Source organism: Triticum urartu, chromosome 2A (assembly GCF_056163025.1).
Source record: "Triticum urartu cultivar PI428250 chromosome 2A, HENAU_Tu73, whole genome shotgun sequence".
NCBI classification, from domain to species: Eukaryota; Viridiplantae; Streptophyta; class Magnoliopsida; order Poales; family Poaceae; genus Triticum; species Triticum urartu.
The window spans coordinates 107,731,958-107,804,046 of NC_141874.1; the positions used below are offsets into that span (position 1 = coordinate 107,731,958).

At 45.6% G+C, this 72,089-nt stretch overlaps 1 protein-coding gene and 1 long non-coding RNA gene across 2 annotated transcripts; one reads left to right on the forward strand and one right to left on the reverse strand.

The window, feature by feature from the left end:
• Positions 1 to 20,366: 20,366 nt before the first annotated feature.
• LOC147984124 (uncharacterized) lies at positions 20,367 to 23,740 on the forward strand. Its single transcript, XM_087543387.1, has 5 exons — positions 20,367 to 20,530; positions 20,627 to 20,716; positions 20,822 to 20,902; positions 21,488 to 21,556; positions 23,164 to 23,740. Exons 1-5 carry the CDS (start codon positions 20,516 to 20,518, stop codon positions 23,269 to 23,271), a joined length of 363 nt encoding a protein of 120 aa, XP_087399513.1. The 5' UTR covers positions 20,367 to 20,515; the 3' UTR covers positions 23,272 to 23,740.
• Positions 21,888 to 23,298, reverse strand: LOC125536072 (uncharacterized). Its single transcript, XR_007294913.2, has 2 exons — positions 23,138 to 23,298; positions 21,888 to 22,217 (listed from the first exon to the last, which is right to left on the reverse strand). It is a non-coding gene; the product is annotated as an uncharacterized LOC125536072 (long non-coding RNA).
• Positions 23,741 to 72,089: the final 48,349 nt, after the last annotated feature.

Sequence of the window (72,089 nt, forward strand, 5' to 3'; positions counted from 1 at the left end):
AGACCTATTGCAGGAGCAGATGCAGACGTTATGAACGTTTGGCTAGCTAAATATGATGACTACTTGATAGTTTAGTGCACCATGCTTAACGGCTTAGAATCGGGACTTCAAAGATGTTTTGAATGTCATGGACCATATGAGAGGTTCCAGGAGTTGAAGTTAATATTTCAAGCAAATACCCGAGTTGAGAGATATGAAGTCTCTAACAAGTTCTATAGCTAAAAGATGAAGGAGAATCGCTCAAGCAATGAGCATATGCTCAGATTGTCTAGGTACTACAATCGCTTGAATCAAGTGGGAGTTAATCTTCCAGATAAGATAGTGATTGACAGAATTCTCTAGTCACCATCACCAAGTTAGTAGAACTTCGTGATGAACTATAGTATGCAAGGGATGACGAAAACGACTCCCGAACTTTTCATGATGATGAAATCGATGAAGGTAGAAATCAAGAAAGAGTATCAAGTGTTGATGGTTGACAAGATCACTAGTTTCAAGAAAAGGGCAAAGGGAAAAAGGGGAACTTCAAAAAAAACAGCAAGCAAGTTGCTGCTCAAGTGAAGAAGCCCAAGTCTGGTCCTAAGCCTGAGACTAAGTGCTTCTACTGCAAAGGGACTGGTCACTGGAAGCGGAACTACCCCAAGTGATTGGCGGATAAGAAGGATGGCAAAGTGAACATAAGTATATTTGATATACATGTTATTGATGTGTACTTTACTAGTGTTTATAGCAACCCCTCAGTATTTGATACTAGTTCAGTTGCTGAGATTAGTAACTCGAAACGGGAGTTGCAGAATAAACAGAGACTAGTTAAAAGTGACGATGTGTGTTGGAAGTGGTTCCAAGATTGATATGATCATCATCGCACACTCCCTATACTTTCAGGATTAGTGTTGAACCTAAATAAGTGTTATTTGATGTTTGCATTAAGCATGAATATGATTTGATCATGTTTATTGCAATACGGTTATTCATTTAAGTAAGAGAATAAATTGTTGTTCTGTTTACATGAATAAAACCTTCTATGGTCATACACCCAATGAAAATGGTTCGTTGGATCTCGATCGTAGTGATACACATATTCATAATATTGAAACTAAAAGATGCAAAGTTAATAATGATAGTGCAACTTATTTATGGCACTACCGTTTAGGTCATATTGGTGTAAAGCGCATGAAGAAACTCCATGCTGATGGGATTTTGGAATCACTTGATTATGAATCACTTGATGCTTGCGAACCATGCCTCATGGGCAAGATGACTAAGACTCCGTTCTCCGAAACAATGGAGCGAGCAACTGACTTATTGGAAATAATACATACCGATGTATGCGATCCGATGAGTGTTAAGGCTCGCGGCGGGTATCATTATTTTCTGACCTTCACAGATGATTTGAGCAGATATGGGTATATCTACTTGATGAAACATAAGTCTGAAACATTTGAAAAGTTCAAAGAACTTCAGAGTGAAGTGGAAAATCATCGTGACAAGAAAATAAAGTTTCTACGATCTAATCGCAGGATGAATATTTGAGTTACAAGTTTGGTCTTCAATTAAAACAATGTGGAATAGTTTCATAAACTCATGCCACCTGGAACACCACAGCATAATGGTGTGTCCGAACGTCATAACCGTACTTTATTGGATATAGTGCGATCTATGATGTCTCTGACCGATCTACCACTATCGTTTTGGGGTTATGCATTAGAGACAGCTGCATTCACGTTAAATAGGGCACCATCTAAATCCGTTGAGACGACACTATATGAACTGTGGTTTAACAAGAAACCAAAGTTGTCGTTTCTTAAAGTTTGGGGTTGTGATGCTTATATGAAAAAGTTTCATCCTGATAAGCTCAAACCCAAATCGGAGAAATGTGTCTTCATAAGGATACCCAAAGGAGACAGTTGGGTACACCTTCTATCACAGATCCGAAGGCAAGATATTCGTTGCTTAGAATGGATCCTTTCTAGAGAAGGAGTTTCTCTCGAAAGAAGTGAGTGGGAGGAAAGTAGAACTTGATGAGGTAACTGTACCTGCTCCCTTGTTGGAAAGTAGTTCATCACAGAAAACAGTTTCTGTGACACCTACACCAATTAGTGAGAAAGTTAATGATGATGATCATGAAACTTCAGATCAAGTTATTACTGAACCTCGTAGATCAACCAGAGTAAGATCCGCACCAGAGTGGTACGGTAATCCTGTTCTGGAAATCATGCTACTAGATCATGATGAACCTACGAACTATGAAGAAGCGATGGTGAGCCCAGATTCCGCAAAATGGCTTGAAGCCATGAAATCTAAGATGGGATCCATGTATGAAAACAAAGTATGGACTTTGGTTGACTTGCCCGTTGATCGGCAAACAATTGAAAATAAATGGATCTTCAAGAGGAAGACGGACGCTGATAGTAGTGTTACTATCTACAAAGCTAGAATTGTCGCAAAAGGTTTTCGACAAGTTCAAGGGATTGACTACGATGAGACCTTCTCACCCGTAGCGATGCTTAAGTCTGTCTGAATCATGTTAGCAATTGCCGCATTTTATGAAATCTGGCAAATGGATAAACAAAACTGCATTCCTTAATGGATTTATTGTATATGATGCAACCAGAAGGTTTTGTCAATCCTAAAGGTGTTAACAAAATGTGCAAGCTCCAGCGATCCATCTATGGACTGGTGCAAGCATCTCAGAGTTGGAATATATGCTTTGATGAGTTGATCAAAGCATATAATTTTATACAGACTTGCGGTGAAGCCTGTATTTACAAGAAAGTGAGTGGGAGCACTACAACATTACTGATAAATATATGTGAATGACATATTGTTGATCGGAAATAATGTAGAATTATTATGCATAGCATAAAGGAGTGTTTGAAAGGAGTTTTTTTTAAAGAAAGACCTCGGTGAAGCTGCTTGCATATTGAGCATCAAGATCTATAGAGATAGATCAAGACGCTTGATAAGTTTTTTCAATGAGTACATACCTTGACAAGATTTTGAAGTAGTTCAAAATGGAACAGTCGAAGAAAGAGTTCTTGCCTGCGTTACAAGGTGTGAAATTGAGTAAGACTCAAAGCCCGACCACGGCAGAAGATAGAAAGAGAATGAAAGTCATTCACTATGCCTCAGCCATAGATTCTATAAAGTATGCCATGCTGTATACCAGATCTATTGTATACCCTACACTGTGTTAAGCGAGGGAATACAATAGTGATCTAGGAAGTAGATCACCGGACAACGGTCAAAATTATCCTTGATGAAATAAGGATATGTTTCTCGATTATGGACGTAACAAAAAGGTTCATCGTAAAGGGTTACGTCGATACAAATTTTTGACATCGATCTGGATGACTCTAAGTCTCGATCTAGATACACATTGAAAGTGGGAGCAATTAGCTAGAGTAGCTCCGTGCAGAGCATTGTTGACATAGATATTTGCAAAATACTTACGGATCTGAATATAACAGACCCGTTGACTAAAATTATCTCACAAGCAAAACATGATCACACCTTAGTACTCTTTGGGTGTTAATCACATAGCGATGTGAACTAGATCACTGACTCTAGTAAACCCTTTGGGTGTTGGTCACATATCAATGTGAACTATGGGTGTTAACCACATAAAGATGTAAACTATTGATGTTAGATCACATGGCGATGTGAACTAGATTATTGACTCTAATGCAAGTGGGAGACTGAAGGAAATATGCCCTAGAGGCAATAATAAAGTTATTATTTATTTCCTTATTTCATGATAAATGTTTATTATTCATGCTAGAATTGTATTAACTGGAAACATAATACATGTGTGAATACATAGACAAATAGAGTGTCACTAGTATGCCTCTACTTGGCTAGCTCGTTAATCAAAGATGGTTATGTTTCCTAAACCATAGACAAAGAGTTGTTATTTGATTAATGGGATCACATCATTAGGAGAATGATGTGATTGACTTGACCCATTCCGTTAGCTTAGCACTCGATCGTTTAGTATGTTGCTATTGCTTTCTTCATGACTTATACATGTTCCTATGACTATGAGATTATGCAACTCCCGTTTACCGGAGGAACACTTTGTGTGCTACCAAACATCACAACGTAACTGGGTGATTATAAAGGAGCTCTACAGGTGTCTCCAAAGGTACATGTTGGGTTGGCGTATTTCGAGATTAGGATTTGTCACTCCGATTGTCGGAGAGGTATCTCTGGGCCCTCTCGGTAATGCACATCGCATAAAGCCTTGCAAGCATTGCAATTATTGAGTTAGTTGCGAGATGATGTATTACGGAACGAGTAAAGAGACTTGCCGGTAACGAGATTGAACTAGGTATTGAGATACCGACGATCGAATCTCGGGCAAGTAACATACCGATGACAAAGGGAACAATGTATGCTGTTATGCGGCCTGACCGATAAAGATCTTCGTAGAATATGTAGGAGCCAATATGAGCATCTAGGTTCCGCTATTGGTTATTGACCGGAGACGTGTCTCGGTCATGTCTACATTGTTCTCGAACCCGTAGGGTCCGCACGCTTAAGGTTTTGATGACAGTTATATTATGAGTTTTGATGTACCGAAGGAGTTCGGAGTCCTAGATGAGATCGGGGACATGACGAGGAATCTCGAAATGGTCGAGACGTAAAGATCGATATATTGGACGACTATATTCGGACATCGGAAAGGTTCCGAGTGGTTCGGGTATTTTTCGGAGTACCTGAGAGTTACGGGAATACGGGGGAAGAAGTATATGGGCCTTATTGGGCTTTAGGGGAGAGGAAGAGGCAGGCCGCGCGCCCCCCCATTGACTAGTCCGAATTGGACTAGGGGGAGGTGCGGCGCCCCCTCCTTCCTTCTCTTCCCTCTTCCCCTTCCTTGTCTACTACTCCTACTACTTGGAAGGACTCCTAGTTGGACTAGGAAAGGGGGAATCCTACTCCCGGTGGGAGTAGGACTCCCCTAGGGCGCGCCATAGAGAGGGCCGGCCCTCCTCTCCTCCACTCCTTTATATACGGGGGCAGGGGGCACCCCATAGACACACAAGTTGATCCTCGTGATCGTTCTCTTAGCCGTGTGCGATGCCCCCCTCCACCATACTCCTCGATAATATTGTAGCAGTGCTTAGGCGAAGCCCTGCGACGGTAGAACATCAAGATCGTCACCACGCCGTCGTGCTGACGGAACTCTTCCCCGACACTTTGCTGGATCGGAGTCCGGGGATCGTCATCGAGCTGAACGTGTGCAGAACTCGGAGGTGCCGTACGTTCGGTACTTGGACCGGTCGGATCGGAAAGACGTACGACTACTTCCTCTACGTTGTGTCAACACTTCCGTTGCCAGTCTACGAGGGTACGTAGACAATACTCTCCCCTCTCGTTGCTATGCATCACCATGATCTTGCGTGTGCATAGGAATTTTTTTGAAATTACTACGTTCCCCAACAATCTCCCGGTCGGCGCGCTACAGGAAGCAGCTGCCGCCAGGCACAACCAGGCATCTCCAAGGCCACCTCCCAAAGAGGTTGACTCGAAGATGGACCAGGGGATGGGGCGGAGGGTGGGGAGCCGCAGCGACTAGGGCATGTCCGACCACCACGAAGGACGGCCGAAGAGCAACATGACCGGCCAGGGCAACCCTAGATCCCATCTGGGCAGACCTAAGTTGAGGAGCTGCAATCGAGGGAGGCCACCTGTACCGCCAGTGCATCGAGGGAGGCCGCCCTGCCATCGGTGGAGGCCATCGGGGCCGTCCGAGACCCGATCTGGGGGGATGAGGGGCGGAGATGAGTGCAGGGGGCGAGGGGGAGAGAAACAGCCTCGCCTTCGGCTCGCTTTAGTGCTTGTTGTCATTGCTAGGTGATTTGCACATCTGGATGTAATTCTTACCTCTAGTGTTCTTTATACTGCTTTGACAGTTGATTAATGGATCAAAAGTTTTTCTTGAAAAGGAGGTAGACACTAGTACTTTGCAAAGAAGTGTAAGCAATTTCCAGTTATAATGTTGTTGAAGCAGTTTTCATTTTAACAAAGAAGTTGAAGTTCATTTTAATAGATAAGTTGAAGCAGTTTGTGTTTATAGAGAAGATGAAGTAGTTGTAGCGTGGACAAAACTTGAAGCAGCAGGAGCACCACCGGTAGTAATGGCTTCATACCTCGTGCCACCAAATCTCCACACAGTCGGCCGGCTAAAAATGGAAGCCGCCGCCGCGACGAACCCTAGCCCTAGCCGTCGGAGCCACTAAAAATACCGGTCTAGATTCGCCACCGCTACTTCAAATGGCCAATCCACACCGTGACCACCGTCAGTGGTCCACCACCGCCCCACGTACTACGCGTAGCTCAACCCTGCACGCCAGGCCCAAATCATGGCGGAGATAGCTGCGGTGGTCCAAGCGTGCGCAGTGGCCTCTAACTTGAGCTCCTCTCCGGAGTCCGAATCGAAGGAGAGGTCGAGTTGACGTTATTGTCGCTGCCATAGAGGACACAAGTTGTCAAATATTGTATCAGAAAGTTGTATTCCACGAACTGATTGCCTTTTCGCTTCTTAATGGTTGTTTATCTTTTGGGCCATTTGCATTTCTGTCCCTAACTCGAACCATCTAATGAGATATACCCCTAATTTGAAAGCCTGCTCAAATTTGCCCCTCCGCCGTTAGGTGCCCTTAAAGAAATGCCCTTCTGCGTCGTTACCGTCCGGTCAAACAGCTTTGATCGTCCTAAAAAATAGCAAAAAAATCTAAAATTTTGTGAGATCGAAAATACTCATGTGCGCAAGGTGTGTGCAAATTTTCATGCTATTTGGACATTCCAGGAGCTCGTGGCGAGGAAAAATAGTTAATTTGCACGCTTGTGAACAGTAAATTTGAAATAAAATAGCAAGAAAATTAAAAAAAATGAATTTTTTTGGCATTAAAGAGGCTTGGGTGCACAAGGTGCTTGCAAGTTTTTGTGATCAAATGACATGCGAGGAGCTCTAGCAAGAAAAAACAAAATAGTCATTTTTCCCAAGTTTTTTCTCGAGCCAAATATTGTTTTTTTTCTCCACAAGCCCCTCCAATGTCCAAACACAACAAAAAATTGCACGCAGCTTGCAGACCCGAGCCTCTTTGATGCCAAAAAATTTCATATTTTTTTGAATTTTCTTGCTATTTTTTTGAATTTACTGTTCACATGCTTACATATTTATCTTTTTCCTTTGACACGAGCTCCTGGAATGTCCAAACAGCACGAAAATTTGCACGCACCTTGCGAACCAGAGTATCTTTGATACCACAAATTTTCAGATTTTTAAGATTTTTTTGCTATTTTTTTCAGGACGGTCAAAGCCCTTTGACCTGCTTTGACCGGACGGTAACGGCACAGAAGGGTATTTTTTTGCGAAAAAACTTTCAATCTATTCATCTTCAATCATGGTAGTACAACGAACACTAGAAATAATAAAAATTATATCCAGATCCGTAGACCACCTAGCGATGATTACGAGCACTGGAGCGAGCCGAAGGCGCGCCGCCGTCATCGCCCCCCCCCCATCACCGAAGTCGGGCAAACCTTGTTGTAGTAGACAGTCGGGAAGTCGTCGTGCTAAGGCCCCAAATGACCAACACACCAGAGCAGCAACCATTGCCGATGAAGAGAGTTGTAGATTGGAAAGATCAAACCTGGAACCACACGAACGAAGATGGACAAAAACCAGATCCAAAGAGATCCACCGAAGACCAGCACCGATTGAATCCCATGAGATCCGACGGAGACACACCTCCACACATCCTCCGACAACGCTATTCGCACCATCGGGACAGAGATAGGACGTGGGAGACATTATTACTACGGAGGGACAAAAACTGGATCCAAAGAGATCCACCGAAGACCAGCACCGATTGAATCCCATGAGATCCGACGGAGACACACCTCCACACATCCTCCGACAACGCTATTCGCACCATCGGGACGGAGATAGGACGTGGCAGACATTATAACTACGGAGGGACATCGCCGCCGCCACACAGTCCCAACCAAGACGTTCAACCTAGCAAAAACGAGAACGGGGTCCCTCCCGCCGGCGGGGGGCCGAGATCCTCCGCACCTCCATAGGCCAAAGGCCATCGGAGGCCGGGCGGATCCGCGGTGGCGCCGACGGGAGGAGGAAGGAGACGTTTCTTGTGGAGGAGGAAAGGTATTTCTGTAAGTGCACCTAATGACGGAGGGGTAAATTTGAGCAGACTTTGAAATTAGGGGTAAATCTAAGAGTGGGTGCAAATTAGGGGCATAAATATAAATGTCCCATATCTTTTTTAGAACACGCGGGAGAATAACTATTTGTGTTTTCTTCAGACCAGGGCATGAAAAAAGGGGAGCAGCTAAACTTAGCCGCTCCCGTAGCACCTGATATTTTCCCGTGTGTCTCTGCCACATTTCAATTGCGAAAGCTCATCCGTTAGGCTGGTCATAGTGGGGAGTAACTTAGACTAGTGTCATATGCATGACACTAGTCTAAGTTACTACCTTTGAAAGGATCGATATGGTTGACTAGAGGGGGGGTGAATAGGCAACTACCAATTTTTAGCTTTTCTTTACCAAATTAAATTTTGCATCAAAGTAGGTTGTCTAGATGTGCAACTAGGTGAGCAACCTATATGATGCAATAACAACAAGCATACAAGCAAGCAAGGGTAGAAATACTAAAGAGCTTGCACAAGTAAAGGTAAGAGATAACCAAGAGTGGATCCGGTGAAGACGAGGATGTGTTACCGAAGTTCCTTCCTTTTGAGGGGAAGTACGTCTCCGTTGGAGCGGTGTGGAGGCACAATGCTCCCCAAGAAGCCACTAGGGCCACCGTATTCTTCTCACGCCCTCACACAATGCGAGATGTCGTGATTCCACTATTGGTGCCCTTGAAGGCGGCGACCGAACCTTTACAAACAAGGTTGGGGCAATCTCCACAACTTAATCGGAGGCTCCCAACAAGACCACGAAGCTTCACCACAATGGAATATGGCTCCGAGGTGACCTCAACCGTCTAGGGTGCTCAAACACCCAAGAGTAACAAGATCCGCTAAGGATGAGTGGGGGAATCGAAAATCCCTTGGTAGAAGTGTAGATAGGAGCCTTCTCAAACACTCCCGAGCAAATCAACAAGTTTGATTGGCTAGAAAGATAGATCGGGCGAAAATGAAGCTTGAAGTATTTAATGGAGCTTGAGCAATAAATGGAGCTTGGGGAGGAAGAGGTAGGTGAGAAGGAAGAAGGGGACTCCCTTTTATAGTGGGGGCAACAATCCTGTTGCCCCCCACCAACCAGCCCCGCACAAGGCGGTACTACCGCTGAGAGGGGGCGGTACTACCGCCAGGACAACGGTACTGCCGCTCCAGCCAGCGGTACTGCCGCGCTGAGAAGACTAGTAGGGAACGGACCCAAATGCGGTACTACCACGGTGGTAGGGCGGTACTACCGCTGCTGGAACGGTACTACCGCCACTACAACCGTGACTAGTGCCGCAAAACCCGACACGAGAAAAAGACCTCTTGAATCGAGGCGGTAGGAGCCAGACTGCCCAGCGGTACTACGGCAGTGGGGTCAGGGGCGGTAGTACCGCTATGGAGCGGTACTGCCGCTTGTGACCCTTCGGCCGTAGTACCGCAGGCAGTGCGGTACTACCGCTGGGGCGCGCGCGAGAGAAGAAATCTCTCAAAGAAGCTGAGGACAAGGCGGAGGTGCCAGGCCCCCAGCGGTACTACTGCTGTGGAGCCACGGGCGGTACTACCGCTGCAGAGCGGTACTGCCGCTTGGCTCCTCAGCAGTACTATCGCTCGGTGTGCGGTACTACCGCTTTGACCCAGACAGGACAAGGAAGAGAGGAGAGATCTCTTCAATGGAAAGGAAATGTTCGGAGGGTGAGAAGCTGATGTGTACGTGATGATTCCACCCATGCAAAACCCCAGCGGACCCCCTCTTGATAGTACGGTGCCCTCTACACAACTAGTCCACCGAGAAAGAAACGAAAGAGCTACATCGTCTTGAAATACACTCCGAGGGGAAGAAGGCGTCTCGTGCCAGGGGAGAAACTATGAGTTATTCAAAGCACACGATTAGTCCGCAAACATGTTGTCATCAATCACCAAAACTACCTTGAGAAAGATATGCTGTAACAACCTTCATAATGCAAAGTAACATGATGGTATTGTCATAAATGACTTCATTTATTAGCTTGTAGACTCATCTTGGCTTGGGAAGCAATGACTTCATTTATTACAGTAACATATTATGTTACCACCTCACACTAAATACTTGCCACATAAGTAAAAATTTCTTGGAATACGCTATGTTACTAGGTAAATTACTCCCACTATGACTAGCCTTAGTCATAGTGGGAAGTAACTTAGACTAGTGTCATGCATATGACACCAGTCTAAATTACTACCTTCATAATGTAAAATAACATAACAGTAGTACTCCCTCCATCACAGTTTAAAGGGCGTACCTCACATCTCTCTGGGCCCAAGGTCGCTAGCGATTGGCAGGAATAAATGATGCGCTGGAGCTGCGGTAGTTAAGGATATGTGCCTAATTAATCGCTAAACAAACGCATAGTAATCTCCCCGTCCAATAAAAGGCCTCGCACAGCCATGCATGCAAACAAAATCGGTTCACACCTCCACCTAAAGTTTCAGTTCACACCATGCATGCGCACCAGGAAGGCAAGCGGAAGGAGTAATTTCAGCGGGCTAATTAATGACCTGCGCCCTATTTTCCTCTAATTGTGAAAAAAATTGGTTTTGGAGATACGCCCTTTAAAGTGTGATGGAGGGAGTATCTTAGATGGCTTCATTTATTAGTTTATAGACTCATCTTGTTTTGGAAAGCGTTATGTTACAGTAACATATTATGTTACCACCTCTCATTAATTACTTGCCACATAAGCAAAAATTTCTTGTAGTGCGCTATATTATTAGGTAAGTTACTCCCACTATGACTAGCCTTAGGCTGGTTGTAATGGAGAGTATCATATACTAGCATCATGCATATAATACTAGTGTGTGATACTAACTCCGTAATGCATAGTATCATAAGTTAGTATCTTAGATTGCCTTATTAATTGTCATGCATGACACAAACTAGCGGAGCATTTAATATGATACGGTATCATGATATGATACTACATCCTCTCTTTCCTCATTTAATTGTGTGCCACATCATTCAAAACATCTAGTTGGCATGCATGATACTACTTATGATACTCCCACTACAACCAGCCTTAGGCTGCTGCCAATGCATGGGTGCTTAGGGCATCTTCAATGGTCGTAAGATAGTTGTTGGTAGACTTTGCCACATAGGATTTTTGATGATGTGTCATACAATAAATGAGGAAAGAGAGAGAGGTTGTATGTACATGAACCAACACCCCTTGCACAAGCTCCAATGTAGAATGAGAGAGCACCTTATTTATTATCTCACATCCTATTGGGCAAACTAAATACAACCCATTGGAGTTGTTGTATGTTAAGGTGTTGGAAGATGACATGACATATTTTACCAACAAGCTAACATACAAACTGTTGGAGATGCTCTTAGATGAGGTGCTAAGCACATTAAATAGCTTAGCAACTATACTCCCCAATGCATAGGTGCTTAGCTTATGATTGCTAAGCTTGCTTCATTTGATAATTTAGCAACTAAAGCTCTTCATGTATTGGTGGGCTCCCTTTTTTGAGATGTTTTGCCTAGGTTCACGCACTTAGCATTGGTTCTTCCTGGGTCACCACACCCATCTCTCTCCTCTTAAATAACTTGCCACATCAGATTTTTTGCCTACATAGAAGGCTTAATATCTGTATAAGATGAAGCATTGGGAGGGGCCTTAGTGTCATGTTCCTCAATCAACTGGCGTGTTGATTCCCATTTACTAGTAGCTTCAAAGGCACACCAATGATTGGCAGAACAGAATCATGACGCTTCATTACTCTCTGGCCGCTAGTGTTTCTCGCAGATCCACGTGTGTGCTCGTAATTGAAGCTCCTGAAACATGCACTAGCACGCAAGCAACCACCAATCAGGTTCAACGTTTTTTTTTCAACTCAAAATAGGAAAAAGGTTCAGCGTTTTTTTTATCTGCGAGATTTAGATCCAAAGTGAACTGACCAAATGAAGTACGAGCCTGTCCCACACCACAGATTTGATCCCGATAGGAGATACACCTATGATACACGAGCGGCAGGGCCGCCTGTCCATATGAAAAAATTATATGAGACCAGATCTCACGGTTAGCAGGTGAGACCCATCCTGATGAATGACACGTGACATTCACAAATCACAAAGCATCCCGGATGCTTTGTGATTTGTAAATGTCACATGTCATTCATCAGGATGTATCTCGTGTAAGATCTAGTCTCGTAGAATTCTTTTCCTGTCCATATGCTCGTATCCGCGCGAATGCCGGTCACCGCATCCATTCATCCTGAGATCATTTTGGAGTAAAAAACAATAATATTGTGTCCGAGACCGACCCGCTGGCCGGCGGTGGCCATCCGCGCGTCGACATCCGGATCAGAATCGCGCCCGGGTGGGGCGGGTGTGGCCTGCGGACGACCCCGTTGATCGCGTAGTCCAGTGATACGGTCGCCGCGGCTGTACGTGACCGGCAGGGGCCGGACACCGCGTTGTCCCCGTCCCGTGCGGCACCCCCACCGTCGCCCGGCGTCGTCAGGTGGCGTCGCCGCACGCGTTGACCAGCGGGTGGGGGCGTGGGGGGTTGCTTCCTGGATCGCCGGCGCCGCGCGCGCGGGGAAGCGTTCGCGTTTCTGCACGCGTTTGCGGCGAAGACGACGCCGGGTCCGGGGACTATGGAGCCGGAAAAAGGAGGGCGCGTGTAGCCTGCAGCGTGTCGTCGGTCGTGGATGGCATGGCGCTTATCCTTTTTCCCCGTTAAAACTGTGGCTGGCTAGCTAGCTCGCGGACCGCTTGACGGCTTGACGGGGCAGGAGATTGGATCATGTGCATGGCTAGATTTGGAGAACGTGCGGGTTGACGGCGCCGGCGCCCACGTCGACGGGAGCGACGCTTCGATGGGCGTCCATGGGCGCGGCGTGGCACCGGCTGCGGGACACCGCGGTGACACGCGCGCGCGCTCTCGACGATGCAGTTTTTGGGTCTGCACTGGATCACGTGCATTTCTGCTTGGCTTGATCGCTGCAGTTCACGCCTCGGCTCGGCCGATCCGATCACATGCGCGCGTCCGTGGCCATGCAATGCGTATAACCAAGAGGACCTTTCTACGGCGAGGACACAGTGTCAGTTGTGCATCTCAGACGGCCCATCACGCGTCGGAACTCGTGGATAAGATCTTCTAAGAAAGGGCAGCACGTGTCGCTCATGGTGCGCGCCTGCCACATGCACGACCCCAACCACAGGAATCTTCAAGCAGACAAGCACTACCATCAAAAAGTCAAAAGTCAAAACACATACATGCACGCAGGAAAGAGCGGCGGGTGAAAATCGCGAAAAGGGAAGGTAAAGTTTGGCGATCGGCCGGCCGATCGAACGAATCGATCGATCACCCCTCGGGTTCCCATGTGCGCCCTTGATGGTGGGCGGTCGTGCCGCAACCGCCGAGTTGAGGTGATACAAGCGACATTCGTCGAATGGGCGGGGCGCACGGAATGCTGAAACCAGCGCGGGCAGGTGTTGCGACCAACAATGTGGAAAGCTAGGATGGCGTTCAAGACCGTGCTGAAACCATATGTGCGCGTGTGTCAACCGCCGCAGGCTGTGTTGCACCCAGGTGTTGCAAGCTGGGGCGGAACGTCAACGCGCAAAGTGGTGTTGCGAGGGACACAAGTAGATGAGCTAGCAGTGTAGCGAGGTCGTAGGGGCTGGCAAGCTGTGTAAAGAGAAGAACTTCACGAGAGAGAAGGGCAAAAATGCTACACACACAGAACAAATCCACATGCCTTTACGAAACAGCTGATTTGTCCTTTTTTAATTAGGCTAATTAACCTTCCTCCTAATTAACCGCCGCCCCCTCCCCCTATTCTAAGTTGTGGGGGTGGGCGCCAAACCCCGTAAAGCTCCGTATTACTCCGTGTGTGTAGCAAAGCCGGAGAGAAGGGTGGATGAGCAGAGCGAAGTGGGGGTGCCCTTTGATATACCAGCTCCGCACGCCAGTCATACAGCTGGTCTTAGGCGATCGATCGAGGGGACGTACCGGTCAACTATTCAGTGTCAGTATGGGAGAGATATCTTTTTTGAGGGGCGGGATTTGGTAGATAGGGAAAACTATGACGCTCAGCCTCGTGACCTGTATTCCTCACGTAGGTCGATCTATATCGAGCAAATTAACAAACTCGCACCCTCCTGCAATATACACAGCGTATTGGCCCGACCTGTTCACTTGTTTTTTGTGTGCTTCCCACAGTTTTTAATGTATTTTTATTTCAATTTTTTTTCTTTTTCTTTTTTATCTCACGAGCATTTTTTAAAATTGTGAAACATTTTTCCAAATCATGAACAAATTATGAATTCCCCAACAAAATTTCAAATTATGAACATCTTTAATTTGGGGGATTTTTTTGTAATTCCGGAATATTTTGCAAATTCATGAACATTTTGTGAAATTGTTAATATATGCCAATATGTGAACTTTTTTTAAATATGGAATAAATTTTCGTTTTGTGAACTACTTTGGAAATCCAGGAATATTTTTTGAAACAATTGAATATTTTTTTACTTGGAATATTTTTAGAAATTCATGAATATTTTTCGAAATTCATGATCATTTTTTGGAATTCGGAAATATTATTTCAAATTCATGAACATTCTTTGAAATTTGTCAAAAAATTTAAAATCTAATAATAAATTTTGAAATCCGTGATTTTTTTCAAAATCTTGATTATTTTTTAAATTTTTTGAATATTTTTTGAAATCATGGAACATTGTTTCGAGTTCGTAAACATTTTTTAAATTTTGAAATTTTCATTGAATTTGTGATTGATTAGCATTTTCCAGAATTACTAGCTAATTGCTCGTGCATCTAGGGGGAAATAATTTTCAACACAACAACAGTAGATGAAAAATGCACCAGTGAACCCGTCGCATCATTGGTGTCTACAGCCTGTCTTCTTTGACTAAGTGAGAGGGAGAAGGGGATATATGAATCATGTTTTTAGAAAATTCAAACTTCCAAAACCTCGGCATTCTAAGAGATCCAAGCATGATCTCCTAATCGTAGCGCACATGTGAGTCGCTACACAATCAAATGTGCGCATGAAATAATATGAACATGCCAAAATAATAAAGATGTATGATGTGTCATGCATGGTACGCAAATTATGAAATTGATGTGTAAGGTAAGTACATTATGCGATATATGAATTTGATGCAAAGGCAAGTTAATTAACATGGAAGTCATGTAGTCGGGCAAAAGGTAAGTTAATTAATGTGACTGAGCGGCGTATGGGAAGATGCGGTCAAATATGGCATCATGGGAGAAAAAACCGGTTCAACAAAAAAAAAGCTAGATGGACATGGTAGGAGGGAGGGGACTGGTTGACAATGAGTCTGGTAGGAAAAGGAATCATCTGTATGTTTAAGTAGTAAAGAGATAAAAAAGAAATAAACAATGAAAAAATGAGGGCCTATCCCGCACTTGGGCCAGCCCAAAACGCGCGCGCATTGGAGCTGGAATGCGTGATTACTCGGTTTTCCCCACGTAACGCGGGGATTATGAGCGAAATCACTAGTTAAAGGTGTACCCTTGCAAATGTCACTCTCATCTTCTAATGCTCTGACAACTGAAACACTGCGTGTGTGCCACTTGTCGCAACCTATGAGCTTTTCATTTTTTTTCATATATATTCATTTATTCAAAACATTTTATCACTTGAACCATGTTTTCAAATCCTGAATTGTTTTCACTGTTGGATTTCTATATCAAGATCTTTGAAATTAGATCCCATATTTCGCCGCGGGATCGCGAGTCGTGAGAAGGCCCGCTTGGCGCAAGCAAAAAAGTATGCCCACTTGGCGCGTGAAGCCTTTTGGTTTAGCAAATCCTGGGGCTGCCTAGGTCCAAAATCATTAATTAAGAAGTACTCGTTGCAAAGAACACTCCACTTTCTCAGGTCGTGACAAGTGGCGCACATGCAGCGCGTCACTTGTCGTAACCTGAGAGTTTTTCCTTTTTTCATAGATCCGTTTATTCAAAACGTTTTATCTTTTAAACCGTGCCTCCAAATCTCGAACCGTTTTCACTATTGGATTCCTCGCGTCGAGATCTTTAAAACTAGATCCCATTTTGATAGGCTTTGACGATTTTTTTTCATTAAAAAACCGGACGAAAAAAACCGAGCGAAAAAACCGAAACTGGGAGCACAGTTTTTTTCTCTTTCCGAAAGAGGCACGCCCGTGCCTCTCACGAAATTACGTCCGTGCCTCTTGTGGAAGCAAAACCGTAACTCTTGTGAAAGAAAAAAAAATAGAAAATGCGTTTTTTTTTGTTTCTGAGAGGCATGGCCATGACTATCGCGAAAACACAACCGTGCCTCTCGCGGAAGTAAAACCGTGACTCTCGCGAAAGAAAAAAAACAGAAAACACGTTTTTTCCCTTTCTGAGAGGCACGGCCGTGACTCTCGCGAAAGCACAACTGTGCCTCTCGCGGAAGCAAAACCGTGACTCTCGCGAAAGAAAAATAATAATCAGAAAACGCGTTTTGTTTTTCCCTTTCCGAGAGGCACGGCCGTGACTCTCGCGAAAGCACAACCGTGCCTCTCGCAGAAGCAAAACCGTGACTCTCGCGAAAGGAAAAAAAAACAGAAAACGCGTTTTTTTTTCGTTTCTTAAAAGGCACGGTCGTGACTCTCGCTAAAGCACAACCGTGCCTCTCGCGGGAAAAAACCGTGACTTTCACGAAAGAAAAAGAAGAGAATGCTTTTTTCACGCAATTTTTTTTCGAATTTTTTTTGATCGAAAAGCTAAGCAAGACCGGGGAAAAACCAAAACGTCAAAAAAACCCGAAAAAAAACCATTTAAAAAGCCGAAAACGCGTGCGAAAAAATAAAAAAACAAAATCCGAAGTGAGCGTCTAGAGCGCGACACGTGATGAATAACTGAGAGCGCGTTAAGTGGCGCTGATTATTGTGAGGCTCCCGAAGAAGCGCTCGTTAACTAGTTGCTCCCGCCTAGGTCTAGCAAATTCTATTCACCGTCCATTGGGTCAGTTATAGCGTTAATGGGTGGTTGGAGCCCCCGTATTCATGCAGTAGCAAAACAGCCCAGCCAAAACCTTTATCTCCCAACACCGGTTTTGGTAACCTTCTAGCAGGTTTCCTCCGGTTTCTTGGCTGATTTATTTAGATTTTATTTTATCCATATTTTATTCAGCTGTGTCATTTTTTTATTTTAATATTTTTATTCTTTTAAATTTATTTTTTCCGTTTTTCAAAAGTATGATTTTTTGCGAAATTATTTTTTTAAATCCATGAACCTTTTCAATTGCGTGTTTTTTTTCAATTTCATGAACTCAAATTCACGGACCTTCTTAAAATTCATGAACTTCTGAATTTTTCCGTTTCTATTATAAATTCATAAACTTTTTAAATTTTTTTGTATGAACTTTCAAGATTCTTATTTTTTTTTTCAAAAAGCCAACCGGGAAGCCCTCATAGGCCAACTTGTCAACCAGTCAACCAAAAATAAACCAGGCAAGAACAACAATAGCACCGTATAGGAGCTCACCTACCTGAGTTTAGCAAATCAAGAGGGAGAAGAACCTCGGGTGCGGCCCAACTACCTGCCGAAAGTGAGCAAGGCTGGGCGGGAGCTCCTATTCGAGAGCAACTTTAAGGGATACCCATTGCGGGAGCCGCATGAGGGTCATTTGGTGGGATGAGAGCATGTCAAGTGGTACATCCAGCCATCGCCATGTGTCGTTTGCTGGACGGTTCCTCATGATTTTGTGCTTCCACAAGAAACATAAATTTACTTCTCGTGAAGGCACATATTTGCTTCCACGAGAAGCACATCTGCCTCTTGAAAAGAATAGAAAAACGTGTTTTTTTGCTTTCGCAAGAAGCACATATTTACTTCGCAGGGGCACAAATTTGCTTCTACAAGAAGCACATTTGTGTCTCTCGAAAAGAAAAAAAACATATTTATTTTCTCTTCGATAGAAGCACATATTTACTTTCGTAAAAAGCATGGTTGTGCCTCTCGAAAAGAAAAAAAACATGTTCTTTTCTTCAACGAGAAGCACATATTTACTTCTCATGGAGGCATAGATTTGCTTCCATGAGAAAAACAACTGTATGTCTTGAAAAGGAAAAACATGTGTTTTTTTTCACAAGAAGCACATATTGCTTCTTGCGAAGACACATATTTGTTTCCACGAGAAGCACAGTTGTGCCTCCCAGAAAGGAAAAAAAAACTTTTTTATTTTGCATCCATGAGAAACACAGATTTACTTCTCATGAAGGCACAAATTTGCTTCCGCGAGAAGCACAACTTCGATTATTTTCTCCCAGTTTTTCCATAAATTTTTTTGTCGAAATTTATTAACATGGGATCTATTTTTGAAGATCTGAACGCGAGAAATTCGACGGTGAAAATGGTTCGGGATTTGAAAGCACAGTTCAAGAGATAAAATATTTTAAATAAATCAATGTACGAAAAAAGAAAGCTCCCAGGTTACGATAAGTAGCGCACATGCAACATGCCATTTGTCAGCGCCTAAGAAGGTAGGCTACCTTGCTTATGTAGTGCCGGTTTAGGCATTTTCCCCAACTAGCGGACCCCCTCCCCCTTGTGTCGATAGAATTTCTGTGGGCCGACTCATTAACAGTATAGGAGTGAGAGTTTCCGTGCCGGTTTTGGGAAGCTTTCAGAAGTCCCCAGGTTGGTTTTGGGGAAGCTTCCAAGTTGTTTTTTGACCTGGCTTTTCTTCGGTTTTTCACTTGGCTTTTATTTTGTTTTTATTTTTTCCTTTTTCGTATCCTTTTTTTTGTTAAAATTTCAAACTCGTGAATCTTTTAAATCCATGAACTTTTTTCTTCAAATTATTGACATTTTTGCAAATTTTTGAAAAAAAATCATCAAATTTTAGAACTTATATTTATCTCAAATACATGGGCTTTTTCAAATTCTGGACCACTTTTGCAATATTTTGATTTTTTTCCCCTCAAATTCCTGATTTTTTATCTCAAATACGTGATTTTTGTTTTCAAACTCTCGAACATTTTGTGCAAATTTGTGAACTTTTCTCATATTCTGATCTTTTTTCAATCCCCGGAATGTTTGAAAATTTTCAAACCAGGTACTTTTTTAAATACATGATTTTGTTTGAAATCATGATTTTTTAATATACTATTTTTTGCGGGTGAATATACGAACTTTATTGAGCGCACAAACTTTTTTTTAGAAACAGTCGAGTTAACAGTCAACCAGGAGGTCAACAGTCAACATGCCTAGTCATTGGTCAACATGTCAAGTCAAAATAGATCAAACCTTCTTTTTAGGAACGTCAACCGATGGAGAGCTACCAGTAGCGATAGCTAGCGCCAAAGGCGCAGAATAGGAGCCCTCCAACTTTTGCATTTTAAGATTTTCACTTCAAATTATCCAGAATTACACTTCAATTTCTTGTTGTTCTTAAAAAACCATACACGCTAAACAAAGTATTAACACGAGCCTTAAACCTCATGTTTAATAGCTAGCGCACATGATTAATATTTGTTGGAACTACAAGAGTTTTCTGTATAACAAGATCACCAAGCATCTATTCCAGGCAAGGTTTTTGCCGTGAGCTTCAACCACTTGGATGAAAGTGACACATTATGTACTAGATATGCGCCGCGTGGTATTAATTTGGTACCTGGCGGTGTACAAATCCGTTGTGTGTTCAGTTTTTTGATCCAAATTTTTTGAACTAGTGTTGCGGTTTGTTTGGTTGCTTTAGTATTTTCGTACCTGGTCAAACGTGGGTCCTGTCAGTTGAACACCGCTGTATTCTTGGCTGCATGCACGCGGTTCGTGGGGTGATTTGTTGACCATATGCATGTACTGATGAATTGTTGGGGCAGTGTATGATACGTGGGGTAGCATGCATGGTTCAATCTCCCTTCCGTACGTGTCGCCGGTTGCTTATGTGGACGTTTCCTGATGCTGTGCTGCGTGTGTGCATGTCGGTTTGGTTGTGTATGTGTTATTTCACCGTGCCGGCACGTTGTCAATTTGTTCAGATTGATACTCCTAGGTTGGCACGTGTGCAGTTTCCACAATTCTCGGGCGGTGCCGCTGTTGCCGTATTTTCTGGACGTCGTTGCTTAGTTCGTGTCGTTCGTACTCTGGTCACTCTATAAATAGGTGTTCGACCGTGTTGCTTCTCCCAGCCTTGCACGTCGTGGTCTCCATTCACATAGATGGATCGTGGTAGGCCTTGCCGAAGTGGCCTCCGCCGTCCGGGTCGTCCTCCTGAAATTCGTGGCGCAGTTATTGGACGTATCGATCTGCGTCTCCGTTGACGTCTGTCCGATGATGATTTACTACGTGAGGGCTGTCCTGCTGTTCATCGTGTCGTTGGCTTTGCATCTACTGGTTAGTCACGTCAAGTAATTAAGGTATTTGCCTGGATGTTTTGTGTAGGGGATCGAGGTCAAAATTCATCTGCTGTTGATTCGCGTCGGCGGCGCAAAGAGATCTGACTGGGAAAGCGTCCTGTTGATGGCATTGTTGGTGAGTATGCGTGGATTCTTGCCTTGCTTGGTTCGGATTGGGTTGTCTCAGTCTTTCATTTATTTATTTTATGTAATTAGTTATTTGTTTCTTCCCTTACTGTAGCTGATTCTTTATGTGGTCTTGGTTCTTCACGTGGTGTGGACTCTGCTGTTTCCCTTCCCAGCTCTTCGGCTGAGTTCTCTGGTACTGCTTATCTATAAGTTTTATTTTCTGTGAAAAATTGTTACGGATAAAATATGTCAAATTGTTTGACATCTTTGTCTAAGGGGGCAATATATGTTCATGGTGCATGCCGGGGGCTGCCGGCGGGGCTACGTGCATGTCCCATGCATTATTGCGTCTTGCCTATGTGACTACGTGCATGCCCCATGCAGTTCCTTTTTCTTTGTTTTTTTCCATACAATGTATGATTCTTCAGAAAATGCCAATAGTGCCCGAGCTGCAGTGAGCTCGATATTTTAAAAAAGAGCAAAGCTATATTCAAAGTTTCAAAAAAAAATTGAAAGAACATCCGTGAAAACTTATACATTTTCCGCATGCACATGTGAAGAATCATTTGAAATTTTTGTGATTCGTAGACTGTACAAAAAAAACAAAAATCGGTCCAACAACAAGACGGCTCATTTTAGAAATAGGTTTCTGCCTTTTTCTGTACGCCGCGTGTGACTATTTACAAAAAAATAAAAAGTTCTAGAAAAATCATGCTGTGTAAATTCATTTTTTTCTTCTTCAAAACGAGCCTGCACTCATGGTTCCCTCCTTTTTTAGGAGAGTCTTCGGTTCCATTTGATGGTCCAGTTGTTGGTCAACCTGCTGCTCTTTGTATTGGCACCTCAGGTTTGCTGCTTGGTATCTTTTTAGATTATATAATTTTTCTATTTGATATGTTCACTCCTTTTTGTATTTTAGTACAAACCGCTACTGTTGATGCTGTCACTTGCGTAATGGAGGATCTTTCTGGTGGGTTTACGTCTGGTGTTGATCAAGTTAACCGACCCATGGTGGCAATCTTTTTCGGATAACAAGAAACAATTTGCTCAAATAATCTCAGCAGAGATAACATTGTGGTCTATCAGGAAAAAAAGTTAGCTATTTAATTAAATAGAAAACTCTGTCACTCATTGCAACAGATGCTAAACAATTAGACTAACTGACAGAGAAGTATATATAGAGTAGTTACATTTCTTTATTCCAAAAACAGATGATGGATGTTAATCGTACAAGAACACGAGGATGACAAACATAAATTGATCACATATATTATCACCACGGGTCGATTTAATTGGTGGTAATTTTTCTTTGCGATGGAAACAAAGTGGAATCAAATGATTCAAACAACCAAAAGAAAGGGAACAAAGGATGCTTACGGAGCTGAATGAGTCAGGGTGCTCTACTACTGGATTGCAAGTAATAATAGGTAGATCCAGCGACTCAGTGGCAGATGTTAATCAACCCCACAATGTCAAGCAGCCGCCCTGGCTTTGCCCGGAAGTCACCACTGAAATTACAGCAAGAAATATGAAGTAATTTGTATCTTCCATGCTGGGGTTGTACCAGTGTATTGACTCCGTCAATGCACCAACCTGGAAGAAGAAGAACTGTTTGTGGAGTGGGGAATTTCTTTTCTGAGGAGAAAAATGTTTAGTACGTCTCTAAGTTACTGAACTGTCCCCCTAGACAAAGATGAGTTTAATATTGCCCGTTGACACAGAGAAGGCCTACTATCACATACCGCTTATTGGACTGTCTAACATTAGTCTCATTCCAAAGCCCACATATCCAGCAAAGAAGCTTACATCAAAGAGAAAGCTACAAATTGGATGATTGGTCTCTATGAAATTGATGTTATACTTATTTTATTTTCGAAAAGGGGATTACCCCGGGGCCCGGCCTCTGCATCAAATGATGCACACAGCCGTGCCATATTATTAAACATAAATCAAGTTCCAGTCAGCGAGTTCCAGACTTATTTCATCAAGTAGTTTTCTTCTATTTGAATTCAATTTCTTCAATTGCTCTGAGCCGTGAGCTTATATTAGCCGGGAGCTCATATATATTTGGCATTGTGAACTCATTTTAGTTTTATTTATGAAATCATTATGTGAACTCCTTACTTTTTTTGGGAGATGTGAATTCAGATTCATCTATGAATCATGGTTGAAGAGTCCCTTGCCAATGTACGGAGGTCTACATACGTGTGCCACTTCTACCTACAATTCCATTGCTGCTTTTGAATAAGCTACGACAAGTGCAACAAAACAGATTGCAGCAAGTAGCTTATGGACTGAAATTTGCAATAGTTTGTCATATTGTCGCTCATTTGATCCTGGCTGTGAAACTAAACGTGACATGCTATTCTTCATGTAATTTCCAAATCGCAATCCATAATCAAGCAAAAGATTACAACAAACGTGATACATGTTGCTTGCATTCAACATCTTCAGGACCTACACACGAATCCATCTCCTCCTCCGGCCGCTGCTGCCATCACGCCACTTGCTCAGGACCTGTACAAGGCATCGTCTTCTCTTCAGCACCACCCTCGCCACTAAAACACTTCTCCAGCAGGGGAGGGCGAGCTGCGCCAATGAGCCGAGGGGATGGCAAGCACCCGCAGAGAGCTGCGCTATCGCGCGCAGGCGTGGGGGAGAACCCGCAGCGAGCTGCGGTATCTAGCGCAGGCATCCGCGAGGCGAGGACGAACTGCGCCGGCGCCTGCAGACGTGGACGAGAACCGGCAGCGAGTCGCAGTGGCTCGCTCGGGCATCAGCGTCGGTGAGCACCGTCGGGGAGCTACGGTTGCTCGCACAGGCGTGGGCAAGCTAGGGCGGAGAGCTGCGGTGGCTTGGGCTGGCAGCGGTGAGGTTCGACGACGAGCAACCCGTGACGACAAGAGCGAGGTAGCCTGAGAGCAATCCTTATCCAACCAGTCCACACGCATCAGATAAGGTTAGATAGGATCAGGGGCACTTTGGTCTTTCAGGTGCCTAGAAAATGGAAAAGAAAAAGGGGAAGTAATGGAAAAAAGGAGAAATTGCATGGTAATGAAAGTGAACATGAATTGGATGGCATTTTTTGAAGCAAATCTTGACGGTGACTTTAAAAAATAAGATAATTCTAACTTTCTTTTATTGTCGGTTTGGTCCATGTTCAAATTAGGCCACAAGGCAGTCAACTGCTTGTAATTGACTAGGACTAATCTGTACATCAACCGCTCTGACAATCATCCACGGAGGTTACTCAACTCCTTGATTTTCTTGTAGACTGCTTAGTTAATTCAGCGTATTTTGCTCTGTCTAGCCTCAATTTGTTTGACGTGACTCACATGCTAATTATTTCTTCCTCCCTCCTTAACTTATGTTTGTTTTGATTAATTAAAACTTATTGTGCCAGTCAACTATGTATCCAGCATATGGATCTGTTTTTTTTTTGCGAAAGCGTATGGATCTGTTGACTTCTCCACTTCGGTACTACTTATCGTTCGCTCCTCTACTACATCGAAACCATTGTAGTGGTCGAAAAAAAAGGACCTTCAATTTGACCACTTAGTTTGAAAAAAAATAAAGATACATGCGTCTAGGTTTACAACCTTATTAAAGAAATAAATAGCTGTTGTGTGCACTTAATCTTCAACGGGAGAAATCAAGGTGAACAAGGATTCTCAAAACGGTTTGTCTCAAATTTCAAGATATTTTGCAATCTTCGAGAGTCAGGTCATGATTTGGAAACCATGCATTCAGCAACAACTTCAACATTGTGTTTACAGGGAACAAACCATCAAGAACAATAGCATAAGAACTAGCCTCATCTCTCTACCACTACATCACAGAGACAAACACAGCTTGAGGATCAATATCTCAAATCTAACAAGAGAACAAGAGCTTCGCCATTCTGCATCCAAGCCACTATCACTATCTATTGTACATCATTTATGCATGTACCAAATAGACATACCCTTTTCTTGTATGAACTACTTTGCAACGAATCAACTCTTGGGACGAGTTACCAAACATTCAAAAAAATTCAGATAGCGTGTTAATTTATGTGGCGCATGAATTAGTGTAGGAACCAGTTATTTTAGTACATAAAAAAATCAGCCACTTGTGTGAAAAATCTTCAGGTTTAGCCATTTGGATGAAAGTGACTCTTGGTGAGGTTTGAATCTGGCACGTGGTATTATTTTGGTACCTGGCTGTGTACAAATGTGTTGTGTATTCAGGTTTTCATTTGAAATTTTTTGAACGTGTGTGCAGCTTGGGGGTTTGGTTGGTTTAGCATTTTTGGCTGTGCGGGCGGCAGGTTGAATTGAACGGTGCAGGTCTTTCCGTGTATTGTCGGCTGCTGCATGAATGTTGATTGACAGGTGATGTGACTACGTGTTTACACATGCAATTCTGCATGTGGTGTTGGCTCTTCACGTCGCTTAAATCGTTCTTGCCCGAGCTTACTCGAAGCTGCTTGATTCGATTTTTCTAGAGCAATTGCGTTTCTATAAATAGCATGGTACCTCTAATCCCTCGCTGCACCTGTATCCGGCGCTGCACGCCTGCACCACGTCCTCGGCATCTCTTCATCCCGTTGTGCCATCCATCTCCATGCCACAAAGACGACGGCTGGGGCACGCCACAGCCTAGCACCACGCGTGTCCCCTGTAGCCCATGCTGCCGCAGCTCCTCCAGTTGGGTGCTCCGTTTCCCATAGCCGCCCGCTCGCCGCGTTCCTCGGTGGCCTCATCCCGTTGTATTTTAGGTCTTCGTCTTCTCACTGCTCCTCGGCTCCAACCTCCTTTAGCACCCTCTCCAATTCCGTCAGGCCTCAAGCAGCGACCAAACCAAGTCTACATACTGGCCCAGCTTGGGCGGAGTTTGGCCGCCGAGACCTCTGAGGGGGGCGCGTCAAGGTTGGTATTTGGCAACCATTCGCAACAGGGGATTGGAGGAGAAATAGGGACGCCTGGCTATGCCTCTGGTTGTGCTTGGACATGGGTGGGAGCGGTGGCGGCGGTTTCGTCAAGTGCACTGCCGTGTCGTGGGTGACGGCGCCGTGGGCAGGAGTGCAGGACCTACATACTCATTACCGTCGGCGGAAGCGCCGCAGGGTTGAGAGCCCGGCGGAGCCCGAAGACCACGACCGTCAACCTTGAGTACACCATCATATCGCCACAACAGAAATAACCATCGAGGCATCGACCGGGCGACGCTTCCAGATATAGAGCGTGTTTGCATGGTTGTTCGTGGCGACGAAGGCGGAGTCGGCGCCAAGATCAGGTGTCAAGCCGGCGACCATGGGACGGTGAGGCGTCTGACGGGCGCCCCCTGGGCACGCTGGCACATGCCTTCTTGCCGACCGACAGACGGCGGTTCCACGCCGGGATGCCTCAGAGACGTGGATGTCCGGCGGCGGCTCATGTCGCACGCCTCGCTATGCGGCCGTCCACATACCACGTGAATCATAAGACACCCAAGATGTTATCATCTATACTGCAGGCTTAAGGCTGGATGCAAACTCGACCAAACAAGTCCACAACTGCCCTTAATGCACTGCACGTCGCGCAAGTTCACCACCAGTTACGCAGCAATTGGCGGTACACATGCATGCGTATATGTAGTCATCCCCGTATGTGCACTAATGTTAGCACTGCATGTATATATAATACTACTCCGTAGCTTTTGATTTTTTCTGCAGGCCACGTTCTTTGGAGCTGCCGTCTTCCTCGCCGTCATCAAGCCCGTCCCGGCACCATCGTAAGTAAACGTACTACGCCTACGCGCGGTATCAATTTCAGTTTCTCACTGTGCGCCAAAAAATTACTAACTTAAAATAGGCTGTTTTGCATATTGTCTAAAATGTTTTCAAGGTCTTATAAGAATGACAGAGGGAGTACCTACCAAGGCTACGCTCATTGCGACTACAGCAGTGCGAGCGATACGGTAAGAACAATCTCTATTCAGTATTTTAAACTGACTACAACGTATTTGCATGCAGCAAGAAGAATTAATAGTGTACATGCGAGACGTATTTGCAGTCAGCTTAGCAACCAAATTTGATGTAAAAGGCTATGCCCATCGGAACCGCCCTGGAGGCATGATAGAAGCATGGGTTCTCATTGGCGCACCACATCTACCGTGCACTTAGAGTGGAAATCTGATGATATTTACAGAACTTGCTGAAACACAAGATGATGCTGAAGAAAAGGCTGCTCAAGCAGCCTTTGAGTACATTTGTGCCAACCATAATATCACCATCAATGATTACAGCTTTATGTACTTGAAGTAGTAAAAGAAAAACGGTTTAATATGGCCCGTCAGTAGGTAATAATAACCACTCAGCAGAACGAGTTTGCAAGGCAAACAAAAATTCTAGCAAAAATATGCAATGACTTCTCTGACGTAGTTCTGCTCTGCAATTCCCCGCAGCGCCCACGTAGTGAAGATCCTATCATTGCGTCTCTATCACTTTACCACATACATTAATCCTGCAGGAGGCTACAGCAGAATGATCTAATTTGGCAGCAACCATTTATGTTTTTCTCATCTTATCGCAGTAGCATCATCGCATAGTGTTTGTTCTCTGTACAACACGCCGTACACGGCCAAAATAAATAGATGTGTCAGAGATGTACCAACTATGTCTTCCCTGTTTAGCACATGCAACATGCATGATGACAATAAAAACATGCTTCTTTCTATCTTATCTTGATGCACCAATATTTTCTCCATACAAAACTCTGCGATCTCAAATTTTATAAAACTTATTGTTAATAAAAAAGCATAATTCATTTAATATGACCGTATCGAGGGCGCGGCGTGCCGCCGCGCAGGCTTTGCTAGTTAGAAACTAAAGCAAGCTGCACATTTAAGCAATCGATGCGTCTAAGCACAAGTTTAGGGGCGGAGCCTAGGATCTCTTGTGATCTTGAACTTATAGATCTAAAGTTTAACAATCCCTTGGACCATATGGCACGCTCCCATCATCCAAACTAGACTGCACGACTCTGATTAACCTCCTACAGAGCTTTTGCACTTATTCCATACAGTAAAAACAATTCACCAAGTTGCTGCTTGGAGTCAATCACTACCAGAAATTATCTAGTTGCCGACGGCCTCATCTATGCCGACGGCGCCCGTCGGCATAAATGGACATATGCCGACGGCCAAGGGCAGGCCGTAGGCGTAGAATAGCCGTCGGCATATGTGTATCTATGCCGACGGGGGCCGTCGGCATATGTGTATCTATGCCGACGGGGGCCGTCGGCATATTACGGCCGTCGGGACAGCTCGCGGTACGCCTACGGGGACCGTCGGCATAGAAGAGGCCGTCGGCATAGAAAGGGCCCACCTACCCGATTAGCGGCGACCGTTTGACGGCGTCAAAACTACGCCGACGGGGGATAACGGCGGCCGTCGGCTAGCCGTCGGCATAGAATTGCTAACATCACCGATCCGCGCCGTCGACACGTCATCGAACCGAGGGAGTGAGGGCCTGTGGTGTGGCAGAGATATGCCGACGGCTATGCCGTCGGCATAGTCCTAGCCCATGCTATCTGCCACGTCATCAATCCGCGTGCAATGCCATGTCATCGATCCGTGGGATCGTAGCTCCGTGTGCGCAGCTTGCCGTCGGCATACCTTTATTTTTTTATTTTTAGTTTATATATTTATTATTTTGTATTTTTTCACAGCATAAATGTGCCTTATCTAAACAAAAAACATGCCCCGATGGTATATCGATTGCCCCCCTCACGGACGTCACTGCCGCCGTGTCACGGAGGGGGGAAACGATCGACATGGAGGGAATCTGGTTAGAGGGGGGATTCGGGGTGGCCTTCGAGGTGTAGCTATGCTACCGAAACATCGCATGGGTCCCGATGCATGTGTGAAAGTGTTCTGGCATGCGTAGACGCCCGTCTTGGGGCTCCATGGTGTGCCCCCCTCCACGGAAGGCAGAGCCGCCGTCACTTGGAGGGGGGAAGGTGCGGGTGCGGTGGAACCGGAGGGAATCTAGTGTTGGGTTGGGTCCAAACCGTGTTCGGGAATGTTGCTATGGGCTGACCTATCGCAACCAGGCGGAAGAGTCCACCGGTCAAAGCCCGCCCGACGAAAGTCAAAGGGCTAGATCTACTCGTCAACTAGGATTCGGGGTGGCCTTCGGGGTGTAGCCATGCCACCGAAACATCGCACGGGTCCCGATGCATGTGTGAAAGTGTTCTAGCATGCGTAGACGCCCGTCTTGGGGCTCCATGGTGTGGCCCCCTCCACGGAAGGCAGAGCCGCCGTCACTTGGAGGGGGGATGGTGCGGGTGCGGTGGAACCAGAGGGAATCTAGTGTTGGGTTGGGTCCAAACCGTGTTCGCGGATGTTGCTATGGGCTGACCTATCGCAACCAGGTGGAAGAGTCCACCGGTCAAAGCCTGTCCGGCGAAAGTCAAAGGGCTAGATCTACTGGTCAACTGGGATTCGGGGTGGCCTTCGGGGTGTAGCTATGCCACCGAAACATCGCATGGGTCGCCATGCATGTTTGAAAGTGTTCTGGCATGCGTAGACACCCGTCTTGGGGCTCCGTGGTGTGGCCCCCCTCCACGGAAGGTAGAGCAGCCGTCAGTTAGAGGGGGGGATGGTGCGGGTGCGGTGGAACCGGAGGGAATCTAGTGTTGGGTTGGGTCCAGACTGTGTTCGGGGATGTTCCTATGGGCTGACCTATCGCAACCAGGTGGAAGAGTCCACCGGTCAAAGCCCGTCCGATGAAAGTCAAAGGGCTAGATCTACTGGTCAACTGGGATTTGGGGTGGCCTTCGGGGTATAGCTATGCCACCGAAACATCGCACGGGTCCCGATGCATGTGTGAAAGTGTTCTGGCATGTGTAGATGCCCGTCTTGGGGCTCCGTGGTGTGGCCCCCCTCCATGGAAGGCAGAGCAGCCGTCACTTAGAGGGGGGATGGTGCGGGTGCGGTGGAACCGGAGGGAATCTAGTGTTGGGTTGGGTCCAGACCGTGTTTAGGAATGTTCCTATGGGCTGACTTATCGCAACCAGGTGGAAGAGTCCACCGGTCAAAGCCTGTCCGGCAAAAGTCAAAGGGCTAGATCTACTGGTCAACTTGGATTCGCGGTGGCCTTCGGGGTGTAGCTATGCCACCGAAACATCGCACGGGTCCCGATGCATGTGTGAAAGTGTTCTGGCATGCGTAGAGGCCCGTCTTGGGGCTCCGTGGTGTGGCCCCCCTCCACGGAAGGCAGAGCAGACGTCACTTAGAGGGGGGGATGGTGCGGGTGTGATGGAACCGGAGGGAATCTAGTGTTGGGTTGGGTCCAAACCGTGTTCGGGGATGTTGCTATGGGCTGGCCTATCACAACCAGGTGGAAGAGTCCACCGGTCAAAGCTCGTCCGACGAAAGTCAAAGGGCTAGATCTACTGGTCAACTGGGATTCGGGGTGGCCTTCGGGGTGTAGCTATGGCACCGAAACATCGCATGGGTCGCGATGCATGTGTGGAAGTGTTCTGGCATGCGTAGACACCCGTCTTGGGTCTCCGTGGTGTGGCCCCCCTCCACGGAAGGTAGAGCAGCCGTCAGTTAGAGGGGGGGATGGTGCGGGTGCGATGGAACCGGAGGGAATCTAGTGTTGGGTTGGGTCCAGAATGTGTTCGGGGATGTTCCTATGGGCTGACCTATCGCAACCAGGTGGAAGAGTCCACCGGTCAAAGCTCGTCCGACGAAAGTCAAAGGGCTAGATCTACTGGTCAACTGGGATTCGGGGTGGCCTTCGGGGTATAGCTATGCCACCGAAACATCGCACGGGTCCCGATGCATGTGTGGAAGTGTTCTGGCATGTGTAGACGCCCGTCTTGGGGCTCCATGGTGTGGCCCCCCCTCCACGGAAGGCAGAGCAGCCGTCACTTAGAGGGGGGATGGTGCGGGTGCGGTGGAACCGGAGGGAATCTAGTGTTGGGTTGGGTCCAGACCGTGTTCGGGGATGTTGCTATGGGCTGACCTATCACAACCAGGTGGAAGAGTCCACCGGTCAAAGCCCGTCCAGCGAAAGTCAAAGGGCTAGATCTACTGGTCAACTGGGATTCGGGGTGGCCTTCGGGGTGTAGCTATGCCACCGAAACATCGCACGGGTCCCGATGCATGTGTGAAAGTGTTCTGGAATGCGTAGACGCCCGTCTTGGGGCTCCGTGGTGTGGCCCCCTTCCACGGAAGGCAGAGCAGCCGTCACTTAGAGGGGGGATGGTGCGGGTGCGGTGGAACCGGAGGGAATCTAGTGTTGGGTTGGGTCCAGACCGTGTTCGGGGATGTTGCTATGGGCTGACCTATCACAACCAGGTGGAAGAGTCCACCGGTCAAAGCCCGTCCAGCGAAAGTCAAAGGGCTAGATCTACTGGTCAACTGGGATTCGGGGTGGCCTTCGGGGTGTAGCTATGCCACCGAAACATCACACGGGTCCCGATGCATGTGTGAAAGTGTTCTGGAATGCGTAGACGCCCGTCTTGGGGCTCCGTGGTGTGGCCCCCTTCCACGGAAGGCAGAGCTGCCGTCACTTAGAGGGGGGAGGGTGCGGGTGCGGTGGAACCGGAGGGAATCTAGTGTTGGTTGGGTCCAGACCGTGTTCGGGGATGTTGCTATGGGCTGACCTATCGCAACCAGGTGGAAGAGTCCATCGGTCAAAGCCCGTCCGACGAAAGTCAAAGGGCTTGATCTACTGGTCAACTGGGATTCGGGGTGGCCTTCGGGGTGTAGCTATGCCACCGAAACATCGCACGGGTCTCGATGCATGTGTGAAAGTGTTCTGGCATGTGTAGACGCCCGTCTTGGGGCTCCGTGGTGTGGCCCCCCTCCATGGAAGGCAGAGCAGCCGTCACTTAGAGGGGGGATGGTGCGGGTGCGGTGGAACCGGAGGGAATCTAGTGTTGGGTTGGGTCCAGACCGTGTTTGGGAATGTTCCTATGGGCTGACTTATCGCAACCAGGTGGAAGAGTCCACCGGTCAAAGCCTGTCCGGCAAAAGTCAAAGGGCTAGATCTACTGGTCAACTGGGATTCGCGGTGGCCTTCGGGGTGTAGCTATGCCACCGAAACATCGCACGGGTCCCGATGCATGTGTGAAAGTGTTCTGGCATGCGTAGACGCCCGTCTTGGGCTCCGTGGTGTGGCCCCCCTCCACGGAAGGCAGAGCAGCCGTCACTTAGAGGGGGGGATGGTGCGGGTGCGATGGAACCGGAGGGAATCTAGTGTTGGGTTGGGTCCAAACCGTGTTCGGGGATTTTGCTATGGGCTGGCCTATCACAACCAGGTGGAAGAGTCCACCGGTCAAAGCCCGTCCGACGAAAGTCAAAGGGCTAGATCTACTGGTCAACTTGGATTCGGGGTGGCCTTCGGGGTGTAGCTATGCCACCGAAACATCGCATGGGTCGCGATGCATGTGTGGAAGTGTTCTGGCATGTGTAGACACCCGTCTTGGGTATCCGTGGTGTGGCCCCCCTCCACGGAAGGTAGAGCAGCCGTTAGTTAGAGGGGGGGGGATGGTGCGGGTGCGATGGAACCGAAGGGAATCTAGTGTTGGGTTGGGTCCAGAATGTGTTCGGGGATGTTCCTATGGGCTGACCTATCGCAACCAGGTGGAAGAGTCCACCGGTCAAAGCCCGTCCGATGAAAGTCAAATGGCTAGATCTATTGGTCAACTGGGATTCGGGGTGGCCTTCGGGGTATAGCTATGCCACCGAAACATCGCACGGGTCCCGATGCATGTGTGAAAGTGTTCTGGCATGTGTGGACGCCCGTCTTGGGGCTCCGTGGTGTGGCCCCCCTCCACGGAAGGCAGGGCTAGATCTACTGGTCAACTGGGATTCGGGGTGGCCTTCGGGGTGTAGCTATGCCACCGAAACATCGCACGGGTCCCGATGCATGTGTGTAAGTGTTCTGGAATGCGTAGACGCCCGTCTTGGGGCTCCATGGTGTGGCCCCCTTCCACGGAAGGCAGAGCAGCCGTCACTTAGAGGGGGAATGGTGCGGGTGCGGTGGAACCGGAGGGAATCTAGTGTTGGGTTGGGTCCAGACCGTGTTCGGGGATGTTGCTATGGGCTGACCTATCACAACCAGGTGGAAGAGTCCACCGGTCAAAGCCCGTCCAACGAAAGTCAAAGGGCTAGATCTACTGGTCAACTGGGATTCGGGGTGGCCTTCGGGGTGTAGCTATGCCATCAAAACATCACACGGGTCCCGATGCATGTGTGAAAGTGTTCTGGAATGCGTAGACGCCCGTCTTGGGGCTCCGTGGTGTGGCCCCCTTCCACGGAAGGCAGAGCAGGCGTCACTTAGAGGGGGGGATGGTGCGGGTGCGGTGGAACCGGAGGGAATCTAGTGTTGGGTTGGGTCCAGACCGTGTTCGGGGATGTTGCTATGGGCTGACCTATCGCAACCAGGTGGAAGAGTCCATCGGTCAAAGCCCGTCCGGCGAAAGTCAAAGGGCTTGATCTGCTGGTCAACTAGGATTCGGGGTGGCCTTCGGGGTGTAGCTATGCCACCGAAACATCGCACGGGTCTCGATGCATGTGTGAAAGTGTTCTGGCATGTGTAGACGCCCGTCTTGGGGCTCCGTGGTGTGGCCCCCCTCCATGGAAGGCAGAGCAGCCGTCACTTAGAGGGGGGATGGTGCGGGTGCGGTGGAACCGGAGGGAATCTAGTGTTGGGTTGGGTCCAGACCGTGTTCGGGGATGTTGCTATGGGCTGACCTATCACAACCAGGTGGAAGAGTCCACCTGTCAAAGCCCGCCCGGCGAAAGTCAAAGGGCTAGATCTACTCGTTAACTAGGATTCAGGGTGGCCTTCGGGGTGTAGCTATGCCTCCGTCTTGGGGCTCCGTGGTGTGGCCCCCCCTCCATGGAAGGCAGAGCAGCTGTCACTTAGAGGGGGGATGGTGCGGGTGCGGTGGAACCGAAGGGAATCTAGTGTTGGGTTGGGTCGGGGTGTAGCTATGGGTGGGGCTATGGGTGGAACTTATAACGTATGGATTAGTGAACTATTTAAACAGGTCAAATTGCTTGTCCCTGGGCGAGGTGGGACTATTTTTTCGAAAAAAAGTGGTTGCCATCTATGCCTACGGCCTTGCTGTCGGCACCTGGAGGGGGGAAACGGACGCGTGGGGTCTACACGGAGGGGATCTTGCTGTGGGTCTGGCCCGGATGTTGCTCCAAAGTGTTCCTATGGGCTGACCTAACACAACCGGGTGGGGAGGTCCACTGGTCAAAGCCCGTCCGTGCAAAGTCAAAGGGCTAGATCCCGTGGTCAAACGCTGCCCCGGCCGCCCTGCCTCGCCGTCCCAGCAGGCCCGGTGAGCTTTTTTTTTTTCATTTTTTTGCATTTTTTACTGCTTGTTATGTGATAGATGCATGTTGTATGGATGAATGGATGGATTGATGTATATTGGTTAGTTATTTTATCATGATGATCTTGCTAAAAAATGTTGTCAAATGTTGTCAAATGTATGTGATAGATGCATGTTGTCAAATGTCGTCAAATTTGAAGAACAAAATTGGTATATTTGAGATGTTGTCAAATAGCTATAGTTTCATTTTGTGATGTTGACAAAATTGGTATCTGATGAGTAGTTATTTTATCATGATGATCTTGCTAAAATAAATTGAAGAACAAAATTTGACACTTGATGAAAATTAGGATTTTAAGTATCATGATGATCTAAAACCTTGACTAGATGTCATTAGCAATATGATTTTTTTCATAGTTTGAAGTGTCAATGCTTTATGTAATGTGGTGCCGTCAAATTTGTTGACTCGGTAAAATTTACAGGCTTTGTGGTATTTCATCTTCCTGGAGCCTTCGTCGTCTGGGTTTGGTCCGTGATCCTGCCGCTGCTCGACTACTTCCTCTACAGCGGAGGGTGAGCTACGAATCCACCTTCACCTCCTAGCCTCTTTTAACTAGATTAAATTTTCACATCAAGTCGCGTAACCTAGGTCTCCCGTCCGAAAGGGTTGCATCGATAAATATGCATTCAATTGCATATTTATCACCGCAGCTCTTTCGGATTGTCCAGCGCTTTCCACGGACAGCCCGAGGATGTGTGGATTGGGTACGTTGTTCATGCTCTACCCCGTTCCGAGACAAGATTTCGGCGGCACCTCCCTGTTGTTCTCCGGATGCACATTCTCTCGGCATTTTGCCGAGACGTGTATTTGGAGAACAGCGGGGAGGTGCTGCCGAAATTTTGTCTCAGAACGGGGTAGAATGGAGAACGTACTCAATCTACACATTCTCGGGTGGGATTAGGACCCATCTTTACCTATTAGAGATGTAGGTGGATTCAACACGGTAGAAACTGAAAATTTGATGTGATTAATTTAAGTGAATCCTTAATTATGTTGTGTGGCTTGCAAAAAAGCAGAGGATGGCAGATAATCAATGGATGTACAGTGGTTTTATCCATCGGAATCGAGTAACATCAGAGTGGATCACGAAAACCGATGTGTATTTGAAGGAGATATTCCTCGTCCAATGAGAATTATCCCACCATGCCCCTGTGCGAGATGTGCCAGACGTCACCATAGAAATCATACGGACATGAGTGAGCACCTTCGCACACACGGATATATGCCAAACTTTGACATGCTGCCAATAAACATAGCCGAGCAGGACCGTGGTAGAGAGGAGGTGATGCGACAACGCATCGATGGATATGAGGACGACGGGGTCAGGGACATGCTAGATGATGTCATTGTTGCAGAAATGGCAAATGCGACACCTTCAGAGAATGAACCGGAGGAGCCGGAGGCAACCGCAAAGGCCTTCTTGGAGGTCTTGGCCTCGTCGAAGAAACCTCTTTATGCGGGTGCGAAAATATCTCAGCTGGATGCCATCTCGCAACTGATTGCAGTCAAGGCTGAGTACGGCTGTAGCCAGAAATGCTTTGAAGCATTCCTGGGAGTATGGGCTAACAGCCTCCCTGAGGGTCATGAACTGCCGAAAAGCATGTACGATACAAAGAAAATCATGAAGGCACTCTCTATGGATTATGAGAAAATAGATGTTTGCCCAAAGAACTGCCTTTTGTTTAGGCACGAGTATGCGGATGACAAGTACTGTAGGAAGTGCGGTTCGTCTCGGTACATTGAGGTGGTCGGTGATGATGGTGAGAAAAAGCAGCTAACCATCCCCGTTAAGGTTCTTCGGTATCTTGATTTTATAAAAAGACTGCAGCGCCTTTTCATCACGAAGGAGTCTGCCAAAATGATGAAGTGGCACAAGGAAGGTGTAAGGTACAATCCAAAAAAAATCATACATCCATCGGGAGGGGAAGCATGGAAGTCATTCGATGAAGAATACCCCGAGGAAGCAGTCGAGGCTGGGAATGTCAGAATAGCCATATCAGGTGATGGTTGAATCCATATGGTATGTTGTCCAATCCATACAGCTGCTGGCCTGTGTTTGTAATTCCGCTCAATCTTCCTCCCGGTGCCCTAATGCAACGGAAGACCATGTTCTTGTTGCTCATCATTCCGGGGCCTGACTACCCGGGGAAGCAATTCGGTGTGTTTATGCAGCCGCTTGTGGATGCTTTGCACCATTCTTGGTACTTTTCGAGGTTGACATACGACCGGGATCTGCAGAGAAATTTCTTGATGAAAGTTTGGTTGCACTATTGCATGCATGACTTTCCCGGCTATGCTCTATTCTGCGGATGGTGTACAAGTGGTAAGATGCCATGCCCAGTGTGCATGCAGGCTCTGCGAATGATTTGGCTGAGTAAGGGTGGCAAGTATGTAGCCTTTGACCTGCATCGACAGTTCCTCCCTCCAGACCATCCAGACAGGGAAGACAAGAAGAACTTCACGAAAGGCCGGGTTGTTCATGAAGTAACCGAGATTCCAACATTTTCGGGGGCAGATGTTCTTGCTCAGCTAAAAGCTCTCAAGCCTAAAGTCAAAGGCAAAGGCAAAGCCAAAGCCAAAGGCTTCGAGGGATATGGTGAGACGCACAACTGGACGCACATTACCCCCTTCTCGCAGCTTCCCTATTTCAAGGACCTCAAACTTCCTTACAATATTGATGTGATGCACACCGAAAAGAATGTGGCAGAGTCCCTTTTCTACACGATCCTCAACATTCCTGATAAGACGAAGGATAACATAAAAGCTAGAGACGATCAACAGAGAATTTGTGATAGACCACGCGTGAACATGAAGCCTCCCACAGGCGGTTGAAAAAATTGGTTCAAGCCAGATGCTGACTTTGTCCTTAAACCGCCAGAAAAAAAAGAAGTACTTATCTGGCTGAAACAAATTTTGAAGTTCACCGATGGTTATGCATCGAATATAAGTAAGGGAGTCAATCTTTCAACGGGCAAAGTGACCGGCCTGAAGAGTCATGACTACCATGTATGGATTGAGCGGATAATGCCGGTGATGGTTCGAGGCTATGTCCCCGAGCATGTCTGGCGAGTGCTTGCCGAGCTTAGCCATTTCTTCCGCACGCTCTGTGCTAAAGAAGTAAGTAAAGAGGTGATTGAAAAATTGCATAAGAAGGCACCAAAGTTGATAGTCAAGCTAGAGAAGATCTTTCCGCCAGGCTTCTTTACTCCGATGACACATCTCATTCTGCACCTCGCGAACGAGGTATTGTTGGGGGGCCCTGTGCAAAATCGCTGGCAGTACGGCCCTGAGAGGCAGAACAAGCATCTCCGACGGAAATGTGGAAACAAAGCTAAGATTGAAGCTTCCATAGCTGAGGCAGTTATCCTAGAGGAGGTGTCAGACCTCAGGACATCATACTATCCAGACCACGTTCCCCATCTGCATAACAAGGTGCCTCGATACAATATAGAAGAGCCCAAGTATCAACCCAGGCTCGATCTATTCAACGCGCAAGGTGGGAGGGCTGGGGCCTCGAAATCTTATAACATGCCACGACAAGAGTGGGAGGACCTCATGTTCTATATCTTGCACAACATCAAGGAAGTTGAGGAAGTGTGGATGAGGTAATACCACCACACCATTCCTTTATGTCTTCCACATCATCATGTTTCATGTTCACTTAGTCCCGGTCTAACACCGCTTATCTTTTTTTAGTGATTTCGTTCAAGAGGAATGGACAGGAGTGAATCCTCCTACTGAGGCGGAGGCACTTACTCTTCTCCGTCATGGAAACCCTGGACGTAAAAATTTTGTTGCTTGGTTCATGGAGAAAGTAATTTTCCACACTCCCCTATTAAATACCTACTTCAACATTTATTAGTTAACCGAACTAATGCACGCAACAATTTCCATTATACTTGTAGGGAAAAGATCCGAACATATCTATGGATGATGAATTGAGATGGGTTTCCATGGGTTTTGACCCTGCCGTCATGACATGTAAAAAGTATGATGTGAATGGGTATCGCTTCCATACAGAGGAGCACCAAAACAGCCGCCCTGATCCCAAAACTATAAATACTGGAGTGTACACCCCCGGTCAAAATTCAGTAGACTACTATGGAAGGGTACAAAATATATACGAGGTTAAATTCCGCCAGGGGCGTGAGACCCTAAGTCTGCCTGTGTTCAAATGTCGATGGTTCGATCCGCGGGAGGGGGTAAAACATACGCCTTCCATTGGTTTGGTCGAAGTTAAACCATCAACCGTCTATGCCGGAGCCGATCTCCTCATTGCGGCTACCCAAGCTACACAAGTATATTATCTGCCTTACCCATGCCAGAAAGTGTATCTAAAGGGTTGGGAAGTTGTGTTCAAGGTGTCACCACATGGTAAGCTACCGGACCCGAATGAAGACGATTACTACAACATTAACCCCATGACATACGAGGGAGTGTTCTATCAAGAGCAACCTGATGATGATGATGATGTGGTTAGAAACGATGACGCTAGACCATTGGGTGATGATGATGTGGACCCAAACATCGATGATGCACGGAATGATGGTGAGACCATTGTCAATGAAAATGACATACTTATGCTAGAAAAGTTAAACGAAGACGCTGACGACGAGGAAGAGCCTCCACCTCCGTCGGACAACGAAGATGATATGATTGATAGTGATGATGAGACGGACCGAGAAAGAGGTTACAACAGTGATGATTCATATGGGTTCTAGCAGATGTACGTTTCAAATATTTTTTTCTATAGTTTAGGAATATGCCTTTTTATGCATTTTTATTAATGTGTTTATTATCATGCCTTTTCCTTCATTTCATTAATTTACTAATTGCTTTTTCTCTTTTCAATGCAGGTTCGTGGAACATGGGCAAGGGGAAGGCCGACGGCGTGGGTTTCCTACGCAAGGTCGTCGGCCTGCCTAGTCGGAGTGGTTGAGCACGTAATCCTCCCCCTCGGCTACTTGACGATGACTCCTCATAGGGAGGTCGAGGGAGAGGTGCCCCTAGAGGAGGAGGGGGCGGGGGGAGAGCCTCTAGAGGACGAGGTGCTGGAGGGAGAGCCACTACAGGGGGTCACGGCCAGAAAGAGCGCACCCTCACCGACTTAGGGGTGTTGTCTTCGAGGCCCTCCTCTAGTGAGGTACACTCTAGGGAGGAGGAGGAGGAGGTGGTGGTGGTGGAGGAGGAGGCAGGCGAGGAGGAGGAGGAGGAGGTTGGGGAGGGGGAGGCAGGCAAGGAGGAGGGTGGTGGCGGGGATGATGGTGGTGACGGGAAGGGGGTCGACAAGAAGGGGTGGCTGAGTGGCAACGCAAAGCTACCAAAGCAGGTTCCTGCTACTGAGGAGCAGAAGTGGCTCATTGAGCCCATGGGAAAAGAGTAAGTGGTTCATTATTTTGCTTGTCACATGCTTATTCCGGTTGTTATTTATTTTGCTTGTCACATGCTAATAGTTCATTCTTTTGCAGCAACTGGATATATTCTAAAGGGGTCCGTATTCCCAACGGCCTCATCACCGTCTTGCTGAAGTTATATTGGCCGGGGTTGTACTGTCCTGATCCAGTCAGGCAGCCGGACCGTCGGGTTTTGGCCACGAGCTGGGACCACTGGGAAGCGGCCCGCCACGCGGACCATGAGACCCATGCCAAGGCCGTGATCACTACTTTCTGGGTGAGTTCTCTTCAGAAGCACAAGTCCATTCTAGTTTCATGAATGATTTAACTCATGGCTTCTTCCATTCTTGTTTCATGCATGATTGTAGACATTCTATCGAGTTCTTCCGGAGCACAGGGCTAGAGCGGACCAGATCGTGCTGCGCCAATGCAAGAAGAAGGCCCGCCAGATGCAGTACGAGGTGCGCTATGTGGCCATCTCCACATACTACCACGACTATCTTGGTGTGAAGATGACCAAGGAAGAAGCGCGGAGGATGGGCATTACCTTGGAGAGGCCCGAGTTCTTGGCGGTAAGTATAAAAGATTTTTCATTATGCTTTCATATATTATGCTTTCATTATGCTTTCATTACCTTGTGGTACATTATGCTTTATGCTTTATGCTTCCATAACACCAATTTGGACACACCTACATGCCATTATGCTTTTATTATGTAGGTGTGTCCAAATTGGTGTTATGGAAAAGACGAGTCCTGGGCGGCGTTGGTGGATCTTTGATGTGATGAGGCTGGAGCCTGGGCGGCTATGAGAACCAAAAATAAGGCTAACCGAGGGACGGAGGGAGTACATGCTCAGGGAAACCGAAACCACTATCTCCACAAGGCAGTTAATGTATGACTAACCCCATTAAACATTCTTCTTCTTCTATTTACCATCACTTTCTTATGTATGACTAACCTCTGTTTGGTGGTGCAGCCGGAGAAACTGAAGCGGCCGCTCTCAGACATGCAGGCGTGGGAGATCGCCCATACGCGGAAGGACTCCAAGCCTGGCGAGCCCCAGTACTACGGCAAGAAGACCGCGGGGAGGAAGCAGGCCTACTCCGAAGCGTATCTGAAGTTGCATCCTGACACACCTGACCCCATTGCGGCGCCTCTGGACGACAGGGCGGTGGTGAGCATGGGGCCCAAGGAGCACGGTCGGGAGGCGGTTCTCGATGCTGTGATCACTCCTAGTATCTCCTACACACAGCTTCGTCAGATCGACCCGAGCCTGAGCCAGCGCACGAGCCAGCCAGTGACCAGTACACAGTCCCTCTTTCAGGAGCAACAATCTGTAAGTATTTTCCCTCTTATCTTCATTGCTCACTTCATTTTCCGCATTTAGTAGTTTTATGAGTTCCATCATGTCATACCGTAGGCCTACATGGAGTACACACGCTAGGAGACCATGGCGTGGCATCAGAGGCTTTATGAACACCAAGTGCAGAGGGATAGCCAGATGCAGCAGGCTTTTCAGGATATGGCGGCCGGCAGGTGTCCTCAGTTCCCTCCAGCACAATGCCCTCCAGCACAACCAGTGCTGATGAGCTTTGAGGAGTTTGTGGCACAGAACGCTGGCCCCTCACCGGTTAGTTCATCCCTAATCTATTCACCCAAAGCATGTCATGCCTTTCAACACAGTCATATATCCCGTGCATATGTCTTTTCAACATCCAGGGAACATGTGGATCTACCGTTGGTGGTGGTCTTCGCAGCACTCCGGAGACACGGAGCCCAACCACTCCGATCCATGGAGGCGGAGGCGGAGGCGGAGATGGAGGCGGAGGCGGTCTTGGCGGTAGCGCTGCCGCTAGCAGTGACGACCTGGGCTTTGGCCGTCTTGGCGGTGACGACCTCCGCGGTGCTCGATGATCCTTGTGTGGTGATGATGCTTGAGATGACTTGTGTGTGGTGATGATCATTTAGATGACTTGTGTGCTTCTCTATATGCTTATGTTGGTTGTGATGATGTTCATTTAGAGACTTGTGTGTGATGATGCTCATGCATATATTGTTGTGATGGTGCCGGATGATATCCCGTTGTGTTTTATATGTCTATCTCATCATATATATCTGCTGATATGTGCTGCTATTTGAATTGAATTGATCTGAAAACAAACAAAAAAAGAAAAAAAAGCAAAAGCAAACTATGCCGACGGCTAGTCGGCATAGGGCTAGCGTGAGCTCCCAGTAGCTGACACGTGGCACCTATGCCGACGGCCTAGCCGTCGGCTTAGTTTAAAAACTGTGCCGACGGCTAGGCCGTCGACATAGGTGCCACGTGTCAGCTACTGGGAGCTCTGTATGAAGGACTATGCCGACGGCCTGGCCGTCGGCTTAGTTTCAAACTATGCCGACGGCCCGGCCGTCGGCATAGACCTGGTCCACGAGCAGCGGCTGGTCGCCACGTGGCACCCCTATGCCGATGGTCTAGCCGTCGGCACAGGTTTTGACTAAGCCGACGGCTAGGCCGTCGGCATAGGGGTGCCACGTGGCGATCAGGCATTGGGCAGACTTGACGGCGGCCGCCGTTAGGCGTGATAGTTGCCGACGGCCGGGGCCGTCGGCATAGATGTACGACCCCCGTCGGCGTATCATATATGCCGACGGCTTTTCTAAGCCGACGGCCTCCCTGGCTGTGCCGACGCATATGTTGCCGACGGCCCTATGCCGACGGGGGCCGTCGGCATAGGTCTACCCCGACGGGACTCAGGCCTATGCCGACGGCCCTGGCTGTCGGCATAGGGGGCGATTCTGGTAGTGAATGCCGTTCTTCTTTAGTTCCCTTTGCTGCTTTAGCCTCCTCCTCCTCCTCAACTAAGCAGTCCAATTCATACAACCACTAGTGCAGAACCGGGCTATAGCACCGGTTCGTAAGGCCCTTTAGTGCCGGTTTTGTAACCGGCACTAAAGGGTGGGGACTAAAAGTCTCCCCCCTTTAGTACTGGTTCTGCACGAACCGCCACTAAAGGGCTATCATGTGGCACGAGCCAGCGCCGGGGGCGGGGAGCCCTTTAGTATCGGTTGGTAACACTAACCGGTACTAAAAGGTTTGGGGGGTTTTGGGTTCATGATTTCTTTTTCCTTTAATTTTGTGTTTTCCATTTAATTCTTTTTTGTTTGTTGGTATTTTACGATACTATTATTGTACACGTTATGCATATATATAAATAGAATTTCTCATAGAACCGATCATATACACACACACACAATTAGGTATATACAATTTCTCCTACATGTTGCCTTTGGAGCCAGTGGCATTTGCCTTGATGCCTTCGGAGCACGATGACAATTGGGAGTGGTTCATGGGGGCGGTAGCGGGTAATGATATTCTTCTTTGGGATCTATGACCTGGTCGAGCAAAAATCCCGCTATTTCCTCTTGAAGTGCTCGTATGTGCTCCGTTGGTAGGAGCTGCTCCCACACCTCACTGAACTGTTAAGAAGGAGATCAATATGCATGTGCATTAGTTGTGTGACTAGATATCGATAATGATGTAAAAATTGTGAATAATGTTATCAATGACCGTACACATAGCTGTCTATCATGCGAATGTTCTCGCAAACGTAGTATGCACACAGTTCAGTCCTCGGCTCCTGCTTCAGGGCCTTTACGAGAATGGAACTTAATAAGATAATAATTAATCAAGCATGATAATTAATGGTATTGAAACAAGAATTAAAGAGATGGTAGCTAGCTAGTACTACTTAATTACTTACCTTGGGTCGAAACCAATACAGCTTTTTTCGCCATTGGCCTGGAGTCATGTTGATGAACTTTTCCCAAGCCTTGCCCGCCGACAAAGAAAATGAATAAATGAGTTATTAAGTAGTTGATATCAGGAAATGACGAATTAAATAGGCTGAGATATAGTTGATAATGATTGAAATTACCTGTCGACTATCCCCTTCAAGATGGTATAGTCACGTTATTTTTTAAGTAGTGAGTCCAGTACTTCAACTGTTCCTTCTTCAATTTTAATGATTAACAAGATCCAGTGGTAGCTGCATGCGCACACGTTTGCATGTCTTAATTAAGCAGGCATGTGCATAACACTCATCAACTACACTAAACCCTATACACTTAATTATTAACATCTAGCTAGCTCGTAAGCAAAAACATAATTTGTATTACAAGACAGTGTGACTCATAGGAAGTTGTAATGAAGTATATCTTCATTGCTATTGAGGCGCTTCAAGAACTCTAGCATGTTTTTCTCTACATCTGCTTTATACCATTTCAATTTCCATGTGTCTTCATTAATGGTATTTGGGTCAATGAACCCAATGCCATAGCGTCCAGCTTTTTTCATTTCATACATCTTCATCCTGCATAAATACCATAGAAAAGAATATAGTGAGAATAATTATAGGTAATGATCGATCAATGAGCACTACAGCTAGCTTGAGACTTCAATTACAGAAAGAAATCACTTACAAACAATAGCAACTAACGAGAGATTTGTCGAGTACGTCTTGATTGAATAACTAAAATAGTTCTGAATACTCAACAGACAGAGCTAGCTTATGGAAGTAATGCTCTTCCTCGACGTTCACCATGAGGGACTCTCGATTGGAACTCTTGGTAATTTTCATGTACCAATCATGTAATTCATACATTCTCGTCGGGAGGTTCTTGACCTCCTCAGGCTCGACCAAAGGTTCGCCGCGGACATATTTCTGTTTTATGTCCTCCTCTCTAAGCGGAGACATGGGCTCGATCTTGAGGAGTTGTCCAACAGTGATACCGAGCATTTCAGCCTGCCATCTATGCTCGTCGGTTATTACCAGCTGACCGGCACCGGTACTCTCTTGTGTTGGTACAACAAGCGGGGGGGGGGGGGGTCGATTGCGCCGCCTGTTCTCCTAGCTGGGGAATGGTTTTTTCGCATTTTTTGCCACCTTCTTGGCTCGAGCTCGAGCTCTACTCCTTCTGTAGTCGTGCTCGATGTGCCTTCCTGATTTGGCACTCATAGTCTGAGTCAATAGGCTTGGGAGCTAGTTTTCTTGCCATATGAATAAAGTGGTCAACGACTTTCTCAGGCACTTTCTCCTTTGGCGGCGGTGGCGGTTTCAGTCCAAAATGGGCGTCCACTTGGGCCTTCACTATGGCTGTGTTTTGCTCCTCGGTCATGTCGTAAGGCCTCTTAGGAAGAGGAGCGAGGCTTGGACCATATTGAAATCGCTTGTCTCCGCCTGTACCTCCTGTACTACCTCGACTTGTACCGCTACGCACTGTTGGGGATCGTAGCAGAAATTTAAAATTTTCTACGCATCACCAAGATCAATCTATGGAGTCATCTAGCAACGAGAGAGAGAGGAGTGCATCTACATACCCTTGTAGATCGCGAGAGGAAGCATTCAAGAGAACGGGGTTGATGGAGTCGTACTCGTCGTGATCCAAATCACCGATGATCCTAGCGCCGAACGGACGACACCTCCGTGTTCAACACACGTACGGAGCGGAGACGTCTCCTCCTTCTTGATCCAGCAAGGGGGAGGAGAAGTTGATGGAGATCCAGCAGTATGACGGCGTGGTGGTGGAAACAGCGGGATTCCAGCAGGGCTTCGCCAAGTGCTACTGGAGGAGGAAAAGGTGTCACGGGAGGGAGAGGGAGGCGCCAGGGCTTAGGGTCCGGCTGCCCTCCCTCCCTCCCCTATATATAGGGGCTAGGGGGGGCGCATGCCCCCTTGGAGATCCCATCTAGAGGGGTGGGGGGGCGGCGGCCCCTCGGGGGCAACGACCCCCTTAGGGTTTCCAACCAGGGGGCGCATGCCCCCTCGAGGGGCAACGGCCTCCTAGGGTTTCCAACCCTAGGCGCCTTGGGCCCTTGGGTGGGGCTCACCAGCCAACTAGGGGCTGGTTCCCATGCCACTTTAGCACATGGGGCCCTCCGGGATAAATGGCCCCACCCGGTGGACCCCCGGGACCCTTCTGGTGGTCCCGGTACAATACTGGTGACCCCCGAAACTCTCCTGATGGCCGAAACTGGACTTCCTATATATAAATCTTTACCTCCGGACCATTCCGGAACTCCTCGTGATGTCCGGGATCTCATCCGGGACTCCGAACAACTTTTGGTTAACCGCATACTAATATCTCTACAACTCTAGCGTCATCGAACCTTAAGTGTGTAGACCCTACGGGTTCGGGAACTATGTAGACATGACCGAGACATCTCTCCGGCCAATAATAACCAACAACGGGATCTGGATACCCATGTTGGCTCCCACATGTTCCATGATGATCTCATCGGATGAACCACGACGTCAAGGATTCAATCAATCCCGTATACGATTCCCTTTGTCTATCGATATAGCACTTGCCCGAGATTCGATCGTCGGTATACCGATACCTTGTTCAATCTCGTTACGGCAAGTCTCTTTACTCGTTCCGTAACACATCATCCCGTGACCAACCCCTTAGTCACATCGAGCTCATTACGATGATGTCTTACCGAGTGGGCCCAGAGATACCTCTCCGTCATACGGAGTGACAAATCCCAGTTTCGATTCATGCCAACCCAACAGATACTTTCGGGGATACCCGTACTGTACCTTTATAGCCACCCAGTTACGTTGTGATGTTTGGCACACCCAAAGTACTCCTACGATATCTAGGAGTTTCACAATCTCATGGTCTAAGGAAAAGATACTTGACATTAGAAAAGCTTTAGCAGACGAACTACACGATCTTGTGCTAGGCTTAGGATTGGGTCTTGTCCATCACATAATTCTCCTAATGATGTGATCCCATTATCAATGACATCCAATGTCCATGGTCAGGAAACCGTAACCATCTATTGATCAACGAGCTAGTCAACTAGAGGCTCACTAGGGACACCTTGTGGTCTATGTATTCACACACTTATTACTGTTTCCGGATAATACAATTATAGCATGAACAATAGAAAATTATCATGAACAAGGAAATATAATAATAACCATTTTATAATTGCCTCTAGGACATATTTCCAACAGTCTCCCACTTGCACTAGAGTCAATAATCTAGTTACATTGTGATGAATCGAACACCCATAGAGTTCTGGTGTTGATCATGTTTTGCTTGTGGAAGAGGTTTAGTCAACGGATCTGCGACATTCAGGTCCGTATGCACTTTACAAATATCTATGTCTCCATTTTGAACATTTTCACGAATGGAGTTGAAGCGACACTTGATATGCCTGGTCTTCTTGTGAAACCTGGGCTCCTTGGCAAGGGCAATGGCTCCAGTGTTGTCACAGAAGAGAGTCATCGGGCCCGACGCATTGGGAATAACTCCTAGGTCGGTAATGAACTCCTTCATCCAGATTGCTTCATGTGCTGCCTCCGAGGCTGCCATGTACTCCGCTTCACATGTAGATCCCGCCATGACGCTTTGCTTGCAACCGCACCAGCTTACTGCCCCACCATTCAAAATATACACGTATCCGGTTTGTGACTTAGAGTCATCTAGATCTGTGTCGAAGCTAGCATCGACGTAACCCTTTATGACGAGCTCTTCGTCACCTCCATAAACGAGAAACATATCCTTAGTCCTTTTCAGGTACTTTAGGATATTCTTGACCGCTGTCTAGTGTTCCATGCCGGGATTACTTTGGTACCTTCCTACCAAACTTACGACAAGGTTTACATCAGGTCTGGTACATAGCATGGCATACATAATAGACCCTATGGCCGAGGCATAGGGTATGACACTCATCTTTTCTCTATCTTCTGCCATGGTCGGGCATTGAGCCGTGCTCAATCTCACACCTTGCAATACAGGCAAGAACCCCTTCTTGGACTGATCCATATTGAACTTCTTCAATATCTTGTCAAGGTACATGCTTTGTGAAAGACGAATGAGGCGTCTTGATCTATCTCTATAGATCTTGATGCCTAATATGTAAGCAGCTTCTCCAAGGTCCTTCATTGAAAAACACTTATTCAAGTAGGCCTTTATGCTTTCCAAGAGTTCTATATCATTTCCCATCAATAGTATGTCATCCACATATAATATGAGAAATGCTACAGAGCTCCCACTCACTTTCTTGTAAACACAGGCTTCTCCATAAATCTCCATCAAAACGAATGTTCCAACTCCGAGATGCTTGCACCAGCCCATAGATCGAGCGTTGGAGCTTGCATACCTTGTCAGCGTTCTTAGGATCGACAAAACCTTCCGGCTGCATCATATACAATTCTTCCTTAAGGAAACCATTAAGGAATGCCGTTTTGACGTCCATTTGCCATATCTCATAATAATAGAATGCGGCAATTGCTAACATGATTCAACCCCTTGAACTTGTTGATAACCCTTAGCGACAAGCCGAGCCTTATAGATGGTTACATTACCATCCGCGTTTGTCTTCTTCTTAAAGATCCATTTATTTTCTATGGCTCGCCGATCATAGGGCAAGTCAGTCAAAGTCCATACTTCGTTTTCATACATGGATCCTATCTCGGATTTCATGGCTTCAAGCCATTTGTTGGAATCCGGGCCCGCCATCGCTTCTTCATAGTTCGAAGGTTCACCATTGTCTAACAACATGATTTCCAGGACAAGGTTGCCGTACCACTTTGGTGCGGAACGTGTCCTTGTGGACCTACGAAGTTCAGTAGCAACTTGATCTGAAGTTTCATGATCATCATCATTAACTTCCTCTCTAGTAGGTGCAGGCACCACAGAAACATTTTCTTGAGCTGCGCTACTCTCCGGTTCAAGAGGCAATACTTCATCAAGTTATACTTTCCTCCCACTTACTTCTTTCGAGAGAAACTCTTTCTCTAGAAAGGATCCTTTCTTGGCAACAAAGATCTTGCCTTCGGATCTGAGGTAGAAGGTATACCCAATAGTTTCCTTAGGGTATCCTATGAAGACGCATTTTTCCGATTTGGGTTCGAGCTTTTCAGGTTGAAGTTTCTTGACATAAGCATCGCATCCCCAAACTTTCAGAAACGACAGCTTAGGTTTCTTCCCAAACCACAATTCATACGGTGTCGTCTCAACGGATTTCGACAGAGCCTTATTTAAAGTGAATGCGACAGTCTCTATAGCATAACCCCAAAATGATAGCGGTAGATCGGTAAGAGACATCATAGATTGAACCATATCCAATAGCGATTACGATGTTCGGACACACCATTACGCTGAGGTGTTCCAGGCGGCGTGAGTTGTGAAACAATTCCACATTTCCTTAAGTGCGTGCCAAATTCGTGACTCAAATATTCCCCTCCACGATCTGATCGTAAAAACTTTATTTTCCTGTCACGTTGATTCTCAACCTCACTCTGAAATTCCTTGAACTTTTCAAAGGTCTCAGACTTGTGTTTCATCAAGTAGACATACCCATATCTACTTAAGTCATCAGTGAGGGTGAGGACATAACGATAACCACCACGAGCCTCAACACTCATTGGACCGCACACATCAGTATGTATGATTTCCAATAAGTTGGTTGCTCGCTCCATTGTTCCGGAGAACGGAGTCTTGGTCATTTTGCCCATGAGGCATGGTTCACACGTGTCAAATGATTCATAATCAAGAGACTCCAAAAGTCCATCCGCATGGATTTTCTTCATGCGTTTGACACCAATGTGACCAAGGCGGCAGTGCCACAAGTATGTGGGACTATCATTATCAACCTTACATCTTTTGGCATTCACACTATGAATATGTGTAACATCACACTCGAGATTAAATAAGAATAAACCATTAACCAGCAGGGCATGACCATAAAACATGTCTCTCATATAAATAGAACAACCATTATTCTCAGATTTAAATGAGTAGCCATCTCACATTAAATGAGATCTAGATACAATGTTCATGCTCAAAGCTGGTACTAAATAACAATTATTGAGGTTTAAAACTAATCCCATAGGTAAATGTAGAGGTAGCGTGCCGACGGCGATCACATCGACCTTTGAACCATTCCCGACGCGCATCGTCACCTCGTCCTTCGCCAGTCTCCGCTTATTTCGCAGCTCCTGTTTTGTGTTACAAATATGAGCAATTGCACCGGTATCAAATACCCAGGAGCTACTACGAGCGCTGGTTAGGTACACATCAATAACATGTATATCACATATACCTTTGGTATTGCCGGCCTTCTTATCCGCTAAGTACTTGGGGAAGTTCCGCTTCTAGTGACCGTTTCCCTTGCAAAAAAAGCACTCAGTCTCAGGCTTGGGTCCATGCTTTGGCTTCTTCCCGGCAACTGTCTTACCGGGCGCGGCAACTCTCTTGCCGTCCTTCTTGAAGTTTTTCTTACCCTTGCCTTTCTTGAACTTAGTGGTTTTATTCACCATCAACACTTGATGTTCCTTTTTGAACTCCACCTCCACTGATTTCAGCATTGAATATACCTCAGGAATGGTTTTTTCCATCCCCTGCATATTGAAGTTCATCACAAAGCTCTTTTAGCTAGGTGGGAGTGATTGAAGGATTCTGTCAACGACCGCATCATCCGGGAGATTAACTCCCAGCTGAGATAAGCGGTTGTGCAACCCAGACATTTTGAGTATGTGCTCGCTGACAGAACTATTCTCCTCCATCTTACAACTGTAGAACTTGTCGGAGACTTCATATCTCTTGACCCGGGCATGAGCTTGGAAAACCATTTTCAGCCCTTGGAACATCTCACATGCTCCGTGCTGCTCAAAACACTTTTGGAGCCCCGGTTCTAAGCTGTAAAGCATGCCGCACTGAACTAGGGAGTAATCATCACTAAGCGACTGCCAGGCGTTCATAACGTCTTGAGTTGCTGGGAAAACAGGTGCTTCACCTAGCGGTGCATCAAGGACATACACTACTAGGGAAAAGCCTATACACAGAATTTTACCAGTAGCGCTGTACAAAATCAAGCGCTGCTGCTACTTAGTAGCAGCGCGCGTGAATAAACCGCGCTACTGCTATGACTTTAGCAGTAGCGCGTACTAGCGAAAAGCGCTGCTGCTACAGTCGAACTGGGTGCACATGGCTAGCCCAACCTAGCAGTAGCACGTATAATGGCCCAGCTCTACTGCTAATCTCCTTAGCTGCAGCGCGCTTACGTGTAAAGCGCTGCTGCTAACGGAAATAAAATAAAGTGAAAAACAAGTAGAAAAGTAAATGAAAATGAAAGAAATAGAAAAAGGAGAAAGGGAAAAAATAAAATGTAAAGAAAAATAAAAGAAAAAGGGAAAAAAGGAGAAAGGAATAGCAGTAGCGGGTTTCAGTAAACGCGCTATAGCTAACTTAGCTATAGCGTGTTTCCGGAAACGCGCTACCGTTACGTTTCACTTAAACAGCGGTTTCCCCCCACCCCGCCCCCCGGCCACCAATTCTTCCCCAAATCGTCCCTCGCCCTCGCCGCTGTCTCCTCACCGCCGCCGCCCGAGGCCGCCCTCAGCCTCACCGCCGCCGCCCGAGGCCGCCCTCAGCCTCACCGCCGCCGCCCAAGGCCGCCCTCAGCCTCACCGCCGCCGCCCGAGGCCGCCCTCAGCCTCACAGCCGCCGCCCAAGGCCGCCCTCCACGTCACCGTCGGCGCCCTCCACCTCACCACCGCCCGAGCCCGCCCAGGACCGCCCTTGCCCGTGCCCGAGCCCGCCCTCTCCGCCCCTGCCTCCGTCACCGAGCACCTCCCCGCCACCGTCTCTCCCCTCTCTGTAAGTCCCCCACCCCTCACCCTCACTCATCTCTCTCTGTATTTTAGAGAAAAAAATTAGATGTTAATTAGATGTTTTTCAGTTAGGGCACTAGAGTTTTGCTAGGTTAATTAGGTTAGTAGTGCTGCTAGTAGTATTGGTACAGTAGGTTAATTAGGTGATGTTAAATGAATAACCTAAATGAATGAAATTAGTAGTTAACTGAATTTTTTTCCTTTCATCATTATAGAGCACTAAAGTTAACTGAATTTTGTTCTATTAGTAGTTAAATGAATTTTCTTCTACACTGTTTTCACATGTGGTTGCTCGTGTATATTTGGACACTGTTTGCAGGGAATGATGCTTAGTGGCCTATGTTTTGCCGGAATGTTGATTCATTTATTTTCCAACAAATTCCAGGTTCTCGATTTGTCCACTTTTTAGCAAAGCTCATGCCGAAATTTTCCGTGAATTTCGGCATGACTTGTGCTACAAACTAGGACATATCGAGTGCCCGTGATTTGCCGCACCAGGAAGGAGTCAACATTCCTGCAAAACAATAGGCCTTTTTATGTAATTATTCATTTTATTAGGTCTAGAATTAATTGACTAGATTTAATCATAGGAAACATGGCTAGCAACGATGAAGGACAGGGTTCTGGTGATTGCGACGACGCCTACCGGGCGGCAGACGAATTTTTTAGCCTTACCAATGATCAACCGATGTTATTGCTGGGCCCACCAGTGGCATCAGGGACTGAGACCGACACGCAGACCGGTGCTGAGACTGAGACCGGCGCTCAGACTCAGACCGGCATCGAGACCGGCGCTGAGACTGAGACCGGCGCTGCCTCAGGGAGCGGAGCCGGTGTAGAACCGAAAGCAAAGAGGCAACGGGTTCCTAACAAACTTAGGACTACTAGAGTGGTGGTCATGGAGGTGGACGACGACAATTTTGAGCCAACGGCGCCTGAGGAAGCGCGTCGATGCTACGGCAATCAAATAGGCTGCATCGTACGGACAACCGCCACCATCAACGATGAGAAACTACAGAAGATAGAAAATATGAGGAGCTCCCTCCTAAAGAAGCTAAAGATTATTGTATAAAGCCTATTCAAATACAAAACAAATACAAAACAAATATGCAGGAAAATATGAGGAGCTCCCTCCTATGAGGAGCTAAAGATTATTGTATAAAGCCTATTCAAATACAAAACAAATACAAAACAAATATGCAGGAAAAAAACTAATAAATAAACTAGTAGTAGCGAGGGGGGAAATTTAGCTGTAGCGCCGCATTGTCAGTAGCGCGTCCCAGCAAATAGCGCTACAGATAATATCAGTAGCGCCCTTTCCCAAAGAGCGCTACAGCTATTCATGTATAGTAGTAGCGTGGGACAACCAGTGCTACTGCTATACGTTAGCTGTAGCGCCTTATTAGTAGCGCCGGTGCCCGCGCTACTGAGAGGCCCAAAACCCTCACTGCTGGTAGGCTTTTCCCTAGTAGTGATAATCTTTCTTGGCAGCTATGAGGATAATCCTTAGGTTCCGGACCCAGTCCGTATAGTTTCTACCATCATCTTTCAGCTTGGTTTTCTCTAGGAACGCATTGAAGTTGAGGGCAACATTAGCGTGGGCCATTTGATCTACAAGACATAGTGTAAAGATTTTAGACTAAGTTCATGATAATTAAGTTCATCTAATCAAATTATTCAATGAACTCCCACTTAGATAGACATCCCTCTAGTCATCTAAGTGAAACATGATCCGAGTCAACTAGGCCGTGTCCGATCATCACGTGAGACGGACTAGTCAACATCGGTGAACATCTTCATGTTGATCGTATCTTCTATATGACTCATGCTCGACCTTTCAGTCTTTCGTGTTCCGAGGCCATGTCTGTACATGCTAGGCTCGTCAAGTTAACCTAAGTGTATTGCGTGTGTAAATCTGGCTTACACCCGTTGTATTCGAACGTTAGAATCTATCACACCCGATCATCACGTGGTGCTTCGAAACAACGAACCATCGCAACAGTGCACAGTTAGGGGGAATACTTTCTTGAAATTATTATGAGGGATCATCTTATTTAAGCTACCGTCGTTCTAAGCAAATAAGATGCAAAACATGATAAACATCACATGCAATCAAATAGTGACATGATATGGCCATTATCATTTGCTCCTTTTGATCTCCATCTTCGGGGCTCCATGATCATCGTTGTCACCGGCATGACACCATGATCTCCATCATCGTGTATTCTTGAAGTTGTCTCGTCATCTATTACTTCTACTACTATGGCTAACGCTTTAGCAATAAAGTAAAGTAATTACATGACGTTTATGTTGACACGCAGGTCATAAATAAATAAAGACAACTCCTATGGCTCCTGCCGGTTGTCATACTCATCGACATGCAAGTCGTGATTCCTATTACAAGAACATGATCAATCTCATACATCACATATATCATTCATCACATCCTTTTGGCCATATCACATCACACGACACATGCTGCAAAAACAAGTTAGACGTCCTCTAATTGTTGTTGCAAGTTTTTACGTGGCTGCTATAGGTTTCTAGCAAGAACGTTTCTTACCTACGCCAAAACCACAACGTGATATGCCAATTTCTATTTACCCTTCATAAGGACCCTTTTCATCGAATCTGATCCGACTAAAGTGGGAGAGACAGACACCCGCTAGCCACCTTATGCAACTAGTGCATGTCAATCGGTGGAACCAGTCTCACGTAAGCGTACGTGTAGGGTCGGTCCGGGCCGCTTCATCCCACGATGCCGCCGAATCAAGATAAGACTAGTAACGGCAAGAAAATTGACAATATCCACTCCCACAACTGCTTGTGTTCTACTCGTGCATAGAAACTACGCATAGACCTAGCTCATGATGCCATTGTTGGGGAACGTAGCAGAATTTTAAAATTTTCTACGCATCACCAAGATCAATCTATGGAGTCATCTAGCAACGAGGGAGAGGGGAGTGCATCTACATACCCTTGTAGATCGCGCGCGGAAGCGTTCAAGAGAACGGGGTTGATGGAGTCGTACTCGTCGTGATCCAAATCACCGATGACCTAGCGCCGAACGGACGGCACCTCCGCGTTCAACACACGTACGGTTGGGAAGATGTCTCCACCAACTTGATCCAGCAAGGGGGAAGGAGAGGTTGATGAAGATCCAGCAGCACGATGGCGTGGTGGTGGAAGCAACGGTGATCTCGGCAGGGCTTCGCCAAGCTTAGGGAGAGGGAGGAGTGTCACGGGAGGGAGAGGGAGGCGCCAGGGGCTAGGGTGCGGCTGCCCTCCCTCCCCCACTATATATAGGACCCCTAGGGGGGCTCCGGCCCTAGGAGATTGAATCTCCAAGGGGGGCGGCGGCCAAGGGGGGTGGAGTGCCCCCCAAGCCAAGTGGGGCGCCCCCACCCCTAGGGTTTCCAACCCTAGGCACAGGAGAGGCCCATGGGGGGGGAACCAGCCCACTAGGGGCTGGTTCCCCTCCCACTTCAGCCCATGGGGCCCTCCGAGATAGGTGGCCCCACCCGGTGGACCCCCGGGACCCTTTCGGTGGTCCCGGTACAATACCGATTACCTCCGAAACCTTCCCGATGGCCGAAACTTGACTTCCTATATATTAATCTTCACCTCCGGACCATTCTGGAACTCCTCATGACGTCCGGGATCTCATCCGGGACTCCGAACAACTTTCGGGTTACCGTATACTAATATCTCAACAACCCTAGCGTCACCGAACCTTAAGTGTGTAGACTCTACAGGTTTGGGAGACACGCAGACATGACCGAGACGACTCTCCGGTCAATAACCAATAGCGGGATCTAGATACCCATGTTGGCTCCCACATGCTCCTCGATGATCTCATCGGATGAACCACGATGTCGAGGATTCAATCAATCCCGTATACAATTCCCTTTGTCAATCGGTACGTTACTTGCCCGAGACTCGATCGTCGGTATCCCAATACCTCGTTCAATCTCGTTACCGGCAAGTCACTTTACTCGTATCGTAATGCATGATCCCGTGATCAACCACTTGGTCACATTGAGCTCATTATGATGATGCATTACGGAGTGGGCCCAGAGATATCTCTCCGTCATACGGAGTGACAAATCCCAGTCTCGATTCGTGCCAACCCAACAGACACTTTCAGAGATACCTGTAGTGTACCTTTATAGTCACCCAGTTAGTTGTGACGTTTGGCACACCCAAAGCACTCTTACGGTATCCGGGAGTTGCACAATCGCATGGTCTAAGGAAATGATACTTGACATTCGGAAAAGCTATAGCAAACGAACTACACGATCTTTGAGCTATGCTTAGGATTGGGTCTTGTCCATCACATCATTCTCCTAATGATGTGATCCCGTTATCAATGACATCCAATGTCCATAGTTAGGAAACCATGACTATCTTTTGATCAACGAGCTAGTCAACTAGAGGCTCACTAGGGACGTGTTGTGGTCTATGTATTCACACATGTATTACGATTTCCGGATAACACAATTATAGCATGAACAATAGACAATTATCATGAACAAAGAAATATAATAATAACCATTTTAGTATTGCCTCTAGGGCATATTTCCAACACTGGCCCCAGCTTATGAAACTGCTTAATTTTCGCGACATTGGCCTTGTTTACTCTCGGCCGTTCCTTAGATAATTCTGATTCCTTGAATTTCACGAAATCGGGCCAGTGCTCTCTTTGCTTCTCCAGTGTTCGAGTGAATTCTGGAGTCTTCTTTCCTCCTTCGACGTAATTGGACCATATAGTTTTCTTGTGGTTCTTGTGCAACTTCCATCTTCCTAAGAGCAGCGGCCTTCACTGTCTGCACATCTGCATCTGTGAAATGATCTGGTAGGGTGAAATGTTCCATGAGAGATTCCAAAGCAGATTTTTTGCTGTGTCGTCGACCCAAGTAAGATCTAGATGTGGCTTTGGTGCCTTTTTCCGTTCTTGCATGGAGATCGGGAGTTGGTCCTTCACAAGAACTCCGCACTGACGAACGAACTTGTTCGCATTCTTCTTAGGCAAGATTGGTTTGCCATCAGTTTTGATGGCATCGATGTTGTACTTTACGCCCTGCTTCAACTTTTTGTTCGGGCCTCGCACTGTCCTGCCTGTAGAAGATTTGCTCGATCCAGAGGGCTGAAAGAAGAAAGATCGATTGGTTAATATATATTCAAATCATTTAAAACATGTGATGATCATCAGATGCCTGCTTATATAAATATACCTCGCCGGTCTCTGTTATTTCAAGATCAACATTTACTTCGTCATCATAATCATAGTTCTGGACTTCATTAATTCGGTCGTCATGATTGAATATCATATCATCACCCTCGCTGGTATTGTTCAGATATTGGGAGCCGTCATCTTCTTCATTCTAATCATCTGGCCCGTGAGGGGAGCGTATGATCTCGAACAGGGCCTCTGATACGTCTCCAACGTATCTATAATTTTTGATTGCTCCATGCTATATTATCTTCTGCTTTGGACATTATTGGGCTTTATTATCCACTTTTATATTATTTTTGGGACTAACCTATTAAACGGAGGTCCAACCCAGAATTGCTGCTTTTTTTTGCCTATTTTAGGGTTTCGAAGAAAAGGAATATCAAACGGAGTCCAAACGGAATGAAACCTTCGGGAACATGATTTTTGGAACGAACAAGATCTAGGAGACTTGGACCCTACATCAAGCAACCAACAAGGAGGCCACGAGGTAGGGGGCGCGCCTACCCCCCTAGGCACGCCCTCAACCCTCGTGGGCCCCCTGTTGCTCCACCGACGTACTTCTTCCTCCTATATATACCTACGTACCCCCAAATGATCAGATACGGAGCCAAAACCCTAATTCCACCTCCATAACTTTCTGTATCCACGAGATCCCATCTTGGGCCCTGTTCCGGAGCTCCGCTGGAGGGGGCATCGATCATGGAGGGCTTCTACATCAACACCATAGCCTCTCCGATGAAGTGTGAGTAGTTTACCTCAGACCTTCGGGTCCATAGTTATTAGCTAGATGGCTTCTTCTCTCTCTTTGGATCCCAATACAAAGTTCTCCCCCTCTCTTGTGGAGATCTATTCGATGTAATCTTCTTTTGTGGTGTGTTTGTTGAGACCGATGAATTGTGGGTTTATGATCAAGTTTATCTATGAACAATATTTGAATCTTCTCTGAATTCTTTTATGTATGATTGGTTATCTTTGCAAGTCTCTTCGAATTATCAGTTTGGTTTGGCCTACTAGATTGATCTTTCTTGTAATGGGAGAAGTGCTTAGCTTTGGGTTCAATCTTACGGTGTCCTTTCCCAGTGACAGTAGGGGCAGCAAGGCACGTATTGTATTGTTGCCATCGAGGATAACAAGATGGGGTTTTCATCATATTGCATGAGTTTATCCCTCTACATCATGTCATCTTGCTTAAAGCGTTACTCTGTTCTCTTGAACTTAATACTCTAGATGCATGCTGGATAGCGGTCGATGTGTGGAATAATAGTAGTAGATGCAGGCAGGAGTCGGTCTACTTGTCTTGGACGTGATGCCTATATACATGATCATACCTAGATATTCTCATAACTATGCTCAATTCTGTCAATTGCTCAACAATAATTTGTTCACCCACCGTAAAATACCTATGCTCTTGAGAGAAGCCACTAGTGAAACCTATGGCCCCCGGGTCTATCTTCATCATATTAAATCTTCCAATACTTAGTTATTTTCATTGGTTTTATTTTACTTTGCATCTTTATCATAAAAATACCAAAAATATTATGTTATCATATCTATTAGATCTCACTCTCGTAAGTGACCGTGTAGGGATTGACAACCCCTCATCGCGTTGGTTGCGAGGATTTATTTGTTTTGTGTAGGTGCGAGGGACTCGCGCGTAGCCTCCTACTGGATTGATACCTTGGTTCTCAAAAACTGAGGGAAATAATTACGCTACTTTGCTGCACCACCCTTTCATCTTCAAGGGAAAACCAACGCAAGTGCTCAAGAGGTAGCAAGAAGGATTTCTGGCGTCGTTGCCAGGGAGGTCTACGCAAAAGTCAACATACCAAGTACCCATCACAAACCCTTATCTCCCGCATTACATTATTTGCCATTTGCCTCTCATTTTCCTCTCCCCCACTTCACCCTTGCTGTTTTATTCGCCCTCTCTCTCTATCCTCCCTCTCTTTCTCTATTTGCCTCTTTTTGCCCGTTCCTCGTTTGCTTGTGTGTTGGATTGCTTGCCTGTCACGATGGCTCAAGATAACACTAAATTGTGTGACTTCACCAATACCAACAATAATGATTTTATTAGCACTCCGATTGCTCCTCTTACCGATGTTGAATCTTGTGAAATTAATGCTGCCTTGCTGAATCTTGTCGTGAAAGATCCGTTTTCCGGCCTTCCTAGTGAAGATGCCGCTACCCATCTAAATAGCTTCGTTGATTTGTGTGATATGCAAAAGAAGAAAGATGTGGATAATGATATTGTTAAATTGAAGCTATTTCCTTTTTTGCTTAGAGATCATGCTAAAGCTTGGTTTTCGTCTTTGCCTAAAAATAGTATTGATTCTTGGAATAAGTGCAAAGATGCTTTTATCTCTAAGTATTTTCCTCCAGCTAAGATCATCTCTCTTAGAAACGATATTATGAATTTCAAGCAACTTGATCATGAACATGTTGCACAAGCTTGGGAGACGATGAAATTAATGATACGAAATTGCCCAACACATGGTTTGAATCTGTGGATGATTATACAAAATTTTATGCCGGTTTGAATTTTGCTTCTAGAAATCTTTTAGATTCACCCACGGGAGGCACTTTTATGGAAATAACTTTAGGAGAAGCTACTAAACTCCTAGATAATATTATGGTTAATTATTCTCAATGGCACACTGAAAGATCTACTAATAAAAAGTGCATGCGATAGAAGAAATTAATGTTTTGAGTGGAAAGATGGATGAACTTATGAAATTATTTGCTAATAAAAGTGTTTCTTATGATCCTTATGATATGCCTTTGTCTAATTTGATTGAGAATAATAATGAATCTATGGATGTGAATTTTGTTGGTAGGAACAATTTTGGTAACAATGCGTATAGAGGAAACTTCAATCCTAGGCCTTATCCTAGTAATTCCTCTAACAGTTATGGTAATTCCTACAAAAATTCTTATGGAAATTATAATAAGATTCCCTCTAATTTTGAATCCAGTATTAAAGAATTTATTACTTCGCAAAAGAATTTCAATGGTTTGATTGAAGAGAAATTGCTTAAGATTGATGAGTTGGCTAGGAATGTTGATAGAATTTCTCTTGATGTTGATTCTTTGAAACTTAGATCTATCCCTCCTAAGCATGATATCAATGAGTCTCTCAAAGCCATGAGAATTTCCATTGATGAGTGCAAAGAAAGAACCGCTGGGATGCGTGCTAAGAAAGATTCATTTATAAGAGCGTGTTCTTCTAGTTTCCATGATAATAAAGATGAAGATCTAAAAGTTATTGATGTGTCCCCTATTAAATCTTTGTTTTGCAATATGAATCTTGATAATGATGGGACTGAATATGATCCACCTTTACCTAGAAGGCGTTCCAAAAATTCGGAGTTTTTAGATCTTGATGCTAAAGTTGATAAAAGTGGGATTGAAGAGATCAAAACTCTTGATGCTAATGAACCTACTATTTTGGATTTCAAGGAATTTAATTATGATAATTGCTCTTTGATAGATTGTATTTCCTTGTTTCAATCCGTGCTAAATTCTCCTCATGCTTATAGTCAAAATAAAGCTTTTACCAAACATATCGTTGATGCTTTGATGCAATCTTATGAAGAAAAACTTGAGTTGGAAGTTTCTATCCCTAGAAAACTTTATGATGAGTGGAAACCAACTATTAAAATTAAAATTAAAGATCATGAATGCTATGCTTTGTGTGATTTGGGTGCTAGTGTTTCCACGATTCCAAAAACTTTGTGTAATTTGTTAGGTTTCCATGATTTTGATGATTGCTCTTTAAACTTGCACCTTGCGGATTCCACTATTAAGAAACCTATGGGAAGAATTAATGATGTTCTTATTGTTGAAAATAGGAATTATGTGCCCGTAGATTTTATCGTTCATGACATAGATTGCAATCCTTCATGTCCTATTATTCTTGGTAGACATTTCCTTAGAACGATTGGTGCAATTATTGATATGAAGGAAGGAAATATTAGATTCCAATTTCTGTTAAGGAAAGGCCTGGAACACTTTCCTAGAAATAAAATTAAATTACCTTATGAATCTATTATGAGAGCCACTTATGGATTGCCTACCAAAGATGGCAATACCTAGATCTATCATTGCTTTTTATGCCTAGCTAGGGGCGTTAAACGATAGCGCTTGTTGGGAGGCAACCCAATTTTATTTTTGTTCCTTGCTTTTTGATCCTGTTTAGTAATAAATAATTTACCTAGCCTCTGTTTTGGTTGTGTTTTTTGTGTTTAATTAGTGTTTGTGCCAAGTAGAACCATTGGGAAGACTTGGGGAAAGTCTTATTAATCTTGCTGTAAAAAACAGAAACTTTAGCGCTCACAAGAACTGCTGCCATTTTTATTTGGAAAGCGATATTTAGTTAATTATTTTTGCAGATGATTAATAGATAAATTCCTCACGTCCAGAAATTTATTTTAGAATTTTTGGGGTTCCAGATCTTGCGCTAGCTACAGATTACTTCAGACTGTTCTGTTTTTTGACAGATTCTGTTTTTCGTGTGTTGTTTGCTTATTTTGATGAATCTATGGATAGTAAAATAGTTTATAAACCATAGAGAAGTTGGAATACAGTAGGTTTAACACCATTATAAATAAAGAATGATTTCATTACAGTACCTTGAAGTGATCTTTTGTTTTCTTTCGCCAACGGAGCTCACGAGATTTCCTACTTTAAGTTTTGTGTTGTGAAGTTTTCAAGTTTTGGGTAAAGATTTGATGGATTATGGAACAAGGAGTGGCAAGAGACTAAGCTTGGGGATGACCATGGCACCCCCAAGATAATCTAAGGACACCTAAAAGACAAAGCTTGGGGATGCCCCGGAAGGCATCCCCTCTTTCGTCTACTTCTATCGGTAACTTTACTTGGAGCTATATTTTTATTCACCACATGATATGTGTTTTGCTTGGAGCGTCTTGTATGATTTGAGTCTTTGCTTTTTAGTTAACCAAAATCATATTTTCTGTACACACCTTTTGAGAGAGACACACATGATTCGAAAATTATTAGAATACTCTATGTGCTTCACTTATATCTTTTGAGTTACATAGTTTTGCTCTAGTGCTTCACTTATATCTTTTAGAGCACGGTGGTGGATTTTTTTATAGAAACTATTGATCTCTCATGCTTCACTTAGATTATTTTGAGAGTCTTAAATAGCATGGTAATGTGCTTAAATAATCCTAATATGCTAGGTATACAAGATTAATAATAAAATTCTCTTATGAGTGTGTTGAATACTATGAGAAGTTTGATACTTGATAATTGTTTTGAGATATGGAGATGGTGATATTAGAGTCATGCTAGTTGAGTAGTTGTGAATTTGAGAAATACTTGTGTTAAAGTTTGTGATTCCCGTAGCACGCATGTATGGTGAACCGTTATGTGATGAAATCGGAGCATGATTTATTTATTGATTGTCTTCCTTATGAGTGGCGGGCGGGGACGAGCGATGGTCTTTTCCTACCAATCTATCCCCCTAGGAGCATGCGCGTAATACTTTGCTTTGATAACTTGTAGATTTTTGCAATAAGTATATGAGTTCTTTATGACTAATTTTGAGTCCATGGATCATACTCACTCTCACCCTTCCACTATTGCTAGCCTCTCTAATACCACGCACCTTTCGTCGGTATCATACACCCACCATATACCTTCCTCAAAACAGCCACCATACCTACCTATCATGGCATTTCCATAGCCATTCCGGGATATATTGCCATGCAACTTTCCACCATTCCGTTTACTATGACACGCTCCATCATTGTCATATTGCTTCGCATGATCATGTAGTTTACATTGTATTTGTGGCAAAGCCACCATTCATAATTCTTTCATACATGTCACTCATGAGTCATTGCATATCCCGGTACACCACCGGAGGCATTCATATAGAGTCATATCTTGTTCTAAGTATCGAGTTGTAATTCTTGAGTTATAAGAAAATAAAAGTGTGATGATCATCATTATTAGAGTATTGTCCCAGTGAGGAAAGGATGATGGAGACTATGATTCCCCCACAAGTCGGGATGAGACTTCGGACTAAAAAAAGGCCATAAAAAAGAGAAAATGCCCAAATAAAAAAATGAGAGAAAAAGAGAGAAGGGACAATGCTACTATCCTTTTACCACACTTGTGCTTCAAAGTAGCACCATGATCTTCATGATAGAGAGTCTCCTATGTTATCACTTTCATATACTAGTGGGAATTTTTCATTATAGAAGTTGGCTTGTATATTCCAATGATGGGCTTCCTCAAAATGCCCTAGGTCTTCGTGAGAAAGCAAGTTGGATGCACACCCACTTAGTTTCTTTTTGAGATTTCGTATACTTATAGCTCTAGTGCATCCGTTGCATGGCAATCCCTACTCACTCACATTGATATCTATTGATGGGCATCTCCATAGCCCGTTGATACGCCTAGTTGACGTGAGACTATCTTCTCCCTTTTTGTCTTCTCCACAACCACCATTCTATTCCACCTAAAGTGCTATGTCCATGGCTCACGCTCATGTATTGCGTGAAGATTGAAAAAGTTTGAGAACATTAAAAGTATGAAACACTTGCTTGGCTTGTCATCGGGGTTGTGCATGATTTGAATACTTTGTGTGGTGAAGATGGAGCATAGCCAGACTATATGATTTTGTAGGGATAACTTTCTTAGGCCATGTTATTTTGAGAAGACATAATTGCTTAGTTAGTATGCTTGAAGTATTATTATTTTTATGTCAATATTGAACTTTTGTCTTGAATCTTTTGGATCTAAATATTCATACCACAATTAAGAAGAATTACATTGAAATTATGCCTAGTAGCATTCCACATCAAAAATTCTGTTTTTATCATTTACCTACTCGAGGACGAGCAGGAATTAAGCTTGGGGATGCTTGATACGTCTCAAACGTATCTATAATTTTTGATTTCTCCATGCTATATTATCTTCTATTTTGGACATTATTGAGCTTTATTATCCACTTTTATATTATTTTGGGACTAACCTATTAACCGGAGGCCCAGCCTAGAATTGCTGTTTTTTTGCCAATTTTAGGGTTTCAAAGAAAAGGAATATCAAACGGAGTCCAAACGGAATGAAACCTTCGGGAACGTGATTTTTGGAACGAACAAGATCTAGGAGACTTGGACCCTACGTCAAGCAACCAACAGGGAGGCCACCAGGTAGGGGGGCGCGCCTACCCCCCTAGGCGCGCCCTCCACGCTCGTGGGCCCCCTGTTGCTCCACCGACGTACTTCTTCCTCCTATATATACCTACGTACCCCAAGCGATCAGATATGGAGCCAAAACCCTAATTCCACCACCGTAACTTTCTGTATCCACGAGATCCCATCTTGGGGCCTGTTCCGGAGCTCCGTCGGAGGGGGCATCGATCATGGAGGGCTTCTACATCAACACCATAGCCTCTCCGATGAAGTGTGAGTAGTTTACCTTAGACCTTCGGGTCCATAGTTATTAGCTAGATGGCTTCTTCTCTCTTTTTAGGTCTCAATACAAAGTTCTCCCCCTCTCTTGTGGAGATCTATTTGATGCAATCTTCTTTTGCGGTGTGTTTGTTGAGACCGATGAATTGTGGGTTTATGGTCAAGTTTATCTATGAACAATATTTGAATCTTCTCTGAATTATTTTATGTATGATTGGTTATCTTTGCAAGTCTCTTCGAATTATCAGTTTGGTTTGGCCTACTAGATTGATCTTTCTTGGAATGGGAGAAGTGCTTAGCTTTGGGTTCAATCTTGCGTTGTCCTTTCCCAGTGACAGTAGGGGCAACAAGGCACATATTGTATTGTTGCCATCGAGGATAACAAGATGTGGTTTTCATCATATTGTATGAGTTTATCCCTCTACATCATGTCATCTTGCTTAAAGCGTTACTCTGTTCTCTTGAACTTAATACTCTAGATGCATGCTGGATAGCGGTCGATGTGTGGAGTAATAGTAGTAGATGCAGACAGGAGTTGGTCTACTTGTCTTGGACGTGATGCCTATATACATGATCATACCTAGATATTTTCATAACTATGCTCAATTCTGTCAATTGCTCAACAGTAATTTGTTCACCCACAATAAAATACTTATGCTCTTGAGAGAAGCCACTAGTTAAACTTATGGCCCCCGAGTCTATCTTCATCATATTAAATCTTCCAATACTTAGTTATTTTCATTGCTTTTATTTTACTTTGCACCTTTATCATAAAAATACCAAAAATATTATCTTATCATATCTACCAGATCTCACTCTCGTAAGTGACCGTGTAGGGATTGACAACCCCTTATCTCGTTGGTTGTGAGGATTTATTTGTTTTGTGTAGGTGCGAGGGACTCGCGCATAGCCTCCTACTGGATTGATACCTTGGTTCTCAAAAACTGAGGGAGATACTTACGCTACTTTGCTGCACCACCCTTTCCTCTTCAAGGGAAAACCAACGCAAGTGCTCAAGAAGTAGCAGGCTCTTCTCCCTCTCTGCCGGTATTGTCCGCCATAGCTTTTATTTAACTAATCCAGAAGAAATATAAAGCAATTTAGTATTCAAATTACAATGCATGCATGCAATCAATAAGGAAAAGCTGAATCATAGTACATAATGTGCATTGTCTCGAATAATATATAATCTTGAATGCATCGTCTTGAATAATATATAATCTCGAATACATCGTCTCGAATAATATATAATCTCGAATACATCGTCTCAAATAATATATAATCTCGAATACATTGTCTTGAATAATATATATATATATATAATCTCGAATACATCGTCTCGAATATTATATATTGAATACATCACTAGCTAGCTAGCTAATAAAGATCGAATACTACAGAATAATCTAGGTCACTCGCGGTTCCTGAGGCGCGGGCGATGGACACCCAAAGAGAAGGAACCATCATAAGATCATAGCTCTGGTCATCTCCCCAAAGAACCTGCCAGGTATTAGAGAACCTGACGTCCATAGCAGCCATGTAGCGACGGACGTGCTCGCCTTCCTCCCTGACACAGCGACGCACCACCTCTGGCGGGGCCGGCTCCCTCCGCACTGAACGTGGCCCACGCGAACGCCACCAAAGGAGCTCAGGGTCGACGACGGGACCCGGGGCCGGGTTGCTCACCAAGCGGCGAGCCCCTGAAGGTAGCACCTCACAGTGCCAGCCCAGCGGAGCCTAGTCCCGGACATGGGTCCTCTGAAGGAGGATGTCGTCACGAACGGGTCGACGGTGAGGATGCGGGCAAGGCATCGTCGAGAACAAATACTATATGCCGCAAAAGTAACATTTTTAAACGATTGGATTGTGATTTCTTTTATGCAAATTCTAAATTTCTATAACTAAAATTATAAGAAACTAAAAAAACATCGATCATCGTCTAACAATTTGAAATTAATCTAATTCATCTAGCTAAAACAAACATTTCTAAAATTTCTAACATTTCTATATAACTAACATTTCTATAACATTTATAACATTTCTATATAACTAACATATCTATAACATCATTATATCTAAAACCTTTGACATTATACTATTTGACAGAAAACCTTTGTATAAAAACAGAAAAAAATAGATAGAACTAAAAACTAAAAACAGAAAAATTGTGTGTGTGTGCGCGTGTGTGCACCTACGGCGCCGGCGGCTTCGATTGGAGGGAGGAGAGGGGGGGAGAGGGGATCACAACGCGGGCGAGGTCGAGGCGACGACGACGGCGAGGTCCAAGGCGATGGCGACGGCGAGGCGAGGGGACGGCGACGGGGACGGGCCATCGACGGGTGCGGCGCAGAGTCGACGGGGACGACGCGACGAGGACGGGGGCGGCGCGGAGTCGACGGGGACAACGCAACGGGGGTGGCGACGACGCATGACTGGGTGACGACGTGATGTCGAAGCAGAGAGAAGTGGGAGATGAGAAACTGAATTTTTTTTGAAGTGTTTCTTATATAGGAGGCACCTTTAGTACCGGTTGGAGCCACCAACAGGTACTAAAGGCCTGTTTTGGGCAGGCCAAGCAGCGGGAAGGGCAGGCCTTTAGTACTGGGTGGTGGCTCCAACTGGTACTAATGACCCCCCTTTAGTACCGGTTGGAGCCACCACCCGGTACTAAAGGGGGTGCTCTGGCCAAGTGTGGTGCGGAAGTTTAGTCCCACCTCGCCTAGCGAAGAGCGGCCACACCTGTTTAAAAGCCCCAGAGCGGGCGAGATATCGAACTCCTGTCTATAGCAGGCTTCTGGGCCTAACTCAGCCGCTCTGCCCTGTGGGCCTATTGGGCCTTGCGGGCCTGCATCCTGGCCCAACTAGAGGTTGGGTTTCTAGTCGTATGCAGGCCGCTGTGGCCCAGTAGGCGGGCTTTTTTTATTTCTTTTTTGTTTTCTGCTTTATTTATTTTCTTTTATTTATTTTTGAGTTGTTTTTTTGATGTATTTAGAATTTATTTGTGAATATTTTTTCATTAGGTTCAAAAAATTACAAACTCTGTGTTAGTGCCAGTAGTTTTCAAATTTGAATAGTTTAAATTTGAATTATTTGAAATTTGCATGAATCACTAGTTTGTGAATAACTTAACTTTAAAAATAGATTTTCCAGTGATTCTTTTTTCTTATGTTTAATATTAGTGTGTTTTATCATTATATTCAATTTCGTAATACTTAGGTTATTTAAAAAAATGAAATGTCTTTGTAACAGATGAGTTTTCGTCCGAAACCTTTATACTTCGAAAGAGATTGTCCATTTTGTACACGAAGTGCATCCAGTTTTTGCCGTAACCCTCTCTACTTTTTGCACATGCTATGTGGGTGAAATTATGATACCATGCCAACTTTCAATCTTTTCAGAGTTCATTTGAAGTGTTTTTCAGTTTCAGGGTCATTTAGCTGAAAAATCAGTAAATGCATGAAAAATAGCAAATGAAGTCAGAAAGGGTTGAAAATTGATGATGTGGCTTTGAATGGTGCATACTGAACGGACAAAATGTCTAGAGTTGTAATAAGTAAAAAAATGAAATGCCTTTGTAACAGATGAGTTTTCGTCTCAAACCCTCATACTCCGAAAGAGATTGTCCATTTTGTACACGAAGTGCATCCATTTTTTGCCGTAACTGCCTCAACTTTTTTGCACATGCTATGTGGGTGGAATGATGAAACCATGCCAACTTTCAACCTTTTCAGAGTTCATTTGAAGTGTTTTTCAATTGCAGGGTCATTTAGCTGAAAAAAAAATCAGTAAATGCATGAAAGCATTTGTCTGCACATAAAATTTCTTCGCGTTTCAAATGCGAAAACAAATAAGTACCCTAACTATTACAAAGATTCCCTCCGGTTAGTTCGAAGCGGGACTTTCCAGATATATAAGTCCGGAAACTCACTAGAGAAGAAAGTGATGACAGTGAAGCCGATCACATCCTAGAGTGGGATCTTTGGGTGTGAAACTTTTTCTTCACGTGTGTCCCTTTGTGCCGTAACCACGGACAATCTTCATCATTTAACTGGATGCTCGGGTCAATATTCACTGTGAATGTAGCAATTTCATCAAACTTTTCATAATCTTCTGACATGTCTGTCTTGTCATCCACTCCCATGATGTTTCTTTTCCCTGAAAGAACTATGTGGCGCTTTGGCTCATCGTATGATGCATTCGCTTCCTTATCTTTTCTTTTTCTCGGCTTGGTAGACATGTCCTTCACATAGAAAACCTGTGCCATATCATTGGCTAGGACGAATGGTTCGTATGCATACGCAAGATTGTTGAGATCCACTATTGTCATTCCGTACTGCGGGTCTTCCGTTACCCCGCCTCGTGTCATATTGACCCATTTGCACCGAAACAAAGGGACCTTCAAACCACGTCCATAGTCAAGTTCCCATATGTCCTCTATGTAACCATAATATGTTTCCTTTCCCGTCTTGGTTGCTGCATCAAAGCGGACACCACTGTTTTGGTTGGTGCTCTTCTTATCTTGGGCGATCGTGTAAAATGTATTCCCATTTATCTCGTACCCTTTGAAAGTCACTATATTCGAAGATGGTAACTGGGCCATCAAGTACATGTCATCTTCAATAGTGGCGTCATGCATGGCATGTGTCTGCAACCAACCGGCGAAAGTCCCCGTTTGTTCACGTGTAATCCAGTCGTCAGACTGCTCCGGGTGTTTGGAGAGTAGAAAATTCTTGTGTTCGTCCATATATGGAGCCACCAAGGTGGAATTCTGTAGAACTGTGTAGTGTGCTTGAGTGAGAGAATGCCCGTCCATACATATTATTTGATCCTCTCCTAGCGTGCCTTTTCCATCCAGTCTACCCTTATGCCGCGATACAGGAACACCAATCGGCTTAAGGTCAGGAATAAAGTCAATACAAAACTCAATGACCTCCTCATTTGTATGGCCCTTGGAGATGCTTCCTTCTGGCCTAGCACGGTTATGAACATATTTCTTTAAGACTCCCATGAACCTCTCAAAGGGGAACATATTGTGTAGAAAGACAGGACCCAAAACGTTAATCTCTTCGCATAGGTGAACTAGGACGTGCGTCATGATGTTGAAGAAGGATGGTGGGAACACCAACTCAAAACTGACAAGACATTGCACCAAATCATTCTCTAACCTTGGTATGATTTCTGGATCGATTACCTTCTGAGAGATTGCATTGAGGAATGCACATAGCTTCACAATGGCTAATCGAACGTTTTCTGGTAGAAGCCCCCTCAATGCAACCAGAAGCAGTTGCGCCATAATCATGTGGCAGTCATGAAACTTTAGGTTCTAGAACTTTTTCTCTGCCATATTTATTATTCCCTTTATATTCGACGAGAAGCTAGACGGTACTTTCATACTAAGAAGGCATTCAAAAAAGATTTCCTTCTCTTCTTTGGTAAGAGCGTAGATGGCATGACCCCGATGTATGCCGTCTTTTCCGTGCATACGTTGCTGGTCCTCCCGTGCCTCCGGTGTATCTTTTGTCTTCCCATACACGCCCAAGAAGCCAAGCAGGGTCACGCAAAGATTCTTTGTCACGTGCATCACGTCAATTGCGGAGCAGACCTCTAGGTCTTTCCAATAGGGAAGGTCCCAAAATATAGTTTTCTTCTTCCACATGGGTGCGCGTCTGTCAGCGTCATTCATAACAGGTTGTCCGCTAGGACCCTTTCCAAAGATTACCTTCAAATCCTTGACCATATCATGTACATCAGCACCAGTACGATGGAGAGGCTTCGTCCGGTGATCCGCCTCACCTTTGAAATTCTTGCCTTTCTTTCTTACGGGATGCCTGCTCAGAAGAAATCGATGATGTCCCAGGTACACATTCTTCCTACAATTAACCAAATATATACTGTCGGTATCATCCAAGCAGTGCATGCATGCGCGGTATCCCTTGTTTGTCTGTCCTGAAAGGTTACTGAGAGCCGGCCAATCATTGATGGTCATGAACATCAACGCCTTTAGGTCAAATTCTTCTTGTCTGTGCTCATCCCACGCACGTACACCTGTTCCATTCCACAGTTGTAAGAGTTCTTCAACTAATGCCTTTAGGTACAGATCAATGTCGGTGCCGGGTTGCTTAGGGCCTTGGATGAGCACTGGCATCATAATGAACTTCCGCTTCATGCACAACCAAGGAGGAAGGTTATACAAACATAGAGTCACAGGCCAGGTGCTATGGTTGCTGCTCTGCTCCCCAAAAGGATTAATGCCATCTGTGCTTAGATCAAACCATACGTTTCTTGCGTCACCTGCAAACTCCTCCCTGTACTTTCTCTCAGTTTTTCCCCATTGCAACCCATCAGCGGGTACTCTCAACTTTCCGTCTTTCTTACGGTCTTCTCTATGCCATCGCATCGCCTTGGCATGCTCTTTGTTTAGGAACAAACGTTTCAACCGTGGTATTATAGGAGCATACCACATCACCTTGGCAGGAATTTGCTTCTTCCTGGGACACTCACCCTCAACATCACCAGGGTCATCGCGGCTGATCTTATAGTGCAATGCACCGCATACCGGGCACGCGTTCAAATCCGCGTACTCACTGCGGTTGTAACACCCACAATGCGGCTATATCTCCCACGTGTCGGGGCATGACTTAGAGGCATAGCCGCATGGTAGGCTTGTCGCAAGGGGGGTAATCTTCACACATCCCATGTACTGAATAAGAAAGGGATAAAGAGTTGGCTTACAATCGCCGCTTCACACAATACATAAATGACCCATACATCATCCAAAGTACAAACGAAGGTCCGACTACGGAAGCAAAATAAAGGAAGACAACCCCAAATGTTAGATCCCCGATCGACCCAACTGGGCTCCACTACTGATCAAATGGAAAGGACATATAACAAAGACCAAGATCTTCATCGAGCTCCCACTTGAGCTCGGCCGCGTCACCTGCACTGGTATTATTGGCACCTACAACTGTTTGGAAGTATCTGTGAGTCACGAGGACTCAGCAATCTCACACCCGCGAGATCAAGACTATTTAAGCTTATGGGTAGGAGAAGGTAGTGAGGTGGAGCGGCAACACTAAGCATATATGGTGGCTAACATACGCAAATAAGAGCGAGAAGAGAAGCAACACAATGGTCGAGAAGCTATAAGTGATCAAGAAGTGATCCTGAAGCTACTTACGTTCAAGCATAACACGAGACCGTGTTCTCTTCTCGGACTCCACCGAAAAGAGACCATCACGGCTACACACGCAGTTGATTCATTTTAATTAAGTTAAGTGTCAAGTTCTCTACAACCAGATATTAACAAATTCCCAGCTGCCACATAACCGCGGGCATGACTCTCGAAAGTTTATACCCTGCAGGGGTGTCCCAACTTAGCCCATCACAAGATCTCACGGTCAATGAAGGATATTCCTTCTCCCGGGAAGACCCCATCAGTCTCGGAATCCCGGTTACAAGACATTTCGACAATGGTAAAACAAGACCAGCAAAGCCGCCCGATGTGCCGACAAACCCCGATAGGAGTCGCACGTATCTCGTTCTCAGGGGCACACCGGATGGGCCAGACGTCGGGTTGGCATAAACCCTGGTTGCCAGGGGGCGTCGGACATCGCCCAGTTTGGACCAACACTCAGAGGAGCACTGGCCCGGGGGTTAAAATAAAGATGACCCTTGAGTTTGCAGAACCCAAGGGAAAAAGGCTTAGGTGGCAAATGTTAAAACCATGGCTGGGCCTTGCTGGAGGAGTTTTATTCAAAGCGAACTGTCAAGGGGTTCCCATAACACCCAACCGCGTAAGGAACGCAAAATCAAGGAACATAACACAAGTATGACGGAAACTAGGGCGGCAAGAGTGGAACAAAACACTAGGCATAAGGCCGAGCCTTCCACCCTTTACCAAGTATATAGATGCATTAATTAAATAAGAGATATAGTGATATCCCAACATATCCATGTTCCAACATGGAACGAACTTCAACTTCACCTGCAACTAGCAACGCTATAAGAAGGGCTGAGCAAAAGCGGTAACTTAGCCAAACAACGGTTTGCTAGGAAGGTGGGTTAGAGGCTTGACATGGCAACATGGGAGGCATGATATAACAAGTGGTAGGTAGCGCGACATAACGATAGAACGAACAACTAGCAAGCAAAGATAGAAGTGATTTCGAGGGTATGGTCATCTTGCCTGAGATCCCGCAAGGAAGAAGAACGAGTCCATGAAGAAGA

Coding starts and splice junctions, on each gene's coding strand:
- LOC147984124 (XM_087543387.1), top strand. Junction 20,717..20,821: donor TCCTGTTGATGGCATTGTTG/GTGAGTATGCGT, acceptor CCCTTACTGTAG/CTGATTCTTTATGTGGTCTT. Junction 21,557..23,163: donor TCTTTGTATTGGCACCTCAG/GTTTGCTGCTTG, acceptor CAACATCTTCAG/GACCTACACACGAATCCATC.